The following is a 72,089-nucleotide window of genomic DNA, read 5'->3' on the forward strand; positions in this document are numbered from 1 at the left end:
TAGGATCTTGTTGGATTTTTATCTTCATGGGATTCTTTATATGTTGTTTTTAACTAGTATTATCCATGTATTCCAATATTTTAATCTAATTATAAACTTTAGGAATTTGATTCATGAATGGAAGGTTTTAATGGATGATCAGGTTTCTAGGATTATTTAGTCATTTAATCAAAAGTCTTTAGGTAAGTAAAAAAGAACTATGAAATTATCGTTGAAGTGAGAAAACATTTAATTGTATATTTGGTTAATTATATGAATAAAATAGAAGAAAGAGCATTTTCCAAATTTTAGTTATGGTTCATCTTCAAAAATATGTATACCATCAATTCTACAGAACATTCCAATTCCTATGATTTAAATATTGTTATTTATTTCATAATAAATACATGGTGTAGTAATATTGGTTAGTACTATTTTATGATTATATGATCAAAAAGTGTTTTATTTATCAATGACTCAAATTGTTTTATATCATTACATGGAAATGATAGATGAGCATTATCTTAATGGAAACTGAATCCAGCAATAATTTCTAAATGAGTAAACATCATTATTCAGGTGGAATAGTATTATGTGATTTATTTAAGATGTACCACAGATAGTATTAGTACAAAAGGTGACTTAAACTTGAATTTATTCATTAAACACACTTTCACATTATACTCTATATATTTGTTAGCATTCTCTAGAGAAACAGAACCAGTAGATGATAGATCAATTGATCCATCTGTTTGAGCTATTTTAGTGCTATGATATGAGGGTGGTGTCCCCCCAAAAGTGGTCTCTCCAGAGGACTGAATTAATCATTAGTGGAATCATCCAATTGTATAATGAATAGCAGTTTACGGGTATAAAAGTATACAAATTGCAAAGAGATCCCTAGCTAAAACATGATCTACTAGAAGTTTTTATTCTTTTTCATTTTACAAAATATTTTTTTCCTTTTACAAAATCTGTTAAAATTGAGTTTTACTAAGTCATTATAATTTTCTTCTTACATAAGTAGACCAGATAAAACCATTTTACTTATAAGGCAACTAAGATTCAAGATTTAGCAAAGCCCAAGGCCAGGAAGTATTCAGGGATAAAGCAGGACACACACCTAGCTTTTTTGTCAGATGCACCAGCATACCATCCTTATGGTACCTGACCTCTCCTTCTGGATTACAAGGGTGCATTAGCAAATTTCTTTATCTCATTAGCATGGACTCATTTATCACATAAGCCAGCTGTAACTAGTAAAGACTAAGACAAGAAAAAATAGAATACTAAGGAGGTGGGGTTTTTAATAATGTTTCAGTAGTAAAGGGCTTGGAAGTTTAAAACTTTACTGTTGTTGTTACTGGTCAGTTCAGGGGTACATGAGACACCAGGAAACGGAATAAGAAGATAGTACTAAAAAATTAAAATATATAATTAAACATATTAGTAATAATAGTAATAAAGATCCTATGACATATCTTTTCTGTTTATAACCAGACTAGCAAAGTTTGAAAAAGTGATGACAAAAGGGCAGTCCAGGTAGCTCAGCGATATAGTGCTGCCTTCAGCCCAGGGTATGATTCTGGAGACCGGGGATCGAGTCCTATGTGGGGCTCCCTGCATGGAGCCTGCTTCTCCCTCTGCCTGTGTCTCTGCCTCTCAATCTCTCTCTCTCTCAATCTCTCTCTCTCTCATGAATAAATAAATAAAATCCTTTTAAAAAAATGATGACAAAAATGCTAAAAGCATGATGAATTGGACACTTTATATTACATAGATTATAAATTGGTGCAGTCTTTCTGGAAATGTGTTTGTAAACAGGGCACATGCATGTTAAAATATCCATATTCTTCGGTTTTGATTCAGTAACTTCACTGTCCATAGGCCATTTTCTAAGAAAGAACAAACATATAACCAACACTTTATAAAACAGTTGTTTTATGTAAACAATATTTATAAAATACATTTTTATCATATATAAAATCAACAAATTGAGAATTACTAATTAGGTATTTAATTATTCCAAAATAGAATAAAGTAAAAAAAGTATAATTAAATAAATAATATACTGTTACTAAAATAATTTGTGAAAAAAGATTCATAGAATTATGTTTATAAGATAACATTAAGTAAACAAATTATACAAAAATATATACATATGTATCAGATATATATATATAGAGAGAGAGAGAGACAGATATCTAGATGTATATATGGTACATTAATTTAAAATTTATACATAAATCAATTAAAAGAAAATAAAACAAAATACAAATCCATGAGGGCCCCTGTGTGGCTCAGTTGGTTGAGCACATAACTTGGTTTCAGCTCAGGTCATGATCTCAGGGTCCTGCAATGGAGCTCACATGGGGCTCTGCACTCAGTGCAGAGTCTGCTTGAGAGTCTATTTCCCTCTGCCCTGCCCCCCCACTTGTGCTCTCTCTCTCTTTCTGAATAAATAAAATCTTAAAAAAAAAACAAACCAAACCTATGACATTATCTTCGAAATGAAGATAACGATGACTTTTGATTTTTTAAAAAACTTGCATTTATTAAGTAAACTCTACCCCCAACATGGGGCTCAAAACTTACAACCCTGAGATCAACATTTCCATGCTCTACCAACTGAGCCAGCCAGGTGCCCTCATAACTTGACTTTTACCCTGAGTGCTTCTCTTTCTTATTTTTCAAATTTCTAAAATGACTATGTAAAATTTCTATAAACATGATTTATTACACTATATAACATTTAAAGTGACTGTGAGAAAGGTTAAGTTTTCCTTATCATTTGTTTCATTTATTTCCCTTTTGAGGTCTTAGCTTCTGGAGCTCATGTTCATATATTTCCATGCTTTTTCAGAATTCTTCACTTAAAAATATTTGAATCTGTAAATTCTATACTGAAGCATTAATTCTGAGTGTTACTGGGAATGCTAATTACACAGAACAGTTTCCTTTTTTCTATTTTTAAAAACTTGGCAGCTGTGTTTTTAAGGGAATTTGTCTGTCATTAGTTGTTGGAGTGTCCAAGTGAAGAGGACTGTGGTGTATCTTGTGGGTGAACAATTTAAGCACATTTATTCTACTCAAATGGCTGTGATGTGACACAAGAGAGGTTTCATGTCCTTGATGTTCTCACCACCTAAATTAGGTAAAAATAAAAAAAATAGCTTAAAATCCCTTTAAAGTGTCTGCTAACACTTGGACTGAATCTAACTGATTCTGCATATGAATAGACACAATGTTCTGGGGAATACTGAAGTTAGTTGGTGTGATTAAGCTTCATTTAAACCAGTCCCTAAAGTGAGGGTTTGCTTCTTTATATCTATTCTGGAGGGAGATAATGTAGATTACTATATATATTTTTTATAAACCTAAGACTGACATTCACTTGAAAGCTTAAAGGGATGCTATTAAATGTTATTGGACCCTAAGGACTTAAAGTAATAATCATTATTTTCCTTGAATTATAATGTATGTTCTAATTTCTATGATAGGGACTGGGAAAAGGTGAAACAATGGATGTGATTCTTGGCATATCAATTAATATGAATCAAAGTATATTTTAATGTTGATTTTAAGAGTTTTTACTTATTCCAAAATAGAGAATTGGTTACTTAGATCTAAAGACTTTAGTAGTTTACACTTGAAATATTCAATTTATCAGGACATCTGGGTGGCTCAGTGGTTAAGCATCTTCCTTCTGGTTCAGGGTATGATGCTGGAGTCCCAGGATCAAGTCTGACGTCCAGCTCCCTGCATGGAGCCTGCTTCTCCCTCTGCTTATGTCTCTTCCTCTCTCTCTCTCTGTATCTCTCATGAATAAATAAATAAAATCTTTAAAAAATAAATATTTAATTTATGATATTATCATAACCTGAATAGTGAGAGTTTTCAAATTCGGTCATCCAATATAATCAACGTTTCCTCTGTCCATGAACAAATGATATTTTCAGATATTTCACAAGACAATCTAATAACCACTGCAGAACATTCTTCAATTTGCTTAAATAGAAATAGACAATGAATAAATAAACTTTAAAAATTTTATTATATGGACCACCACTTCCATTTAGAGTATATAACAAGCAGAATAAACTATAAAATAATAGTATTAAAAAACCATCAGAGTACTGAAGATCCAAAGAGCTCATGTACTAAATTCCTAACTGTTAACATTTCCTTCCCAGAAACAAAGAGACCCATGGCTGTTTTCATTTCTGGTTGAGTAATAGAAGGAACATCCACCACAAAAAGAAATAAGGAAAAAAATACACTGATCTTTTAATGAACTACTGGTAGCATATGCATGCTGAAAAGACAAATAAATATTTTGTGTAGCCTCAGCCCCAGAGCGAATCTACTTTCACCCACTGACACTTTCCCATGGGCTTATACCAAGTGCATAGGGAAGCAAATAAAAGGCTGGGAGTAGGGCAGGAGAGCTGAGATATACCCTCCTGGTTTGCACAAAACTCTTCCCAAGGTCAAGATAGCAGTTTTCTGAAGAGCTAAAGTAAGTCTCTAAAGCACCTGAAGACTCCCTGACATGTACTGCGGTGAACATCTAATGGCTGGAGCAGAGCAGAATTGCTCAGAGAAAATCCAGTAAGGTACTTCGGACCTTCACTAAGTCTGGTGCACTAGGCCTCCAAAGGCTGGAGTCAAGGCATCTAGGGGAAGAGTAATCCCCTGAAGTGCAGAATGCCAGAGTGAGGATTAAAACGAAAAAAAATACCCTGGAACACAAAAAATACAAAAGCCAAGCTGTAAAATAGAAATAAATATTCCAAGAGTTGGAAAGCTGGCAGCTGAATTGTAAATCATAAAGGGATGTTTTGAGTCTCATGGGTTTTCATATCCCATGAGCTTCTGAAGGAAAAGTGATCTCACTGTCAAACCATTGTAAACAAATGGTAACTAAATCTACTTAGAGCTTTAACAAAGTCTAGGCATTTGTAAACTATGGAGTAGACTCACCCAACTATAGTGACCCTAGGCAATATTCTGAGCAAAAATGCCTTTATTTCTTTTATTTCTATTTCTGCTGATCTTTCACACACAATGTGTGGAGTGAAATGAAAATAATATATGAGAAATTCTAAAAAGCAAATAAACTCATGGACAGGAATGGAAACAGTCAACAGAAACAAGTAGAGGGACAATTGAGATTTTGAAATTATGTGACAAGGACTTTAAAATAACTATTAAAAAGTGTTAAAGGAAGGGCACCTAGATGGCTCAGTCGATGAGCATCTGATGCTTGGCTTCTGTGGGGGGTTGTAATCTCATGGGTCCTGGGACCCAGCCCCAAGTCAGGCTCTGCACCCAGCAAGGAGTCAGCTTGAAGATTCTCTCCCTCTGCCTCTGACCCCAATCACATGCTCTCTCTCTTATCAAATAGATAGATAGATGGATAGATAGATAGATAGATAGATAGATAGATAGATAGATAGATGATAGATAGGAATTTTTTAAAAGTTAAAGAAATGTTAAAGGAGGCAATGGAAAATATAGACAGCTTACAGGAACAAATAGATCATTTTAGCAGAAATTAAAGTTATAAAAAATAGAAATGGTAGAAAATACATGGTAATAGAAATGAAATATTTATTCAGTGAGCAAACAATAGACTAGATACAGTGGAGTAAATAATCAATAAACTGAAAGACTAGTTCATAAAAGTTATTCAAAAAAATGGAAAAAACAAAGAACATAGCATCTAAGATTTGCACATCAAATAGTTTAGCATTGAATAGTTCAGTTGAAGTAGTGTCTCATAGTTAATTATTGTATTTATAATTTCATTCTTTTTGTGGTTTTAGGTAATATTCTAATATCATCACATCGATGAAGTAGAACTGTAGATATAATGGAATTGACACCTGAAATATACAACAATTCACAATTTATTTTGAGTTTGGGGTGAGCACCAACAATTTTCAGACTAGAATAAAAAGACAAGGCAATAAATATATCAAATCATATTTTTAAAAAATTTTATGGATATAATAAAGCATTTCAGATGTATTTCCTTATTATTTCCTTTAACAAATATTTATTGTATATCTTCATGCAGATTTTCATGTATATTTGGACGATTTACGTGTAGTTCATCATATTTGATATATCGATTTATCTCCTTATTTCTTGTAAACTGGATAAAATCAAACTTTACCCTAAATTTTATCATTCACTAAACCCTTTATTTATCCATTTTTATTAAAGTTACTTATATTCAGTGCTCCACAAAGTACAGTTTTGGCAGAAATTGGACAATTCCTTGAATCTCTTAACTTGTATCCTAGCTAAAGTGTATACAACTTCCGGGCCTGACCCACTGCATCCTCCACTTGCTCTCATCCTCCATCTGGTGGCTGGACAATATGGAACATTCCATATGGGATCTGGGCCCAGACTACATGGGGCAGAATTGACTCACATCTGCCCTCACTCTATCACACTCAGTACCAATTAATATATATGTGACAGAGAAAAAAAAATCTGAATGAAACAATTGAACCCAGTGTGTATCTATCATAACAGCTTGTGTTACCCTGAGTAGTATAACACTTAATTTTTCATTGAGTTTTATGATAAAATGAAGAACATTGCAATAGACAAGTAAGAATGAACAAAGATTAAACGTGGTGTTCCTTATCACTTTGCACGTTTTTGTGATTGTTTCGTCATGATTTTATTAGCATTCTAAATTCACTGTGCTTGGTTTTAAGTTGTGGATATACTTGCCCTACAAAAGTGTTACCTCACTTGTAAGAAGTTTTGTGTCATCTGTGGTGCTCAGCAGTGCCATATGTATAGCTATCAGAAAATAAAAATATTATTCTGAAGGAATAAATGAAGTGACTAAATATCCGAATATATTAGTTAATTTACCATGTTAATATATTTCATTTTTTATAGCAAATATCACATGATTAAACAGATTTACACATAGCATGTATATTGTCTTAGTTTGGAGATGATCTCAGGAGACAGAGATTTAAAACAAAAAAAAAGGAAGAAGAATGGTGATAGTCTTTGGTCATTATTTTTTTATTGAAAAATCAAACATTGAAACCTTCTGTATTGAATAATCAAACATTAAAATCTTCTGTACTCTGTGAGTGATGGTTATATAAAGATAAAAATATTTCTTTTGCAAATCACACAGTCTAATTAGAACATCAGATAGGTAAAAAATTACACACAATGAAACTTACATTAATAGGAAAGTGTAATTGGGGATCCCTGGGTGGCTCAGCAATTTAGCACCTGCCTTCAGCCCAGGGCGTGATCCTGGTGTCCCAGGGTCGAGTCCCATGTCGGGCTCCCTGCATGGAGCCTGCTTCTCCCTCTGCCTGTCTCTGCCTCTCTCTCTGTGTCTCTTATGAATAAATAAATAAAATCTTTAAAAACAGAAAAATAGGAAAGTTATTATAAAGAAAGTCACATACTAACAATGGAGTACTAACAGCGGAAACCAAACTGTTCAGGGTATAAAGACAGGTTAAAATGTACAGTCTGAGGAAATGAATTTTAGGTGAACCTGGTAACTCAATGGTCAAGAAAAGAGGGGTAGGATTTCCCCCAAGTGAAAGAGGGAGACTGTGAAAAGCATGAGATTATAGGAGAAAACAACACCTCCTCTAGGAAGGATAGCCTCTCAGAAGAGTTAGTCAAGAAAGTGATAGGCAGAGTTAAAACCCTGAAGTGCCATGGATATCATTTCGAAGGTCTTTGGACTTTGATCAGAAAACTATTCATTGTAATTGGCATATTTTAGTTTGGTATGTGATGTGATCCCTTTTACCCAAGTGTCCTACAACCCTGCTGCCAACTATGGTAATCTCATCAGAGGAATGGGAATCTTCCCACCTCTTGTCTCTTATTTACTTCCTTTCCCCTGTAGTCTATGTTTTTGTTTGTTTGTTTTTTAATATAGTAGCCAGTTTAATTATACTTTTAGTCTGATCATTTTTCTCCCATGCTTGGAAACCTCCAGCAGGTCACAGTGAAATTCAAATTAGAAAATGAAGCTCAAATTTGTTACCACAGCCTAGGTGAATGAGACACTGCCTACCTTGCAGAGGCCATATCCTACTTCTCTCCTTATTTACCATTTCACCTCTACATTGGCTCTTTTATTTTTCATTAAACATATGTATTTAATTAATTTTTTTTCCTTCAGTATCAGATGAACAGATTGAGAAAAATATCCCTCTAAGTTCACAGCACCTTTTAATCACTGGAATGTTTATTACTATTATTGTATTTTTACTGTGCTTATTGTTTTAAATTGTATGTGTCCTTGCCCTACAAAAGTGTCATCTCACTTGGTAAGGAAAAAATTAGAGTCTGTGCAAAGCCCAAGTTTGGTTTTTAATCAGCTAAATCATTCATTCATTCCACTCATTCAGTTTTGTAGCCAACTTCTACTATCCTCTCCTCAAATAAAACAAACCATTCTCATGTATTTTTATTAGAATATATTCCTTTGATAGGGGAACTATTATTTTCTGTAAGTATTTTTTGTGCTGTTTTTGTACAGTTTTGTTTTTGTTGTTATATGTCTCACACTCCTTTCATTAAGAATTCTCTTTTTAAGATCCACCCATGTTGCTAATTGTGCATCTAATCCATTACCTCAAGACAATGCACTGCTGTCTTTCTTTTTTCAAGGTAGGTATCACTTTTAGTTGCTGCCTCTTGCATATTGGGCACTTAGTAGTAGTGTCAGGCAAATCGCTTCAGTGATGGGACATTCACGTTAATCAGAGCTACCGGCTACTTGTTGTTTGTTGAAAGGACATGTCTTTGCTTAAAAATTATAGTGCTATCCTCTATAACTTTTCTTTCCAGACTTGCCACAAGCCTAGTAGAAAAGATCACTTTCGGGCAGCCCGGGTGGCTCAGCAGTTTAACACCACCTTCAGCTCAGGGCCTGATCCTGGAGTTCCAGGATCAAGCCCCACATCAGGCTCAGCAGTTTAACACCACCTTCAGCTCAGGGCCTGATCCTGGAGTTCCAGGATCAAGCCCCACATCAGGCTCCCTGCACGGAGACTGCTTCTCCCTCTGCCTGTGTCTCTGCCTCTCTCTCTCTCTCTCTCTCTCTCTCACTCTCTGTGTGTGTCTCATGAATAAATAAATAAAATCTTTAAAAAAAAAAAGAGAAGATGACTTTCCACAGAAACTTTGAATATCATTGGATGTATGGGACCACAAAATAGGGGAAAAAAATAATGTTCATGTTGCATCTTAAACCATCCCAGGAGAGCACACCCATTCAGGAGAGCATAAGAGTGAAAGAAGGACAGTAATATTACAGGTACAGACATTTCAGAAATGTAAGAAACAGTTTATGTACCTTTCTTGGACTTTGGACCTTGCTTACTCTAGTTTTACGTAAACCACACCTTCTTGATGAAGAAATGGTGCTAAGAGTGCCTTAATTTATGGTTTTATTGATCATATTATTTACAATTGATCATGGAAAGCTTGGGTTCCACTGTCATGTCACCTTATGACCAGGCATATGGTCTCCACTAGTGTCTGATAGCAAGCCAAGAACTATTTTCTATCTCTAGCAAATGCATCTTACAGAAATCTCTACCAAATGTGAGTCATTTCCTTCTTCAAGGTTTCCCTGAAAATGATTCCATCAGGGTACTGGACCCATGTGATGTCCTGCGGGAGGATGAGATAGTCAGTGTTTCTGTACACTACCTTATAGCCAAAATTGAAGAATAACATCTAGTTATTTACTAAGATTCTTCTAGGTGTCAAGGATGGGGAATCTGGGTAAACTCTCCCAAACTAGGAAATTATGCAGAAACAAAGAACACAACCAAGCCTTGCTATAGACTTGAATTGCCTGGGGGTTTCCTTCTGTAGCTTCTCTGGGAGTCTCCCCAAGTGCAGCAAGACATCTGATGGCACTTCTAATGGACTTACCTCTTCCTCCTGGAATTCAAAACTGGAACATGAAACACAGGGCTTCTTCTCAAAGATCCCTCATTATGTCAACTGTGTCTGTATTCTCTTTAGTTCCTCACTCATCCCACCCCAACTTGATAAAAAGGAGGGGAGAATAATCTTAGTTACATCACAGAATATCCTATTGCATTATAAAGAATGTTTAGAACACAGAAGGTGGTTAGAAAATATAATTTTCCTTGAGGCTTAGTTGGTTAAGTGTCCAATTCTTGATTGTGGTTCGGGTCATGATCACAAGGTTGTGAGATCAATCCCCAAATTGAGCCTTGAGTCAGCTTGGCACTGGGTGTGGAACTTGCTTAAGATTCTCTCTCTCCCTCTCCCTCTACCCTACCTTCAACCCTTCTCTCTCTATCTCTTAAAAAAAAAAAAAAAAACTTTCTTTATCTTCATGTCCATTTTAGAGTTATTTAGTGTCAAGAAGGAAGACTTTCCTCTGTCCTATGGTCCCTTTAGCTGGACTTAGAACCAAATCAACATGAGACAGATCAACAAGAAAAAATAAAATTTAATAGGCATACATACAGGGAACCCATGCAGACCCAAAATTCCAAAGACAACATGAAGCTTATATGAGATAAGGAGAGGGGTAGGAGCCTGAGGATACAGAGGGGAGAAAGCCCATTAACAAGAAGGTGAAAGGAGATGTTTAGAGAAACAAGATCGTCCTATTGCGTAGATGAGGTCCTTAGGTAAAGGTGGGGAGGTCCTCTGTCAATTGTTCTATTCCTGTTGCATGCTTTCCTTCCCAATGTAAATTTAGGTAGCTGTGGGGGAGGCAGATAGCTTTTTCTGCATCTGCTGGGTTTTAATTACTTTGAACTCAAAATAATCCTTGTGCCAAAGTGGCACATTTTGGAGCATCTCATCGTGCACTCCTTTATTTGATATCTCAATTTACTTATGAATTTTCCTCATGTTAAAGTATTGATGCAACCCTGTGTCTGGTCCTGTGTTCAAACTTGTGTTTCTAAGTTTGAAGGTCTGGAGAAGAAAACATGAGAATAATAACATTACATGTTAAGATCATCTCACTTTCGTATACTTAGTATTTTCAAATAATTACAAAATATGCGTTCTGAAGAGGAAGAAACATGAAGTGATGTTTCACTTTATGAAATCAGTTTCTAAATAGAAGCTTTTTTTTAGGATCCCCAAGACTGAGTCACATGCTCTAGTTATGGAGCCAGCCAGGCACCCCTCTGAATAGGGACATTTTTAAAAGAAAAAAAGAAAAGGAATAGCTGCATGGTTTAACTGTATAAAATACCATAGTTTATAGGCGATCATATAATAAAATTTTTCTAAAAGGACTTCTGTTATAATTTGAAAGGGAAAATAATATTTGAGAAGATCAGAAAGTAAGCTATAAAATTAAGCTGGATAAATGTTTCATAACAGTTGAATGGCATAAAATCAACGGTATTTTAGGATGCCCTTTAGAAACACAAACCAGATAAAACAGCAATTTCTGTTGGAAGGAAAATCAAATTCTCCCTCTCTAATATAAATGAGCAGGGGATTTCTCTGAAAGCTTTTAATCCACTCCAGCAGTCAATCTTCTTATAGAAAGAGCTGTCCTATTATTTAGACATTCAAGGAAAATCTACCTAAATTAATAGTGATTGCATTGTAATAACAAAATAAGAACTGGTTTTATATGTGTAAGTTCTCCTTTAATTATGAAAGGAGTATCTGATAAAGTCTGTTACAAAACAAACAAAAAAAATGTTCCTACTATTAGCAAGTCACTTCTAATCAGAGTATATAAATAGTTCCTTCTGGTTTAACTTTCCTAGCACAACCCACTTAGTGGGGAATTTAAGAGTGGCCCTTCTCTTTAATTTAACTTATAGAAAAACAACTCAGTGGTGAAATAGTCTTTACCCTAGGTTCTGGGTCTACAATATGTGGCCCCACTATTCTTAGTTTCTACGGTGAGCAATAGTCTTTGAGCCTTATATCCTTTTCCTCCCTTTCCTCTCTCATTGTACTCTGGTATCAGCCACTCCATTCCCCTCACCAGACCCCAGTGCTTATGATGTAGTTTCGAAATGGTTGCGGTTTGGGAGCGAACGGTCAAGAAAGAATTCTTGAGACATCTTCGGTGCAAAAAGTTGGTTTTATTAAAGCTGGGGGGCAGGACCCTTGGGCAGGAAGAGCTGCACAGGGTTTGTGGTAAGTGGCTCCAACTTTCAAGTTGGGAGGGGGTTAAGGAGAGCATGAGTCTTCTCCTTAGCGAAGGAATTTGGAAGAAGAGTTCCAGAACCTTGAGGGGCTAGCTGTTGTTAGAATAAGATCATTTATTATTGTCTGGTAAAACCTTAGTCATGAGACTCTTCAGATGTGTATTGGTGAGTCATATGCTTGGGGGAAGACTGCCAACATATATCTTGAAGGTAGAGATAATGGAAATTTCCAAAGGAGTTTTTATATGTTAAAGTAGCTCCCAGGATCCTGGAGGTTGGGCTAAGATTGCCTTTTTCCCTTAGCAAACTATTAACATCTAGGTCCTGAGCTCCTAGAGAAATGTCACTCTGCTTCTTTCCAGGATTTGTCAGTGGGCAGTAGGCAGTAAGGAAATTTAATTATTTTTTTTTCTTTTGTCTGTTTCCCACATCACTCAGGCATAACAGCCAGCCATTTCCTATTTGTAATTATGCTTCTTGGTGTATTGGGCTCCTATTTTATGAGTGGGTCATAGGGGGTTTGAAAATGAGCTCATAATGTGGCCCTAACTCCAGGTGATTTTCTGTACAACAAACAGATAATATTATTTCTAAGTTTACTCTTCTAATCTACTTTTATCTGTGGCCTAATTTTATAATTGTCCCTGTTGGATTTCCTCCTGCCCCAAAGCACATTATCAAAATTTGTCTACTTTTATCCAATCTTTAAAGAAAAAGGAGTTTGTAAAACAGCTTTCTCTGGATGTTTTACAATAAACTGAATTAATGCAAAACAAAACTGTGTTTCTGAAATTGACATTTCTATCAGAATATATGGTTCATTTTTCCAAAAGCTTTTTAAATTTCCCAATTATTATTATTTTTTTGTTTATTTCACTATTCTAATTCTTGAAGTTCATGTTTTATCAGCTTTAAGCCTTTCTTCTCTCAACATATAATACATGGTTCATTATCAATCAGTTTAAAATATTTTATAATTTCCACTATATTTTTTTTATTTAACCATTGGATGGTTAAGTGATATGTTATCCTCCATCTCTTCTTCTGAACATACTCAATATAAAGGAAAATTTATTTGCAGTACCCTGAAAGTGGAGATGGGAAGGGTAGTTTTCTATTTTACCTTGCACTGAGAGTGTGTCTTTTTTGAATTCACAATGCAACTGAAGCAACGTGAGCTCGCTCCTTGGTGGGTCAGAAAGTGTACCAGGTTGAGCTGTTGCACCAAGTAAATTATTTGCAGCAAATAAGGGGATCAAGAGGAACGGCTTCCAAAGCCGTGACTCAACAAGACAGGGTGAGTGGGCTTCTGTTTTAGGGGTAAGGTGAATATTTAGATGTCATCCTATGTAAAGGTGGGCATAATAGGTTGCACATGTGTCTTGAGGAAACGTGCCTTTACATACATGGTATTTTATATAGATGAAGCTGAGGCTCCTCTTTGGGTGGAGACTTTAGTATTACAACGAGGTAAAGGTAATTATAGGTGTTCCAGAGGTCAACCCATGGTCTACCTGTAGGTGCAAGTCAGTTTAGCTCTAAGGGCCTAGGTGTGGGGCATCTGGGTGGCTCAGTTGGTTAAGTATCTGCCTTCAGCTCAGGTCATGATCCCAGAGTTCTGGGATCCAGCCATACAAACATGGTACTCCCTGCTCAACAGGGAGCCTGCTTCTCCCTCCCCTCTGCCTGCCTCTCTGCCTACTTGTGCTCTCTCTCTGTCAAATAAATAAATAAAATGTTAAAAAAAAAGTCTAGGTGGTCTGGACCAGCAGATTTTTTCAGTGCTGTCACTAGCACCTGAGGGATGGTTTGGGGTCTCATTTGTCTGAGTAAAGAGGAAGACCAGCAAAAAGAGCTTGGGGGAAAATGTAGGACAAAGGTTAGTGAGTCCAAGCAGGTGGGCAGTTAAGGCCAGGTCTTGAGGTCTAGCTGGTGACAGCACTGGGTCTCCTGGTATACCCTACTCAGGCTCTGGGGATTAGAACTTCTTTTTCTGGTCCCAGGAGTTTTTCAAAGCAAGAAATCCTATAAGGCAACTGCAGATTCAGTATTTCTCATGCCTTATGCCCTCCTCAGTTCTTGTTCTCATCCAACGTTGAGGTTATTACTTAACATCTTGTCATTTCTTCAGTTTTTATTAAAGATTTTTAAAAAACATGTCTTATAAAGAATCTTTTTTATTTTTTTCATGAGATTTTGTTAAAATATTCTAGTCCATTATTATCTCCTTGCTCCCCAAAGGAAGTACATTTGCTTCCTCTTTTTTTTTTTTTTTTTTGGTTTTTAAATCAAGAGATGCTGGTGGACTTAGAATAGGATGTTAGCCAAGTGATTAGATTGGAAAATGAATAAATGATGCTTATGATACTTTTGAGGTTAAAAGAAAATAGGGAAAAGGGTGGAGAATATAGTTTCAAGGAATGTCACTAATGCAACAATTTCATATATATGTTTTTTCTTTTGCATTTTTGGAATGCACCTATATTCTGCTCATATTTCATGAGATGCAATATCTTCTACCATTTTAAGCATACTATTCATAGTGTAATGAATTTTCCACTGTATCCTTTATTGCCTCATATTCATTCGAGGATTCTTTCTATTCTTTCTTGTTTATTTTGCTTGTGTTTTATATCACTTGTTAGCCATTTCCCCTGACTGATAATCCTTTGCTGCCAGATAATACTAGGATCTAAAGAGCTCATTTTAAATTTTGGCTATTTGGAAAGGGACTTATTAACTGTTGGATCTGATTAGAGATAATCGGGAGAGGACCATGTCTTTAGGGAGCAACTTTTTAATGTCAGTTTCTGGGGTTTTTCTTTGTGGGCTGGCCATTTCTCCAGAAAGGAAGACAGGGTTAAGTAAAATTCAATATTTTTCACTGTTCTGTTTATAGGCTTCATTCAATCCTGCTGCTTTGGTGTGTCATCATGCAGTAGCTCTCATGTCTGATTGGTGTCCATTGTTATAGAAAAACTGATCTTCAAAATCTTTATCAAATAAACATTTCAAACCCTATCATAGTGGAGAGAAAACAGTTATGTGCTATACAAAATAACAAAAGGAATCTAAGGTTCAAGTGATTCTTCTTATTCAAGGGTCCAAGTTGAACCCTTCAGTTTTGAATCTTTATCCCACATGTCTTCTGTATCAGTTACCACCAAAAATTCAGAAACTGGCCTTATTGAGTTTTGGAATAAGTTTGGATTACATTTTCTAGCGTTTTTTTTTTTTTTTTTTTTTTTGAAACTAGGTATAATCTTCTATTCTTCTATTTATATTATTAGTGAGATACAGGGAGTTATATGTGACATTTCCAAAGCATCTGCTTTAAAATTGCTAACTCTACCAGATTAAGACTTATGTTTTTGTTCTTCTGTTGTCCAAACTGCTATATTGATGTGATGACTTGCAATCATCTTGGACTATGTAATAAACCTGTTGAAGGTGGGTCAGCCTGGGTGGCTCAGTGGTTTAGCCCTGCCTTCAGCCCAGCGAGTGATCCTGGGGTCCCAGGATTGAGTCCCACATCGGGCTTCCTGCATGGAGCCTGCTTCTCCCTCTCCCTGTGTCTCTGCCTCTCTTTGTGTCTCTCATGAAAAAATAAGTAAAATCTTTAAACAAAATAAAAAAATTTAAAAAATAAACCTGAGGAAGGACTCCAGACACTGGAATGGACAAAAAGAAAGTTGGGATCATGATGGCTACCACTCAGTTTTTGTTTCTGTTTTTGTTCTTTTCCCAAAAGGAAAAATACAATTTTACTTTGATTCAGTAATTTTAGTTTGAAATTTTACAATAATATATTATTGAGCTCAGCCTAATTCAAAATTACTGTCAATGACATTTATTACTTCCTATCCTGAGCATATGCTCAGTTCTGTGACACAAATGTGTCAAGAATGTTATGAAATATATGAAGGCAGAGATCCAGGATTGCTTCTAGAGGGACACTTCCAAAGACTCCACCCTTTTCTTCCCCACTCCTAAATATCCTGTTGGTCATCCTAGCATAGTGTTCCTTGGGCACTTGAAACACAAATGTCTCCACTAGCAACATAGGTTTTGTGTCCCTAATGGTGAGTGGAGTACGCTACAGTCAGTAGTCCTCAACTCATTGGCTTTGCTTTATGCTTCTTGTCTCAAGAAATGAAATAACTCTGCTCACTGCATCTACTGTCTGTGATGACTTTAGGAGATTGCCATCAGACCAGATCTCATACCAGCCTCTCAGAAGGATGTCCTAGATGAGAATGGAGACACCTTGGCCCACTTGGGCTGCTTTAACAAAATACCACAGACTATTGCCTTATAAACAAAAGAAATACATTCTTCACAGTTCTGGATGCTGAAAGTCCAAGATTAGGGTGTCAATATACCCGAGTGAGGGCCCTCTTTCAAGTCATAGACTTCTCTTTAAATCCTCACATGATGGAAGGTTTCTAGGAAGCTTTGTGGGCCTCTCCTATAAGAGCATTAATCCTTTCTGTAAGGACTTCACCTTAATTATTTCATTGCCTCCCAAAGTTTCACTTTCTAATACTATCACATTGAACATTAGAGTTTCAAAGTATAAACTTTGGGGAGGGGACACAAACGTTGGAACCATAGCCAGAGAAGTGACAATCTAGGGCTTCTGATAACCTAAACCCTGCCCAGCCAAGTAATTAGAAATGTCTGCTCTTCAGATTCATCACCAAATGATCATTCCCAATACCCCAGCCTTGAATTCTCAGTTTTCCTTACAACCCTGACAATTGGTATTTCTGGAAAACACTTTCTGACCTTTCTTGTACATGGCTTAAGCTTCTATATGAGATCCACTTTTATTACTTTCTTCAACTAGTAAATGGTGGGTGCTCCTTGAAGGCCCCACTCTAATTTTTCTCCCCTTCAAGAGTCCTGCTTAAACCATCAAGATGAATTTATTGATTTCTTATGTGTTCTCTTATCTCTTCATATTAACCAGTTAGAAAAGTTACAGGATCATTTGAAACCATTATAGGTGGGATGAGAGTCCCAGCCAGAATTTCTTTGAGTTGAGGAAAATCCACAGTATTTTGAAGAATGTAAAACAAAACAAAACCACATTTTTTTTTCAGTTTGGGTTTGAGATATGCATTACAATCTTTTAAGGGCATAATAAGAATTCTTAAATAATCAATATTGATTTGTCTGCCCTTTCTTATTATCATCACTACCACCACTTTCCCTTCCTAGTGAGGACCTTAGGTTTTTTGTTTGTTTGTTTGTTTGTTTGTTTGTTTGTTTTTCCCTTTTTTCTGTGAGCACACCATGGAGAATCACAGAGCATAGTCTTCCTCTTGCACTATCCATCTGTTTCTTTTCTTTAAATCACTTATATCTATTTGACCCCTAGCCACAGGCACCTTACTTTTTTCTTATATTAGCTGCCTATCCTTTTACACACTCAGCTTTCTTTCAATCCTATGGAATAGAGAAGGAAAGGTGAGGAAAAAAGTTTTTTTATGCAAATTTGCCCTCCTAGAGCGTTATCTTAAAGATGATGAGGCTTTTTTATATACACCTACCTAAATAAACCTCTGGTCATCTTTACTATGATATTTTATGTTAAAAGAGTATCTATGCCTGACTGTAATCTGAATTTATGCTTGACTCCAGAGGAGAGGAGAAATAGAAAGCAAATAAGTCACACTCAATCTCAATATGCTAGTTAGTTGAATTTTACTTATTGGATTGATGAGATTTTTAAAGGCAAGTACTATATCCTATTCATCTTTACATTCCAAGCTCTAGCATGGTGTAGAAAACATTAAGGCCCTTTATGTAGGCTTCCCCGAATTTAAGAACATATATATTATGTATATACATTATATATTTAACTAGTTGAAAATAAGTTGTGTTTATGTTAGCAAACAGTAATATCTGCAGCGCTTGGAATATAAAATTTGAAATTGTCTAGTCAGAGGCATTCTTAAATACACATTAGAAATCTAGACTTTGTGGAAGAGTATGTATTCTAGTTTATAAATTCTTTATGAAATGGGAATGAAGAGCTTCTTTTCACAATAAAAACTTGACAGCACTTTCATGACTCAGCCTAATAGTATTTTGAATGCCCAAAGAAAAGTTATAATAAAGTTGCTAAAATATAAATTTGCCTTTTTCTCTAAAGCATGCTTACATGTCACTATGGCATTTCCCAGTACTTTTTGATAAGATTTCTGGTTGTGATGGCATGTGCTAAAAAATGCACTTACATTTTTATAAGAAAATTAATAAAAATGTCAAGGTAACTTCCATTTTATGGCACTAATCTTACTGCTGTTCAGGAAGATATACACAGTGTTACTCTTTGCAGTATTGCCAACAATCTGTTTGGTCTTTTTGAATATTTAGCTGACTTTTAAATATGTAGCCAACATCATGCAAAAAACAAGACAAAACAAAACAAATAGAAAGCGTGTGTGCTTGTTCTTAGGTGCATAGATAAAGCTTTTAATTGATCACTTCAAATAGTCGTTGAGAACTTATGAGCTTTATTAAGTTCCAGGTTTTGGCCTATACAAAAAAGTATCAGCCTCTATTGTAGGTTGGATTCCCTGAGATTTTTGAGATAGAGCTTTCATAGAGAGGCTTCTGTAAGGAATTCTGAAGTGTGGATGATCCTACAAAGTTGTCCCAAATTGGGGTAAAGGAGGCAAGAATTTTTTTCTCTAAGTAGATCAGTCATTCGATGCAGTCCACCCTGAGAAGCCTCCGGTAAGGGTGCTTTTTTTGTGGAGGCAATAACCAAACATTGTTGATAGTTAAAAACTATCTACAAGCAATACTCACCTAAGCTAGGGAATAGGAGGATGCATAATAGATGATAGATAGATAGATAGATAGATAGATAGATAGATAGATAGATGATAGATAGAAGACAGATTCTCAATAAATTATTGCATCTCTCTATTTTAGGCAGTAAAACATAAATTACAAAAATCTATTCTTATAGATAAAACAGAAAGGCCTAGATTATTCCTTAATGGGCTGTATTATTCTTTTAGTGCGCTAAAAATTTTAAGATAGAGTCAAATTCTGTCTTGGTAGTTTTATGTGAATGGTTCTATGTGAGTTGGCCAAGTTAATGGATTTGACCCTTCTTAGTAAAGGTAATAGACTGATATCAAAGCTTAAGTAGAAATGAAAATCTAAATGTCTATGTGAAATACAGATTTGAATATCCAGCTGGTGATAATATCACTTTAAGTTAAAATTAGTTCTAGTTCCTCAAAATGTATGATTTTGACCTTCTCCAGAGTTCCCTTATGCAATTCATTTTATCTTTAATGAAAGAAGAATGTTAGACTAATACTCAAGAATTGTAGATTTATGACTTCTACATATTTTACTTTGTAGCTCAGCCAAAATAGGCAGGATGATTGAGTAAATTATATTTATAGTTCTAAACTATATAATTATTTTCTATGATTTTTAAAATAATTTTATTTCTTTATTTATGAAAGAGACAGAGAGAGACTACCAAAAAGTAAGGTGCAGAGGGATAAGCAGGGTCCCGCAGAGCAGGGAGCCCCTCGCTGGGCTGGATCCCAGACCCTGAGATCATGACCTGAGCCAAAGGCAGATATTTAACCTACTAAGCCACCAACGTATTCCTTTTCTATTATTTTTAATCAAATTTGTTTTTTTGTGATTAATTTTATTAAATATTATTTTATTAGTACCCCTTTAAATTTTCTGAATTTTTTCAGAATCAAAGGACACACTGAGAATAATAATGTTAATACTATGTATTAAAATAATTTGTACTTTATTCATTAATACTATATGTAGTTCATTAGTAATTTTGGTATAAAAGCTGTTTCGTAGGCCATATCTGGTATACAACCTGCTTTTTAAATGCGAAACATTTAAACACAATTTGAGTAAGTGTATGATTTGAAGCCAAAACAGTAATGTTAATAAATGATATTAATTTTCAAATATGTCTGCAAGGAGAAGAAATTCTAGGAAATGATGCTGAAATTAAAATAGATATAAATTACCAGTTGATTTCATCTAAAGTTTTTCCTTGAAATCGCTATTACTGACACTTGAAATGTATAGCAGTAGATCAGAATATATTCTCTAAAACTTTCTTGATGCTAATGCCAAGAATGGAGAACATGGTAGGTTTCCTTTCCAAACTCCAACAAACATATCTGACAGGCCTGGCAACTCTGACAAATTTTGGAAAGCACACAAACTCTCTCACACACAATGGCAGTTAGAAAATGAATGCATTCTGTAAGCTTTTTTCATTGCTCTTTGCCAATTTGCAAATAGTCCCTTTTTATAGATATTTGGAATTATCTTTGCATGCAGAATTTAAACATTTTTGAGAACATATATGGCTTTTAGTGATATTTCTATGAAAGATTGAAATTAGGACCTCAATTATATGATGAAAAGCAAAGGGAAATACATGTTTATTTATCAGTTATTAAAATAACTATGAATTGCCATCAAATTAAAAAATACTTAAGGAATATATCACTGATATGTCAAGTAGCTAGTTTTAAAGCACTGAATATATGACAGTATATGCAAACTGTCTTGGAAAATGAAATATTCACTATTTTATGTTTTGGCTATTATGCTATTCACAGAAATAACTGAAAGTTTTCTAAGATTTTTAACTGATTTACATGATATTACTTAATTTACAAATGTACAAATATGAACCAATGTTCAAATATATTTATAGAAATTAAGCCCATATGATCTTTATGTCAAAGACTATTAAGCTTTAATAAGAGGTTTATATAATGAAAGAATATGAGAAAATGTTATTTGATATTTGTTTTTAATATATACCTTTATGTTACACACACTTTTAAGGTTAGAAACAAGAAACTATTTGCATATATATAGATATATAGCATTATATAGCATTATGTAGTATTTAACATTTAGCATTTAATTCAAAAGTTATTTTCAAGATATTTTCTTTATAATCAATTGATGTTCATCCCAAACTGCAAGTTAAAATATTCTCCATCACTGACTTATTTTTTTACAGATTTTTCAATTAAGTTTCAGGAATGATCAAACAAAATAAATTACTGCTACCAAAAGTCAATTTAAGAGCTTTTTTCCTTTCATTTTCCAATAAAAAATAACTATTTTTTCCAAAAAAATAAACTATTTGGAATATAGAAAAAGATTAAAACAAATCAAAACATTTGTAAGATCATAAAAATAAACCATAACTTATAAAATTTCAGAGAAATAAATGTTCTTTAACAATCAAAAACCCTCTGAAAGAGTGATTAAAACTTCAGTGTTAAAAGGATTCTTTTGAATAATTATTGCTTTATTAGTTTATTTACATTTTAATACAGAAATTTTACAAAAAATATTACTCGTGTGTGTGTGTGTGTGTGTGATGTGTTTAAATTTTATCCTGTCTCAACTTCATAGAATTTCTTGGATCTATGGTTTGATGTTTTTGATGTTTTGGGAAAATTTTCAGACATACTGTCTTCAAATCTTGTATCTATGGAAGTTTTTTTCTCCTTGTACATTTCTATAAGAGGTTTACATTGTGTGTGTGATGATTTTTTGGCTCTTTTAACTAAAATCCCCCTCCCTTCTTCTCTGTTCCCTTTCCTTTCATCTTCTTCCTTCTTTTCCCACTTGTATGCCTACCTTCTTATAATGTTACCTTAGGCTTACTTGGGACAATTCACTATTAAGATTAAAAAAGATGTAAAATAGCCCTGGTGTCACCAGTTATCTGTAGGCAGAAAGTGAATTCAGAAAGTTACTGAGCAGCTAAGGAGGGCAAATTTTCCAGTGTCCAATTACTTTATGGCAAAAATGGCAATGAGGATGACTTACACAGAGGGTGGAATAAAAAATCTAGAGAGATAAGTGAACAATGTTCTCTTTCAAGAGACAAAACTAGAATCTTCTCAATAATATATATATATATAATTTCCAGGGCAAAATGTCCCCTCAGTATCTCTTTAGCAAGACTTCAGGACCACTCTACTCTGTTTCCCATCTCCTTCCCCTGCTTCACGTGACACTTCCTATTTGTTGTTACAGTGTTTCTATTTCTCTAATTACACAAAAATCCATGATGTTGAGTTTGAGACCATCATGTAAGGAATTTTTATTTTTATTCTACTGTGAGGGGATGAGTGATTTTTTTTTTTTTATTTAACCCATACCCCATTCCCCTTTCCTCTGAAAACCATCAGTTTGTTGTCTATAATTAAGAGATTATTTCTTTCTTTCAAGATTTTATTTATTTATTTAGAGTGTAAGCAAGGTCAGGGGCTAATGAAGACAGGGATGCAGAATCCCAAGCAGACTCTGTGGCAAGAATGGAGCCCGACTCGGGCCTCGATCCCACGACCTTTAGATCATGACCTCAGCTGAAATCAAGAGTTGGACACTCAACAAACTGAGCCACTCAGGCACCCCAAGACTCTGTTCCCCATTCTTAATTTATCTCTCTCTCATATTTTTTTTTAATTTTTTTAAATTTATTTATGATAGTCACACAGAGAGAGAGAGAGAGGCAGAGACACAGGCAGAGGGAGAAACAGGCTCCATGCACCGGGAGCCCAACGTGGGATTCGATCCAGGGTCTCCCGGATCGCGCCCTGGGCCAAAGGCAGGCGCCAAACCGCTGCGCCACCCAGGGATCCCCTCTCTCTCATATTTTTAATGAGAAAAGGAAAGTGAACTAAAGGGTATTTAATAAATTGAAAGGATGGGTGTAGACATTGACACTATGTACAGACATTTCATTTTTATTTATTCCAGGTGTTAGGTAGGGTTATACTTCCTAAGTCTTTAGATGTTAAGTTTTGCTGAGTGATTTACTTTATCCAGTGAAATGCAATTAGAAGCACACTGGTCACCTCTGGCAGAATCTTGAAAAGTCAGTATAGGGTCAGCTGTGTCCTCCCTTTCCTTGATTTGTAACTGTTCAGTATATTTCTAAAAGAGGTTGCTCTCAGAGTCTGGTTATTAAACAAAGAAAACACAGAATATACACCTATCTGAACTGTGTATGCGCTAAGAGTCAGAAAGAGAACTTCATTTTAAAAAAGAGATTTGGGGTTATTACTTATTATAGCAAAATATAACTCATGTTTACTTAATAAAATTATCTTCTCTTCCTTATCCTCAACTTTCTTTGAGCTTAAAATTTCCCCCAATTTTTGGTATTCATTGTGAAGGTGTTCATTTAAACATAGCTTATTTTTTAATCAATATCTTAAGTATATAAATGTAAATACACACAGATACACATATATTGAAATACATATCTGAAATAAGAAAGAAACTACAGTTTTATATTAAGTAAAAATGTGTATATTAAAACAGCCATATCTTTGATAGGAAGTTATTACATATTTTACAGCATATTTATATTAAAGCACAAGTTTGATTTTTTTAAACAGGTTTTCTCCAAAAGTATCAGTTTCTGGTTTGTGTTCTTTGTAAATAAAACGAGACCTTTTTTTTTTTTATTTTTTGTTTCATTTCATGTGCAAAAGTTAGAAAAAAAAGTCAGCAGAAATATTTAGTGGAATGTTTTGGACTAAGCTCAGGTTCATAATTCTCCTTTAATTTCCTACTGTGATATCTCAATACAACAAATAAGCATAACCTGATATTGGAACCAAATAATGTCATAAGAAAGGTTTGCCTCAATGACAGAGCTTAGAATAAGGACCATCTTTTTTTCTTTTCTTTTTTCTTTTCTTTTCTTTTCTTTTTTCTTTCTTTTCTTTTCTTTTTTTCTTTTCTTTCTTGTCTTTTCTTTTCTTTTCTTTTTTTCTTTTCTTTCTCTCTTCTTTCTCTCTCTTGCTCTTTCTTTCTTTCTCTTTCTTTTTCTTTCTTTCTTCTTTCTTTTTAAAGATATATTTTTAAATCATCTCTCTCCCCCAATGTGGGGCTTAAGCCTACAACTTCAAGATTAAGAGTTGCACATTCCACTGAGTGAACCAATCAGACCTCCCAGGACCATCATTTTCTATGCAACTTGTGAAGTCTTAACAGCTGATGTGAAAGCACCTCAGCACTACACAGACGTAGCTGTCCACTGTAGATCCCTACAATTCACCTTCAGAATGGTCATCCAACACTGACATGACAGATAGACATAATGGGAGAGTATTCAAGTAGCCAAGAGATGACTGACTCTCCCAGATTTCATGTGTAAACTCCTGACAAGGTTAATCTCTCTGCCTTGCTCAAAAAACACTCACATCTTAGCAGAATTTCTCATGGACTCCTCAGCCTTGTAACCAGCCCATTGGATCAGAAATGCATCCTTTGTCATGCATAATGTTTTAATTTACTATAACTGAAGCCAGTGAAATGAAATTGCTAGTAAGATAAAAATAGGACCACTGTAATTGTAGAACCTTGTATCAAATATCCAAGACAATTCTTGACAGAAAGAAAACTAAATAAAATGTATAAATATTGAGACATGAACAAAATTACATGTCTAGGTAAATGGTAAAGCTCAAATAAAATATTAAAGATACTTAGAAAATTTGGTATGAGTTTTAATGCAGCTTATAATTTCTTATACTTGGAATTAATAGAAATGAAAAAGAAAATAACCATTGAAAATTCAAAGTATATATTATAAAGCCTATAAATAGATAAAACAGAAGATCATAAGATTCAGAACAAAACTCCACATTTAAGAAAGGACAGAAATTCCAAACTATCAGCTTATTATATCACTGGTGAGGAAATTATGTCATAAATGTCATTTCTCATGAAGTTAATATATATCTTTTGCAATTTAAATCAGAACACCAACAGAGGTTTTTCTTTGATGGGAAGTGCATGAAAACTAAAAAAACTCTTTGAAAACTAAATATGACTATTTCCAGTGTCATGCTGCCAGTTACTGGGTCAATTTTGTCCTTGGTACTTTGACACTAGGGTTTGTCCTACTAAGCACTATGTAATGTAAGTCACCGTGTGAATTACTCTTTCTGGAGTAACAATTGAAGACACTTCATCATCACTATCATGATTTTTAAAAATATATCAAATATTCTTTTTATGTATAATAGATTATGTGGTGGTAAGAAATAGGTTTCCCATGCCTTTAGTTTTTCATTACTTTGGGGGAAGAGTATTTGCTCCCCATGGCCAACTTTATAGCTGTCCTCAATCTCCCAAGTCTTTTTTCTGCTTTTCCTGGCACAAGCTGCCCAACTACATTCTCCAGCTTCTATTTCACTTAGATGTGGTCATGTGACTATATTATCTCCATGTGGGCATGAGCAGGAATGAGTTCAGTAGCTTCAGGATTATGTTTCAAAATAATACTTTTTTTCTAGACATACTGTTCCTTTTTTCTTCACCTAGATATACCTGGGTATGTTTGGAGCAATCTTAGTTTTCGTGTGTATAAGGCTGAACTACTCTGCTCAGCCTGGTGCCCCAATCTTTGTGTCACAGGAACTGACCATTCACATTGACTGGCTGCAGGAGAGAGAAAATTATATCCTGTGTGAGGCACTATATTCAGGTTGGATATGTACAAATAGACATATTTAGTAATTATCCTGACTAATATATATTCTGGAAATCACTAATCCTCTCAGAGATTTTTACACATTTAGATACTCTTGCTTGTCCTTGAGAAATAGCAGCTCTAGAACAAAGGTATACCACAGCTTCTCAAAAAACAGAAATGTGTACAATTCTCAAGCAGGCTTCTAATAAAGTCCATTTATTCATGACCATGAGGTTTGAGTTCAGCTACATAGTGTGATGTCAGCAGTTTTCTTAATTAACATTGACATCATGTTAAAGATTTTAGACATGTTTTAAAATTTTACTTTTTGTGAGAACATTTGACATTCATAAATTGGGACTTAGATATTATTCCTTTTTTTTTTTTTTTGCTTTTTTTATGCTAAGCAGCATGGCATTTAAAAAAAAAAACTTTTTAAAGAAAAGCATGTTTTCCTTGAAGAAGACAAATTATGTTGAAACAACTAATACATATTCCACATTTTTTCTATTTGAAACCAATAGGATTTCTAGTACCTAGAACCTTATATGAGAATGTATAAATTAATTGTATGCCTAAATTATAATGTTGTTTTTTCAAGACCACTATATTTAGTCATATAACAATGCAGAAAGCTACTGAATGTTTTTGTATTTTGCAAATTGATATTAAAGTTATATAATCATTAAGATCTAAAACATGATACAGAAAAACTCCATTCTTGTCATGGTTACAAATTGTTAATATAACATTTAGCAGTAGAATGATACAGTTATAGATTATTTGCTATAGCTTTACTACTAAATAAGTTTCATTAAAATGAGAAAGTGTTGCCAAGGCTTAACAATTATTGTCATTTTTCCATTCCCATTACTGGCATTAAATTGAGTAAGTCAAAATTGCTGAAATGAAATCAGAAACATATTAAACTTGATATCAAAGTAGATAATACACAAGAAGCACAATGAGAAAGCTAGATTTATTTTTTTAACTGAACAAAAATTCTTCCATATAATTTTAGAAGTCATTTTGATTGCCTTTGACTTATTATTCCTCCAATTTGTATCAGGATTGGCAGGACTTTAACTGAGATAATTCACACACCATGAGACTGACACAACTACGGGCTTATGGTATATAAACCAGTCCTAAGCTATTCCTGCTCCTAGCAGACATGTCATAGTGTGGCACAGGGATTCCTTGACATGACAAATTCTGCTTTTTGTTTATTCTCCATTTTATAAAGAAAGGTTTGAACCTTCATATCTATAACATATCATAAAGAAGAAAGTGATTCCATAGAGAAAATGCTGGTACCTTAGTAAACTATCAAAGAGAATACAGATGTGGAAGATTCAATTCAGTGAGACAGAAGAGTAGCTCTCATTACCAGCCATAGACAGTATTTGGCATCATAAATTGGAAACAGAGGATCCTGAATAAAACAATAAGAGACCCATTACTAAAACTGTATTTTGAAAAAAAAATATATCAAAAAGCAAAGATCAGACAACAAAGGTTTCAGAACAAGAAAATAATATGGAACAAAAACAACATAAGACAGAAGAAATTAGTCGAGTCAAGAACACAAAAACTTTCATTGTCACACTGGTTGATACTGTGTCCATATTAAAGAACCAGAGTCCTACATCATAGACATTAAAGATTCTTTACATTGTTGTGCATAAGTATATTTAATAAATTGTATATAATTCTTTGAACAAAAAGTTCAACATTCTTGCATATTTGTGTAGATATATGTTTATGTTTGTGTCTTCCTTAAGTTTCTCAATCGAAAAATTTCCTCTAAGAGCAATTCAACATAAGTGGTACTGTATGCTTAAAAAATTTTTATAATAAGCTTTTCCATTTCTAAGCTATAAAATTAAAATAAGCATGACCCCTGTTTATCTTTTTTAATGAGCACTTTATGCATGCAACATAGATACTTAAAAATAGTAAACAATTCATATCACCAGAGTGCTTATAATTTGATAGTGTACAATGCAAACGTTTAGCATATAATTGGAAGAAAGAAGTTGCTACTGGCATTCAAATAAAAATATAGATATTGGGTGTATTCAATGGAAACAAAAGATATTAGATTTGGTAATATGTGATTAAAACGTTAAAGGAAGTTAGAGAATTAGATCCACAGACAGCAAGAAGAATTTTTAAGTTAATTTATTATATTTTTTTCATGTGTTTTGCATAGTATTTTAAACAGAAAAGAGTTATTCTTTCTTGAATGAAAATACTAGAGTAGAAATTCTACCATCTAGGATGAGAGCTCTTTAAGTCATCTTTTTACCTGAGGCACATGGTGTCCCTCACTATGACAGGTGTAGTTCCTGCCATTAGGAGAATGCAGTCAGTAGGAAGAGGCAAGAGGAGAGAGATCTCAACTGCACCTTCTTAAAAGATGCATCCCTGAGAGTCTCACACAAATCTATTAGTTATGACATATTGGCTGGGATTTAGCTCCATGCCCATTTTCATCACAAAAAAAGATTTAATCAAAAGTAAAAGAACATTTTCTTTTTAGGCAGCCAAGTGTTCAGTGAAGTATCAGGGTTCTGAGACAGAGCAAGATGGGAGAAAATTAACATCAAAAGTTTATTTGCTGTCTTTGCCTATGAGAAGCCAATACCAAAGAAAGGAGTTGTGCTCATTACACGTCTACCAGAAAGAACTCAATGTCCCAAAGTAGACTAAAGATCAGTTTACAAGAGTCACTGGTATGCAACACTGAGATTGAGTAGGGGTAAAACTCTCCTCATCCAAGTTCAGAAACAATGGAGATTTAGAGAGAGAAGTTAAATATATAGAACCAAAGATTAACATCAATGGCAGCTAAGTTGGAGATATTGAAGAGTGCAATTAAATACCCTCTCTCTCTCCTGCTACCAGAGCAAGATCCTCAGAGTCCTTCTTTGGAGCCCAAACCTTATAACAATCTTTATAAAATATCCTTCTCTTCCTTTTCTTGTGCAGTTCTCTTGGTTCCTCTCAAGTTCCTTTCTGCACTGGATGGAGCCAATACATGCCATCTTGTCAGATTGCAGGTTGTTCTAGTGGTCTTTGATTAAGTTTCAGCAAAACTAAACCCTAGTCACCTGCTATAGAAGCAGTCTAGCTTGTTTACCCTTTATGGAATGTTTCTCTTCCCTGTATTGTTTCCATAACCCTCTACTAGTGATTATTACCTACATCCAAGTTGCTCTCACTAGCGTCCTTGTGTCAGAAGTCACTTCTGGGCTGGGGCACCTGGGTGGTACAGACAGTTAAGCATCAGACTCTTGGTTTCAGATCAGGTCATGATTTCAGGGTAGTGGGATCAAGCCCCACCTCGGGTTCCATGCTCAAGCAGAATCCGCTTAAGACTCAATCCCTCTCACTTCCCCTCTTTCTTTAAAATAGATAAATATTTTTTAAAAAAATCTAAAAAAATAAAAGAATCCACTTCTGGGGATCCCAAACTAAGACACTTCCCATTTATATAGGCAAAGAGCAGAGTGTTTTAATTCCTGGAAAATAGTGAGAAATGTCTTAAAATGATAGGCCAACAGAGTGGAAAATAAGAATGATTATGTATCTATGCCTGTAAGACAGGGATGAAACAAGAATACTAATCAGTTTTATTTCAGATCAATAGTAGTAGAATATCAGGATGAATAGTATGAGATAAGTAATAGATGACTATATTTGGTAGGCTTCACTGTGGTTTAGTTTTTGTAGATAAGGATGCAGGTATCCCCTGTTGTTTGAGTGGTTTTTAGGGAAGCCACAGATAAAGTAAGATTTTCAGAGGGAAGTCCAACAGAGTAGTAATGTCAAGATTAACAACATGCAAGTTTAATACAATTTATTCATTTTTACAATACATTAAAAAATCAAAATGCAAATCAGTATGTTGTTTCTCTTCATTTGTAGTAAGTCAGTGTAATATATAGATAAAATGAAAAGACTTTCAAGCAAAGTGTGTAAGGCATGGTTTTCCTTTCGTAAATGTGTAGGTGTGTGTTAATATCTATATTTTCAGCTTTGGGGAGTAATCAGAATCTCAATAAAAATAGAACCTCATGTTCAAAAATTTCCGACATATTTCATAAAAGATGTATTTAATGCCAAAAATTAATTGGTCCTAAAGTTGTCTTGTACTGCTGATGCATCATCATTTAATGTTTGTTAATGGTAAATAAAATTATTGAATAAGTTGACAATAACTGTGGTGGCATGTGTTATTTTTCTCCACTATTCATGGCTGTCCCCTAAAGGATTATACATTCCTACCTGCTGATATGTGACTTTCTGTGCTTCTCTATGCTATTGGCATTAGGTTTGGACTGATGATGAATCAGAAATACAAAATAGGCCAGTTCCAGACAGAAACTTTAAGAAACATTGAGAAGTTCCATACACTTTCTTGTTTTTTTCCCCTCTGGTGGCAGAACGACATGTCACAAACATGGTCGTTTCTTCAAACTGCTTCTAGACTGAAAAAGGTACGTGGCATATAATTGTACCTGTAGCAAACCAATCAAGAAATAGAGAAAAAAGATAAAGAAATCCATGGTGTTGAAAGCGACTAATACAGTAACAGAACCTGGGGTAAACCCAATAAATGAGTGACTGATTGGTATAGATATTTAACGATGTGTATACACACTGTTTTTGAAAGATATCATGTACAATTCTGATCTGCACATTTCCTCCAAACAATCTTGAAACATTTGATTTCCTTGGAAATCTTTCCACTGTGTTTAAAAAAAAAACAGCTTTACTAGGACATTACTTTAGTTCATAAAGGAAGATAGAAAGCTGTAAGGGAGGGTTTGGTTCCCTGAGATAACATTAAAGAAAACGTTAAAGAAATCAATCTTTCCATTGTCACTTTGTTTGGCAATGTACCATGGTAAGATTCCAGATGGATAAGGAGCATGACTTTCTTTTCTAAAAAGGAAGATGGCTATTGAAGGATTAAGGGTAGATGTAAAGAATGGGGTAGGGGAACAACATGAGGTCACAGAGAGAATAGTGTTGGCCTTTTGTTATGCCAGTAGATTTTAGAACTAAATATATATAGGAAAGTTGAAGTTTTAGAAATATGGGTGTGCCTGTGCCTGTATGTGTTTATGCGTGGCAACTGTTTGGAGGTTTTTCTCAAAATCTCAGGAGTATGGATCCACTTTAAGATTCCTAATCTATGTGCTTAGGGATGTAGTATTTTGGTCACAGGAAATACAGAGTCCCTGACTTATGATTGTTTGACTTAGGACCATTTGGCTTTGTGATTGTGTGGAAGTGATTTCCATTCAGTAGAAATGTAATCAAATTTTGAATTTTGGTCTTTTCTATCTTTTCACAGGACAGTGATATACAGTAGGACACTCTCTTGTGATGCTGGGCAGCTCCCAGTCAGCCACCTGATCACAATCTATACACTTATAACCATTTGGTGCCCATATAAGCACTCTGTTTTTCACTTTCATTTCAATATTCAATAAATGACATGAGATACTCAGAGTCTGTGGTTTCTTCTATAATGTCTGAATCTTAAGGGATTTAAATTATTTCAAAAACTTCTGTCTCAACACCAAAATTTGTCCAAGCATAACCATTTTCTTGCTTTTATTTTAATAATGAATGTAAGTAGCCTAGCTCACTACCACACATGATATTTAAAACAATGCCACTAAATTGCAGCTACCTATGAGTTTCTCTCCTAGATTATCAACCTGCCTTCCTTCACTGAAGACATAACTACTTAGTATCCTTAATCTTTTATCATGCCCTTTGTATTCATATATGTCTCTACACACACACGCACACACACACGGTTTCATAAGATAAATGGATTACTAAAACATATATTATTATTAGTCATTTTAAACTCATTACAAATAAAATCATATCTTTTTAAAATATTTTTTTTAAGATTTTTAAAAATTTATTTGTTGAGAAAGGGAAAGAGGGAGAGAGTGAAGGGGGGGAGGGAGGGCCAGAGAGAGAGAGAATCTCAAGCAGACTCAATGCTGAGTGCAGAGTCTTACTCGGGGATGGATCTCAAAACCCTGAAATCTTGACCTGAGCCCAAATCAAGAGTCAGATGTTAACTGACTGAGCCACCTAGGCTCCCCAAGAAAATCATATTTTTAAAACTTTATTTTTCTACTCAATATTCTAAAGATTCATCCATGTTTTTGAATATTGTTATTTTATTCCTTTTCAAGTTAGTATTATGTTCCAATCTATTTATATGTATCTTTGTTTCTAGAAGATTTTACTGTATCCAGATATTTACTATTACAGTGATACCAAAAGCACATTCACACAAACTCGCACAAAAAGAGGTTACCACCAACATGAAGATATTTTCTTAACACAAACTTGCAAACTGATAACATTTGTGTATCTAAACATTGACATAAAATAATATATTTTGAATGTTCAAAAATTCAACAGAAAACCTAAACTCTAGGAAAAAATAGCATATGAACTAGAAAGATTGTTTTCCAAATTTCAAGCATATTCTAAAAATCGCTACATTGGGTAGATATTATTAGTAATTAGATTTCGATTAACTTCCAATGTTACATTTCTAGCACAATAACCAAAGGGATAGAAGTGTAACATAGATTATAACAAGTATAATAAGTGTAACAAGATTTCTAAATCTTGATCTTTTGTGATCTCTTTATACAATTCATTGAATAGAGAATACTGTCAATTACAAAGAATAAGGGGATGCAGTTTGGTAAGGAGTAATACCTATATCTCAGTGATGCAGGTTTTCACCCAATTAAGTTACCCCAGTAGATTATAATATAGGATTAAAGGATTCTGGGAAAATGACATAAATAAGAAGCCCCAGGAATCTGTCTATTTACCTAGGCAACGGTTTCACTGGCAGAGTCTGTCTGATGTAATTGTTTTGGAACTCTGGAGTTTTTTGAAGGCTTAGGATTTCCAGGGCATGGCTTGGATGGTAAATCATGATTAATTTTGGTCAACTTCAGAATTTAGCACAGTATCAGCAATCCACCACCTGTCAGGCCTGTGCCAGGCAGCCTTCCACTTCTTCCAGGAGCAGCTTGCACACAATTTGTGAGACCCAAATGGGCCAAAAGGACCTTGTTATTCAAATATGAGAGGTCAGTGCTCTGACCCCGCATTGCTGCTTCTCATATCAAAGGTGCAGAGGAAGAGGTTAGTGGCCAAGGCTTTTACATCTTTTTGTTGCAAGCCCCTCCACCTCAGGCTGAAGGGCAGCCAAGTATTTAAAGAGCCATTGTCCTTTTTATCTTTCTCCTTATCAGAAATCAAACATAATGGATTAATCTCTCTAATTAAAAGACAGAGACTGGCAGAATGAATTTTTTAAGAGGGATGCAACTATATACTAACTATAAAAGATTCATTTTACATCAGAAAACACAAAAAAGGTTGAAGGTGAAAAGATAGAAAAAGATGTTTTATGCAAATAACAGCCAAAAGAGAGCAGAGGTTACATATCAAATAATACTAATATCAGACAAAATGGACTTTAAATCAAAAGAGTAATGAGACAAAAGGACATTGTATTAATAAAAGATATAATTCAGCAAAAAAATATAAAAATTACAAACATTTACAAACCCAGTAACAGATGATCAGAATATATGGGAAGCAAAAATTGGCAGAATTAAAAGGAGAAATTGATGGTTCTACAGTAACAATTGGAAACTTCAATATGCTACTCTCAATACTGGATAGAAAAAGCAGACAGAAGATAACTAATGTAATAGAAGACTTAAATAATACAACCCAACTGGATCTACCAGAAATATACACAACATTTCTACTTAATAATAATAGAATATACATTTTTCTCAGTTTCACAGGATATTTTCCAGGGAAGACCATATGTTAAAACACAAATCAATCTCAGAAGATTTTAAAAGGTAATTATCATATAAAGTATCTCTCTGACCACAATAGAATGAAACTAGAAATAAATAACAGAAGGGAAACTGGAAAATTAACAAATTTATGGAAATTAAACAACAAACTTTTAAACAACCAATGGAGACATAAGAAATAAAAGGAATTAGAAAATACTCACAGATTAATAAAAACAAAAAGAGAGTATTCCCAAACTTATGGGATGCAGCAAAAACAGTGCTTAGAAGGAAATTTATAGTTATAAATACTTACGTTAAAATACAAGACAGATCTTAAATCAACAACCTAACTTTACAACTTATGGAACTAGAAAAAGAACAAAATAAACCCAAAGCTAGGAGAGGAAAGGAAATATTAAAGATTGAAACAGATATAAATGAGACAGAAAATAGAAAAATAATAGAGAAAAACAATGTAACAAAAAGTTGGCTCATAAAAAGATCAACAAATTGAGAACTGTTTAGCTATATAGAATAATGAGAAAGAAGTCTCAATTTACTAAAATCAGAAATAAAGTGGGACAGAACTACCAAATTTATGGAAATAGAAAGGATTATAAGAGAATAATGTGAACAACTATGCCCCAACAAATTGGACAACATAAATGAAGCAGGCATATTCTTTCTTAGAATCAGAAAATTTACCAAGACTAAATCTGAAGAAACAGAAAACCTAACTAGACCTATAATGAATAAGGAGATGGAATCACTAATCAAAAAATGTGTTCCCTTCTCCTAAAAAACAAAACAAAACAAAAAACAAAGAACAAAACCATGTACCAAATAGTTTTACTGGTGAATTTTATCAAACCTTTAAGGAAAAACTAACACTCAATTTTTTTTCAAACTATTCCAAAAAATTGGAGAAGAAAGGATGCTGCCTCACTCATTCTTTGAGGCCAGCATTACCATAATACCATAGACATTACAAGAAAACTACAGGTTAATTTTCCTTATGAATATTGATACAAAAACCTTCAATTGAATTTAGCAGCATCTTAAAAGGATTACATAGCAATAGCCATGTAGGATTTATTCTTGGAATGTAAAGATATTTCAGTATACAAAATCAAACAATGTAATACACCATGTTTACAGAATAAAAGGAAAAAAACACACAATTGATGTAGAAAAATTATTTGACAACAGTCAACACACTTTCATGATAAAAAAATACTCAGCAAAGTAGGAATACAAGAAAACTACCTCATCATAATAAACACTATAAATGAAAACCTCATATTGAATCATACTCAACAATGAAAGACTAAAAGCTACTACTCTAGCATGAAGAATAAGACAAGAATACCCATTCTCACCACTCCTATTCAGCATAGTACTGGAAGTCCTTGCCAGAGCAATGAGTCCAGAAAAAGAAATAAAAGACACCCACCCACATTGGAAAGGAAAGATTAAAAATAACTATATCTGTTCACAGATGGTATGGTGATATATGTAGAAAACCTAAAGATTCTACACATAAGATCACTAGAATAAGTGAATTCATCAAAGTAGCAGGATAGAAAGTCAACACATGCACATACACACAATCAGTTGCATTTCTATATAATAACAATGAGCTATACAGTAAAGGGAAATAAAATAATTTTATATATAATAGCATCAAAAAGAATAAAATACTTAGGTATATCATTGGTCAAGGAGGCATCATAGTTAGTATAATGGAAACTATATAACATTGCTAAAGGAAATGAAAGAAGATGTAAATAAAGGGAAACATATCCTGTGTTTATAACTTTGGAAGATTTAATATGATTAAGAAATAAATACTACCAAAGCGATCCACAGATTCAGTATAATCCCTTGTCAGAATCCTAATGACATTTGTATAGAATCTTCAGGGAACTGGAATAGCCAAAACAATCTTGAAAGAGAATAAAGCTGGAGGATTTGTACTTCCTGATTTCAAAACTTACTACAAAAATGCAGTTATCAAAACTGTGTGATATTGGCATAAAGATAGACTTATAGACCAATGGAATACAATAGAGTCCAAAAATAAACCCTCATATTCATGGTCCAGTGATTTTTGACAAGGATGTCAGTCCATTCAATGAGGAATGGATAGTCTCTTCAACAAATGGTAGTGGGAAAGTTGCATATCCACCTGCAGATGAATCCAATGAATGAAATTGGACACTTTTCTAAAATCATGTACAATGATTAAAATACATAGAAGACCTAAATATAAGAACTAAATTATAAAACATAGGATAAAATCTTTATATTGGATTTGACAATTTCTTGGATATGACAATAAAGATACAGGTGACAAAAAATAGACTCATATATTTGTTTTAAAAATGTACATAAAAGGGATCCCTGGGTGGCGCAGTGGTTTGGCGCCTGCCTTTGGCCCAGGGCGCGATCCTGGAGACCCGGGATCGAATCCCATGTCGGGCTCCCGGTGCATGGAGCCTGCTTCTCCCTCTGCCTATGTCTCTGCCTCTCTTTCTCTCTCTGTGTGACTATCATAAATAAATAAAAAAATTTTTAAAAATATACATAAAAAATGAACATCAAATGATACTGTCAATAGAGTAAAAAGGCAACTTACAGAAAGGAAAAGATATTTGTAAATCGTATATGTGATAAGCAATTGGTAACAGAATGTACAAAGAACAAGTAAAATTCAATAACAAAAGTAGAAACAACCCAGTTCATTAAAAGCAAAGGGCTTAAATAGACATTCTCCAAAGAAGATATACAAATGGCCAATAAGCACATGGAAAGAAACTCAACATTATTAATCACCAGGGAAATGCAAATCAAAGAACTACAATTAGATACCACTGCATATTTATTAGGATAGCTACTATTAAAAGAAAAAAACAAGTGATGCCTGAGTGGCTCAGCAGTTGAGCGTCTGCCTTTAGCTCAGGACATGATCCCAGTCCCTGGATTGAGTCCCAACATCAGGATCCCTGCGCAGAGCCTGCTTCTCCCTCTGCCTATGTCTCTGCCTCTCTCTGTCTCTCTCTCTCTCTCTCTCTGTCTCTCATGAATATATAAATAAAATCTTTTTTTTAAATAAATAAATGAATAAAAGAAAAAACAAAACAAAATTAGAAGTGTTCTTGAGGCTGTGCAGAAATTGGAATTCTTGTGCACTGCTGGTAGGAATGTGCAATGGTATGGCCACTGTGGAAAACACCATGGTAGCTTCTCAAAAAGTTAAAAATAGAATAACTTTATGATACAAAAGTTCCACTTCTGGGTATTTACTCAAAATAATTCAAAGCTCTCTTGAAGAAACATCTGTGCACCCATGTTCATGGCAGCATTATTCACAAATGTCAAAACATGGCAGCAACTCAAGTGTGCATTGACACATTAATGGATAAGAAAATGTTGCACACACATACACACACACACATGCAACAGAATGTTATTCATCATTAAAGAGAAAAGAAGTTCTGGTATATGCTTTACATGGATGAAACTTGAAAACATTATGCTAAATGAAACAAATCAGTTACAAAAAATGAATACTATATGATTCCTGATTCCTATTATATGCTATGTTTAGGGTATTTATAGTAACAGAAAATAAAACGATTGACTACTAAAGCCTGGGTGGAGGAGAAAATGAGGAGTTACTGTTTAATGGGTATAGAGTTAATTTTACAGGATAAATCAAATTCTAGAGATAGATGGTGATGATGGTAACACAACACATAATGAATGTTTAATACCACTGAACTGTACACTTAAAAATAGCTAAGTCGGGCATTGGTGGTATAGTGGTGGGTATAGTGGTATAGTGGTGGTAAGTGGTGGATACGTTGGTAAATTTTATGTTCATTTAATGTAATAAAAATTGGGGAAAATAGAATAGATATTAATTTGCAATCAAATATGTCTTATATTTTACAAAGAGAAATGCACTTTTTTTGGACAGCATAACATTTTGACCTATCATGTTCTTATTAGTGAAATATCTGTATACTCCTCATGTTTTGTATATTGCCAACATAGCATGTTCTGTACAAGTGACACCTAAGTACTAATCACATGCCAACTGACCAAAGATCATATGGCTATAAATGTCTTGAGGTATTTTTCAAGAGCGGGCTATAAATCCTTTGAAGTTTAATGACAACTTTTTGGCAATTATTTCTTCGAGATCATTGAGAAAATTGCAAATACTGATTTTTTTTAAAAAAGTGGGTGTATGGGTTAAATTTGGTTAATTTTAGACTCATCACTTAAGCTTTGAAATACTTTGTTCAGAAATAATAGAGAATACTTTTCACAGATTTTCAAAAATACAGTATTTTGAGACTGGTTTTGGTTTGGAGTGTTTCTAACAACAGTATTAGGTCAAGCTGCATATTTGTACACTCTTTTGACTTGATTATTTATTATTTCACTGGAGAATTTACAGCAAGGTTATGGTACATTCTCCTTTCAAACTCATTATTTTATTAAATCATCTGAGCTCTCACATACTGTATTTTTTTCTAAAGCGAGAATGTCAGCAGTTTGTTCCATTTTCATAATGAACTACAATTATCCTATATTAGAAACAGATTTTTACTTTCTGATGTCAGATTATTTTTTAAAAAATGATTCCCAACTGAACACAAGGGTATAATTTAATTTCTGCTGACATCATAAGCTATGAGTTCAGCATAAGTAGTTCATGAATGACAGGAGAACAATTAAGTTAAATTATATCCTAAAGATTTATTCCAACAGAATAAAAGTTTTTTAAAAAAATGTCTTCTATTGAAATTCAAATAATGCACTTTCTTCATAAAGGGCAGTGAAGCAGTATCTCCTCCCCCAGAGAGTCATTTTTTCATAAGTGAGATTTAGATAGCATACAAGATATTTATGTTATAATGTGAAGAATTAATTTTCACATAATTAATATATGGTCATAGGCTCTATTTTAAGTATTTTAAAGATACTGCTCTTTTTAAAATTTTTCTTTACTATTCAAAAGGCTCTGTAAAAATCACAAAATATAGAGCGTTCTTTTTCATTTTGTTAATTACAAACTGAAAAACACTGGAACACTCATGCTGAATAACTCTGACAGTACACTACCTTTAATAAATGGTCCATAGATCAAGTGAAATTAAGCAAGAAGTTAAATCACATTATCATGTTCTTTTTTTTAAAGATTTTATTCATTTATTCATGAGAGAAGAGAGAGAGAGAGAGAGAGGCAGAGGGAGAAGCAGGCTCCATACAGGGAGCCTGACGTGGGACTCGATCCTGGGTCTCCAGGATCATGCCCTGGGTCTCCAGGATCATGTCCTGGGTCAAAGGCAGGTGCTAAACCACTGAGCCACTCAGGGATCCCTCACATTATCATGTTCTAAATGAAGAAAGTACCTTGACTTCTTTAGAGATTATGTTAAAATATACTATTTTACAATTAGCAATGAGCACTTTTCCACAGGGATTACGTGAAATTATGGATAGAGTGACAACGATATTTTCTTTGTGTGTAGCAAATTCAGCCATCGCAATGAATCAGCAACCTCATTGTGCTGATGCCTCCTAAACATCTGTTAATTTTATACTCTCCACTTTATTTCCATCTCCACTCCTTTAGTTTGATCCACAATAACTCTTTCCTTGTCAGATCCTATTTACTTTTCCCTTTGGTGTTGCCATTTGTCTTCCTCATGTGCATATCAGGTCTATTTAGAATTCATCAATGGGTCTTCTCTTGTGTAGAAATCCAAAACTTGTAGTAGGTTATACAGGATTATAAAATATATGTTTGTAACTTCTTCCCAGATCTGATCTTTCCTAATCCATAGATGGAGAAAAAATACAACCTAACCACAAATTTGTCAATATTATGAGTCTTGATAATTAACTGGTAGATATCGAGTACCTTAGACTCTTCATTTCAGGCCTTTGGGCATCTTGGGCATTGCAGGAGTGCAGTGGCCAGATAAAACTAACAGGCGTTATATCCCTTTTTTTAGGCTAAGGTAAATTTTTCATATTGCCACCAAACACTTCCACAATTTATAAAAAATATTTTATTTATTTATTCATGAGAGACACACAAAGAGAGGCAGAGACATAGGCAGAGGAAGAAGCAGTTTCCCTGTGGGGAGCCTGATGCAGGACTCATCTCAGGACCCTGGGGTCATGACCTGAGCCAAAGGCAGATGCTCAACCACTGAGCCACCCAGGTGCCCCACACTTCCACAATTTATCACTCATCCTGCCTCTAAATTCTATGTGATTATTGTAGAACTCTTTGGAATAAGATGATGAAGCAAACACCATTGTTTCTAATCCACATAATTTTCTTTCAAAATATTATGGTTTTAACTGCCAAAGAGTTTTTATTTCCTTCTCTCTTAGCGGATATTGTGCAGGAGTCACGTTGAGCACCAAGCAATACAGTTAAAATATTGTTTATAGCAGACTGAAATGCAGCGCATTAGCCATGAGAATGTTAGGAATATGCACCATCCCTTTCTACTTCCCTTTTCTCCTATTAAAGGTGCTTCTTCCTATCTATACCCCGAATCTCTACCTATCAGCATCCCACCTTTGGTCATTCTTTGTTCTCTATGATAGTCAGTATGTTCTTTTCATTCTGGTCTACTTTCACTGGCATTTAAGTATACATGCAGTTTTTGTTTTATATGAAGACCTTGTCTTTATTTCTGCATGCCATGCTGGATGTGGGCATCTGTGTTATTTCTGCTTTAGAATCAAGTTTGTTAGATAGATTTTTCACACTCATTCTCTGTTGTTGTTTTTTTTTTCCCTCTTATATCTATTCCTAAATCCACTAAATCTAGATATGCCTTCTATCACACAGTGAAACTATGTACTGTGAATACAAACACTTTTCTACTTCTAATTTGTTTAACTTTGCTAACTTGACAATTTGGGAGAATGCATCATCTTGAAATAGTATACACACACACATACACATACACACACACACAATATACTTCACAGTTTGTATTAATTTATTACTGCCATTTCAAAACTGAGTTGATCATTGACATGATCTGGATGTTTCTGTCCCTTGCCCCAAATTCATATATTGAAATCCTAATGCCCAGTGTGATGATATTAGGAAGTAGGGCCTTTGGCTGATGCTTAGGTCATGAGGGTGGAGCCCTCATGAATGGGATTAATGCTTTTATGGAAGAGACTCCAAAGAGCTCTTGCCTCCCTTCCACCATGCGAGGACACAGCCAGAAGTAGTAGTCTGCAGCCGGAAAGAAGATCAGGTCATGTTGGCATTCTGATCTTGGACTTCCAGTCTCCAGAACTGTGAGCAATAAATTTCTGCTGTTTATAAGCAACCCAGTCTATGGCATTTTGTTATAGCTGCTCCAATGGACTAAAACAGTTCTCTTTCCATTGCAAATATGGCCTCTGCCAATTCTCTGCATTTCAGTGAATCTCACTGTCCTCTTCCCCAGTTGCTCAGTTAACATTTTATTCCTATTACATCCAGTCACCAAAATATTCTCCAGGTCACTGTCAATCCTTGTCTAGATTATGACAAGAGGCTTGTAATCATTTTCCTATAATTTATTTTTCATTTATTTTTTAGACTCAATAATTTTAGTAACATTCATATATATAATCATGTCACTCCTTTAGTTAAAATGATGTAGTGTCCCCTCAATCAATCCTAAAAACAATCAATAATGAAAATATTAAAATAATAATGAAAATATGATCAAATACTTGTGTATCTAGTATCATATAGCAAGTACAAGTCAATTGCATATATTAACACATTTATTCCTCAAAACATCCCTATGAAATATGTGCTGTAGTTATTCTTTTTTTATCTTTATTTTGCTCTTTGTTATTTATTCATTTGTTTATTTAAAGATAAATTGAGACAAAAACAGTTACTCAACATCACACAGCTAATAAAAGCACTGGCCAGTACAAGAGATAGAGCTCACAGTACGATTCACATGGCCTCTACTGTGCATTTACTCGGACCTCCTCTTCGGACACATGAATTTTAATGTTTAGCTCTAAATAATTTGAGTTTGATAAAAGAAGTCTTTCTTTTCACTTGCAGATCTTCTTATCTCCTTTCCAGTAAAAAACACTTTATTTGGCTAATCATGTATCATTTTTCAGTCTCTCTTTTAGGATCACTTCCAGTCAGAGGCTTTCCTTAATCCCCCATGATGTTCTTTCCAGAGTGATCTCTATCTACTACCTCCTTCACAACACTCCTGTGCCCTATAATTACCTATTTATTTGTTTATTTCTCTTGCTGGTGTTTAAGTTTATTGAGACCAAAAACGAAAAGCCCACAGCAAATATCATTCTCAATGGGGAAGCACTGGGAGCCTTTCCCCTAAGATCAGGAACAAGACAGGGATGTCCACTCTCACCACTGCTATTCAACATAGTACTGGGAGTCCTAGCCTCAGCAATCAGACAACAAAAAGACATTAAAGGCATTCAAATTGGCAAAGAAGAAGTCAAACTCTCCCTCTTCGCCGATGACATGATACTCTACATAGAAAACCCAAAAGTCTCCACCCCAAGATTGCTAGAACTCATACAGCAATTCGGTAGCGTGGCAGGATACAAAATCAATGCCCAGAAGTCAGTGGCATTTCTATACACTAACAATGAGACTGAAGAAAGAGAAATTAAGGAGTCAATCCCATTTACAATTGCACCCAAAAGCATAAGATACCTAGGAATAAACCTAACCAAAGATGTAAAGGATCTATACCCTCAAAACTATAGAACACTTCTGAAAGAAATTGAGGAAGACACAAAGAGATGGAAAAACATTCCATGCTCATGGATTGGCAGAATTAATATTGTGAAAATGTCAATGTTACTCAGGGCAATGTACACATTTAATGCAATCCCTATCAAAATACCATGGACTTTCTTCAGAGAGTTAGAACAAATTATTTTAAGATTTGTGTGGAATCAGAAAAGACCCCAAATAGCCAGGGGAATTTTAAAAAAGAAAACCATATCTGGGGGCATCACAATGCCAGATTTCAGGTTGTACTACAAAGCTGTGGTCATCAAGACAGTGTGGTACTGGCACAAAAACAGACACATAGATCAGTGGAACAGAATAGAGAATCCAGAAGTGGACCCTGAACTTTATGGGCACCTAATATTCGATAAAGGAGGAAAGACTATCCATTGGAAGAAAGACAGTCTCTTCAATAAATGGTGCTGGGAAAATTGGACATCCACATGCAGAAGAATGAAACTAGACCACTCTCTTTCACCATACACAAAGATAAACTCAAAATGGATGAAAGATCTAAATGTGAGACAAGATTCCATCAAAATCCTAGAGAAGAACACAGGTAACACCCTTTTTGAACTCGGCCATAGTAACCTCTTGCAAGATACATCCATGAAGGCAAAAGAAACAAAAGCAAAAATGAACTATTGGGACTTCATCAAGATAAGAAGCTTTTGCACAGCAAAGGATACAGTCAACAAAACTCAAAGACAACCTACAGAATGGGAGAAGATATTTGCAAATGACATATCAGATAATGGGCTAGTTTCCAAGATCTATAAAGAACTTATTAAACTCAACACCAAAAACCTTCTAGATCTTGTTCATTGTTATACCTCCAGCTCTGGATAATATTTCTTCTGTGACAAGCACTGCAAATATGTTAGTTGAATAAGTAAGACTAAAGACTAAATCTACACTATCAAACAAACTTAAAACATTTACAAACCCTAACATAAGATCATGGTTCTTCATTCTGTATAGCATATCAAGTAAAACATTTTTATGTTCTACCATAGATTATACTTTATCACTTAAATGATGGTTAGTAATTTGGGGTACCAATCTAAGATTGTGCTCCTCCCACTTACCTATGCTTTCTCTTGTAGGGTCATGAGAAAAAAACCTTGTTTAAAGTACAAAATAAAAATGATACTTCCTCATTTTCTCATGTGTTTTTGCAGGCAGATGCGTGTTACAAACTCTTTCGTAATATGAACTAGCAGGTCCTGAAACGGTTAAATATGAAAATACTTATAGCTACTCTGAATTTTAAAATATTATTTAAACTTTGAACAGAAATGAACCATGTTAAGAGCAGAGTGATCAGCCAAGAAGAAAAAAGCAGAAGGGAGGCAACTTAGGAATGTGGTTTGCCCATTAAGAGAAAAATGATGCCAGGGAAATCACAGGGATGATTTTGAATAATTAGAGTAGAAATACTTGCCTCATTTTTTGGAAAAAATATTTTTAATAAATAATTGTGTATGTTTAAGGTGTACAACATATGTGTGTATGTAGTGAAACACACTACACACTAATTAATATGGCTCCTCACTACAGTTACTGTTTTACGTGTATGTATGAGGAGAATACCTGCAGTCTACTCTCTTAGTTAACTTCCATTATTCAATACAGTATTGTAAACTGCAGTCACCATGCTGTATATTAGAGCTCCAGATTTATTCATGCTAAATAACTGCAACTTTGTACCTTTTGGCCATGTCCCCATTTCTCCCATCCCCCTTGTCCGAGTAACCACAGTTCTATTCTCTGCTTCTAGGTATTTTTTCTAGGACTTCTAGGACTTTTTTAGATTCCACATAAAAGGGAGATCACACAGTTGTTGTTGTTGTTTTTTTTTTCCTTTCTGTGTCTGTCTTATTTTCTTTAGCATAATTTCTTCCAGATTCATCCTGTTGTTTGTTGTAAATGGCAGGATCTCATTTTTTTAAGACTAAATAATATTATACACACACATACACACACACGTTTAGTATTATATATATATATATACACACAAACATATATTTTTAACATTGTCTATACATATATATTTAATATTATATATAGTTTTATATATACATGTATTTAGCTATTTATATATAAATATATGTAAATATTGGTATTTTCTTTAATCATTCATCCATTGGCAGATATTTAGGTTATTTCCATATCCTGGCATCTGTGAATAATGCTGAAGTGAACATGGGAGCACAGATATGTCATATAAGTGCTAATTTCATTTCATTTCATTTCATTTGGGTGTATAGCAAGAAGAGATATTGCTAGATCATATGATAGTTTTATTGTTTATTTTTTAGAAGACCTTCCATACTGTTTCCTGTGGTGGCTGCACCAATTTCCACTCTTTACCAGCAATTTTCAAAGGTTCTCTTTTCTCCATGTCCTCATCAACACTCATCTCTTATCTCTTCTGAGATAGAGTTGAAAATTAAAACTGAGTCTTAGTCTGAAATCTCAATCTTTCAGCTAAACATAATGGATTCTGGGGACAAAACTACAGTACTATTTTTCTTTGCTTTAAAATATCAACTTATGGATGCCAGAGTGGCTCAGCGATTGAGTGTCTTGCCTTTGGCTCAGGCATGATCCCAGGGTCCTGGGATCAAGTTTTGCATCAGCTTCTCTGTGAGGAGCCTCTCTCCCTATGTCTCTGCCTCTCTCTCTGTCTCTCATGAATAAATTAATAAAATATTTTAAAAAATAAAATATTAATTTAAATGTTACATCATTTACTAATTTGCAATATATTATGTCTCAGTGCAAAAAGACTGAGAAACTACCCTTGGTCTGGTTGGCTATGTATTTTAAGTTCAATTAAATTAAAAAATAATAATAATAAATAAATTTTTTAAAAAAGTTGGAAACCACCTAAGAAGTTTTTATTGCTTAGGGTTTCTTTTGTGAGCTAGCTGAGTTTTGAGTTGTGTGTGTGTATGTGTGTTGCATATTAGTTATTGGAGAGACTTCTGTAACTTAATTGTTTCCAAAGAATTTAAAATTGCATAGTTTCCACAAGGATTCATAGACTTCTATGGCCCACACCATTCATTTGTGTGGATGGGTTGCTGAAAAGTTAAATGTTCACAAGTCAGAAATGGCATATGCTGAAGCAGGGGAGGCAAATGTGACCTTTGAGTCTAAACTAATATAGAGAAGTTTGTTCAATGAGAAACAGAAACATAACTTAAACATATGACACAAAGAAATATACTCATGAAAAAAATAATAAATAATAAAGGTGAATAAAGGCAATAAATAATAAATGTAAAATCATGATTTATTACATAAATGATACACATTTCATGAATTCCCTAACCAGGGCTAACATTATTTCATATTTTGACCCTGATTGCTGTGGTCAGATGGATATGTTGTGTGTTAAATACTTGTTGACATTTAAAAAAAATATGTCTCACATTATTCATTTTTATAATGCAGAATTCAATGTGATGATCACAGAAACTATTTTTCATAAACTCCTAAACTCTATCACTTTTATCTGCAAACACTTCATGAGTTTCAATATAATATTGTAGTAGAAGAGAAAAGATAAAGCTTTACAAAAACTGGAAATTCTTGTGTGAACAGAATCCTTTATCTCTGCTTAGTCTACAGGGAAGTGTTACAATGATGAATGACTTTCAATTCCCCTACTTTCTTCTCCTTAGCATTACAAATTTTCATTCAGTACCCAACTCTCCTGTCTGACATATTCTACTTCTTAGATTGAAAAGTCCCATTATGGGAGTATTTGAACCTTCCTGTCTGTAGTAAATCAGAGTAAGTTTAGTCTGTTTATAATTTCTGTCATTTTCTAGTTTCTACAGTGCATTAATGTAACTAATATTCTGATTTAAATAATGTTCATATCATCATTTAAAAGTTGCCTCACAATAAATGACGAATATCTCATCATAAGCAGAGAAAATTGCCTTTTAGAAGCCATCAAGGACTAAAGTCTAAAAATCTAAAATTCTAAATTTCACTCCCTGAGCTTTAATTTAAATTTGGCATGGCTGTCTTTTAGCCAATGGTATAACAAATCCCAGACAAGGCAGATTTGTTTTGCTAAGCTCAAAACATAGATGTCATAAATTTGTCCTCCCTTCAATTTCACATAAAACTCAAATAATAAGGGAGAGCAGATATGTCTTTCCTTGTTTAAAAAAAATACAAATAAAAATTGAAGGTAACAACTTTAAAAGGCATAGATAATAATTTTACATAGGTATATAATAATAATTTCTCAATTTTCAGCTGCTTCCTCCAAAATCAATGAAGAAAATTTATTGAGTTGGTGGGGAGCCTGAAAAGCAAGAGTTCTGCTTGGTGTATTGGAAACAGAATGCATATCTCAGGAAGTAGTCCTATGTATTTCCCTTTTGGAAAATAGCTTGCATAGAAATGAGGAGACCAGCAGTTCTTTTTTTTTTTTTAAGATTTTATTTATTTATTCATGATAGACATAGAGAGAGAGAGAAAGAGAGAGAGAGGCAGGCAGAGGGAGAAGCAGGCTCCATGCCGGGAGCCCAATACAGGACTCAATCCCAGGACTCCAGGATCACACCCTGGGCCAAAGGCAGGCACCAACCCACTGAGCCACCCAGGGATCCCTGAGACCAGCAGTTCTTAAGAGCACAGTTCCCTCCCTGAGGAACAAGATTAGATGTCTAAAATATTCTACTTGATACCTGCATCCTCAGGGAAAAAAACCATGGACTGTTTAAGTGATCCACTTAAAGATAGTAGTAGTGAACCTCCAGCAGGAATATCAAATGAACTTTCCTGCAGAGTGGTGGGCTTAGCTAACAAAAAACATAAAATGCTGAGGAAAAATACATATGCATATGTGATGAATAAATTCTCATGTACCAGCAAAAGTATGCAGAAGCCCTGTTCCTGCAGTTCATGATTATGACACCTTCATGGCTTATGCTTGATCTGAGCAGAATTTCCTTCAGCCAATAACCTCTTTCCTCACCAAATTTCAATTGAAATAATTTGAAAGCATCAGCATGTAGAATATTCAGGAAGAAAACAGATTATTTTGGAATAGAACTTTATGTAGGTGTGCAAAAAAAGTAGTCATAGAAAAACAAAAAGATGGTAAGTTTGACATAAGCTTTCCTTTATATTTGAACCAGAGTGATAAAACCAAATGAGAAGACATGTAATAACTCTGGTGTTAACCAAATGCAAGTTATATTTCGGATGCTGTAGTGATCCATGCCTTTTCCTCAGATATCACTGTTCCAGAACTGGTCCAAGAGTTGCCTCTTCAACATTGCCAAACAGCCAGCTCAGCAGTGCCATATAATGCAAGTTGACCTCTTGTCTTGATCACTGTGACAGCAGCATAAGGTAGGGAATAATGTTAACCTTTCTTTGGCGGTGGCAAGTGCCTCTGGAATAGGATTTATCAGACCAAGAGTTGGATGTACTTTTGTGCAGATTGATTAATGTAGTTGCAACCAGAGCCTGCCCTAAGGTGTTAGGCCTGTGTTCGTTGTTCTACTTACAGCATAGGAAACTGAATTAAAAAAAAAAAAATTGAGTTTAGTAGTTTAGGAATGGGTATTTATAAATAAAGTTTCAGTTTGTAAAGGATGGACTCACAGAGTGTGTGTGTGTGGGGTTTCAGAGCCATTAATAATTAACTAATAATAAAAATATGAGTTTTAAAATTGAATAATATAAATATTTACATAATAATAGGACAAGTTTTCTGTTTTCACCAAAGAAGTCTTTATTTATACTACACATTTATAAGCTGAACAGATGCTAAGGCTTTGGACTAGGTTCAAATCCTAACATCGACATTAACCCTGGTAAATTACTTACTGCCCATACCCTTATTGCTTTTCTTACCTGTAAGTGCAGATCATAATACCTCCCCATTCATGTGTTTGATGGGAGGATTAAACATGTTAGTGCATGTAAGATATTCAATAAATGTTAGTAATTATTAGTAATTATTATAATTAAAGTTGCTGTGACTAACAGCTTTCTGTAAAAATTATAATGCTCACAAAGTGCCCAATGTTGAGCAGTATTATGTAAATACAAATAAAAGATAATAGCCTAGATGCATGTAATCATATTATTTTAATTATTTAAAATGTTCAATGATATTAAAATATCAACATAAAAACAGAAATATCAACATATTAACAATAACCACTTGAACTATGTGAATTTAGATCAAATTACAAAATTTTATATATGGTTATTTCCATATGCCTTTGTATTACTATAATCATGTAAAAGAATAAAAATTATTTAAGCACTATTAAAAATTAAAGTGATATAAATGCTAAACTACAATGATTTATTCACATTAAGAGTACAAAATGGGGATGCCTGGGTGGCTCAGTGATTGAGTATCTGCTTTTTTCTCAGGTCGTGATCCCAGGGCCCTGGGATTGAGTCCTGTATCAGGCTCCCCACCGGGAGCCTCTTTCGCCCTCTGCCTATGTCTCTGCCTCTCTCTTTCTCTGTGTTTCTCAAGAATAAATAAATAAATAAAATCTTAAATAAATAAAAGTAAAAATGTGTATGTAAAAATTAAAAGAAACAATATATACATGGAAAAACACTTGCAAAAATAGGGCAAAATGTCAGTCTTTTAAACAGAAGTGATGATTTCATAAAATTGCCTTAAAAATCACTATATTCTCAAGTACTAAATAGACTAACAAAAAGATAAATTACACATAGAAAATATAGATACTAATAGGTATTTACCCAAAGAATACAAAAAATACTGTTTAAAAGAACATATGCACTCTGATGTTTATAACCGCATTACCTACAATAGCCAAATTATGTAAATAGCCCAAGTGTCCATTGGCTGATGGATGGATAAACAAAAAATTATATATATAATGAAACATTACTCAGCCATAAAAAGAATGGAATCTTTCCATTTGCAAAGACATGGGTAGACCTAGAGTATATTATGCTAAGCAAATAAGTGGGTTCAAGAATGACAAATACCAAATGATTCACTCATATGCAGAATTTAAGAAACAAAACAAGCAACAGGGAAAAAAGGAGAGAAGGATAAACCAAGAAACAGACTCTTAACTATAGAGAGCAAACTGATGGTTACCAGAGGGGAGTTAGGTGGGGAAGATGGGTGAAATAGGTAAAGGGGATTAAGGAGTGCACCTGTTGCGATGAGCCTTGAGTGTTATAAGGAATGTTGAATCACTATATTGTGCACCTGACACTAATATTACACTATATGTTAACTAATTGGAGTTTGTTAAAAATATTTTATTTATTTCTTCATGAAAGATACAGACTGAGAGAGAGAGGCAGAGACATGGACAGAGAGAGAAGGAGGCTCTATGCAGGGAGCCCGATGTGGGACTCGATCCTGGAACTAATTCCAGTTAGTTAGGGAGGCCAATGAGCCACCCAGGCGTCCCTAACTAACTGGGAATTAAGTAAAAACTTAAGAAAAGAAGAATGTATAACTAGTCCCTCAATATTGAGGCAATCACCCTTTAATAATAATAATAATAATAATAATAATAATATTTCAATATATTGATAAATAAAGAAAAAGACTACTTTTCAAGTGCTTATATGTATTTGACACAGTTTTATGCTATCGTGTTTCTGTTAGACACATGTTCCATATGTATTACTTATATATAGGTTTCTGTGGTTTTACGCATAATCTTTTATCAACTCTATTTTATAGCTGTGGAAATTGAAGCATAGAGATATTAAACGATCTTCCTAATGCCACTTAAAGGGTAATTTATATTGTATAAAGTGTGCATATATGTATTATGTATATATTATACACATATATATCATATATTCTTCACATGTAATATAGTATTGGACAAAGGAAAGGATGGACGAAAATTTTCTGTAAAGGGCCAGATAGTAAATAGTTTACTCTTTGGGGAAGCCTGGGTGGCTCAGCAGTTGAGCATCTGCCTTCGGCTCAGGGTATGATCCTGGAGTCTCAGAATCGAGTCTCACATCGGGCTCCCTATAGGGAGCCTGGTTCTGTCTCTGCCTCTCTTTCTGTATCTCTCATGAATGAATAAATAAAATCTTAAAAAAATAAAAAAATATATAAATAGTTTACTCTTTGAATACCATATAGTGTCTAACAACTACTCTAGTCTGCTGTCATCAGGAAAGCAATCATAGACAATACCTACAAGCATGACTTTCTTTTGTAAAAACTTTATTTACAAAAGCAAGCGGCAGATCGATTTGGCATATGGACCATAGTTTTTTGGCCCCTAATCTACAGCATATAAAGGGAGCACAGTGATAAAAAAAAATTGAGCATAGAAGGAATAACTGAAGTAGCCTAGGGAGCAAGGTGAATACATCTCCACTAAAGGATACAGAGATCTGAAAGAGGATTGGGAGTTGACAATATGTTGAAGGAGAGACATTTCAGACACCAGGAATGGGAAATATAATGAAAATACTGCTGCAGAGCACTTTGATTTGAAAAATTGGAAGAGCACTAATGTGACTGAAGTCCAGGGCAAGAGATAGAGGCAAGGAAAAATCCATGCAGAGCACTATAAACCACACTGAAGGATTCTTAAAGTTGTATTAAAAACCATGAAATCAATTCAGTGGTTTTCTTTCTTATAAATGAGGGTGTTTTAGAGTGGTTTTCTGGAAACACACAAAGATGGAAGGTTGTAAACAGTAAATCATTGTGCGTGCTCTCTAGGAATACCATATAAGAAAAGAAAAGCAAGTTTGGGCAGAGGGAAAAGCTGACCCACCCTGCAATTCCAGCTGAGGTCACAGCCTATTTTACAGTAAAGTTTGAGATAATCCTTCAGAGTTGCCCCAAAGTTGACAAGAGGTGAGGGCCCTTGGGATTTGTATCTGTCATTCACTGGTCAGGGCTTGCATTCTGGGAACGGATTTGTTTCTTGGGAGGGTCTCCTGTGACTGGTGGAACACTTCACTTAGACCTACAGTAATTTCTTTTGAGGGGTTCAGCGCTGTGCTTAAAACAGCATCTGTTTCCAGTGACTGGAGAGTATCTTTTAGCTGTTTCACCCTAGGAAAAGGGTCTGGAAGGTTCACCTCAGACTAGACTGGGTTAGTATTTTGATGAGATTATTCTGGCTGTGGTATAGAAACTTACAGGTAGCAATCAAATGTGAAGGGAGAAAGACCAGATAGGAGTAAATACAGTGCTCCAGGTCAAAGTTAATATAAAATTGAATTAGAATATAAAATTGAATTAGAATTAATGTACATAGTGAGTAACTATCAGTATGACATATTACTGAGGAGGTACAGTAATGGGTTTAGGAATATCTTGAGTATGGAGCATGAAGGAAATGAGTCAAGGACAAGTTTTGGTTTCTCATCTGCAGAATTTTGGATTGACTGGGCTATTTCCAGATATTTCAAATATTGAAAGAGAGGCAGGTCTGGTTGAAAAATCATGAAAAAATTTGGAGCATGCTGAGATTGAGTTAATTTTTGTATGTTCAAGGAGGTAGGTATGAGTAATGCATAGGATTTTGTTTTTTAGAGTTTGTTATTTTGCTTTTTTAAAAAAAAAATCAATATTATACTTGTGAGAAACGTTCATATGGTGACATGTAGTTGTAGATTAGTCAACCCTGGTGCTTTACAGTATTCCACAATATGTTTATCTATTCTGCTGTTGATGGGCATTGAGTAGTTTGTAGTTTAGGGCTATTATGAAAATTACTGCAAGCGATAAGCTAACACGAATCATTAAGTGAACATATATGCATTTCTATTGAATATATAGTAATGCAGAATGGAATTCCTTGCCGTAAGTTATACCAATGTGCAGTTTTAGTAGATATGGCCAGTTTTGCACAGTGGTTTTTCAAATTTACACTCCTACCAGGACTGAATGAGTTTCAGTTGTTATCTATTCTTATCAATACTCTGTAGTTTGTCAGTTGTTGAGTGAAGTGAAATTGCATTTTGCTATTTCATTTCCTGGAAAGGCACCTAATCATATATTTATTCACCTTTTGCATATCATTTTGTTGAGGGGTTCTTTGAAGTGTTTCCCCCACCCCTCACCCCCACTTTTCTGTGGAGCTTTCTGCCTTCATCTTACTTATTTGTAGAAATTTATTGTATTTTTCAGATATAAGAATTTTGTCGAATAAACATGGTAGGGATTTCTTCTTCACCGTTTAAATTGCGTTTTTTTCCTAAGCAGTGCCTTCTTGATGAAGTAAAATTCTTTATTTTAACATAATTTAATTTGCTACTTTTTTATTATATGGCTAGCACTTATGTATCTATTTGATATTGCATATTCTAAAGTCAAAGATATTTTCCTATGCATTCTACTAAAAGCTGTGTTTTTACTTTTCAATTTGGGATCTGAAGTCGATCAGGAACTATTTGCATAAGCTGGGGACAATATACTTTCCGCCCCTGCATATTTATCCAATTGATTCACTACCATTTAAAAGATTATTATTCCCTTCTCCCACCCTCCAGTCCCCTCCTGGGACTCCACTATCACACCCTGGGCCAAAGGCAGGCACTAAACCGCTGAGCCACCCATGATCCCCCATAAAAGTGTTCTTATAATCATAAGACAAGAATCATTGTTTTTCCTGAAAATGAATCAATATTGCTTCACAATATGGAAGTTATATGATTTTATTATAATTCCATTATTTGTAATGATCTATTTGAAATTTATTTACATTAATAAGACTTTTTTTATGGAAAAAAGTTACATGGTTAGGTGTTTAATTTTTTTTTCTTAAAAGGACAATTGTCTACAGTGTGGAGAATTGTTTGTTGGATAACAGGTGGAACAATGAGAGTTAATGGAGGCTCTCATAGGAGTCAGTGTGAGAGGATATAGAAACAAATAACAAAGGCCAGATATACATAATATTTAAAAGGTAAAATTGATTAGATGTTGTAGCAGACATAGGAAGTGGAAGAGGGGAAGTAGGATGAATACTTCCCAGCCTGGCCTGCAGAACTAGATGAAAGATGGCATTTTTGTCTGTTAGGAGGGGCTTTAAAAAAAAAAAAAAAAGGTAAGTTTTATTGGAAAGACATGAGTTCAGTTGGTAATTTGAATCTGAAGAGTTTTTATGGCTATATATCCCAGCTCGGGATCATATTCATCACATTAAAAGCTTTCAAAATACTTGTAAAGTTATGGGACTCCTGGGAGGCTCAGTGGTTAAGCATCTGCCTTCAGCCCAGGGTGTGATCCTGGAGTCCCACGTTGGGCTCCCTGCATGAAGCCTGCTTCTCTCTCTGGCATGTCTCTGCCTCTCTCTCTCTATCTCTGTCTCTCATGAGTAAATAAATAAAATCCTAAACAAAGAATACTTGTAAAGTTCTGATTTTTTTTCTATTATAGATCCCAAGAGTCAATAATTTTTAAAAGCCCATAAATGATCTATTATTAGTCAACTTTGAGAAACACAGCCCCAGGACAATCATATATAGATAACTAGATGGTTTATAAATGTAAACCTTCATGCATATGCTTATGTATCAAAATCTGGGAAAAAAAAAGACCAGAATATTAAAACATGTAAAAAGAGATTAGAAAAGATTTATGGTAATGAAGAATTCTTTCTTCTAGTAAGAAAACATAATATTAACTCAAAATTTTCATCAATATGTTGCCTTTTTTCTCCCTAGAGGATTTCTGTATTACTTTTACCAAATATTTTCCTCTATTGGTAATGTTGGATTTGGGGATTCATTTTACATAAGTATCTATCTAAGCATGGAAAGGTCTTCTCTCTTCTGGCATTGAGGTTTACTGTTTTAACTCCCAAATCTTGCTTTCTTATATTTTTCTCATTCTTTACTTTTATTTTGTTTTAATTTTTATTTATTTATGATAGTCACAGAGAGAGAGAGAGAGGCAGAGACATAGGCAGAGGGAGAAGCAGGCTCCATGCACCGGGAGCCTGACGTGGGACTCGATCCAGGGTCTCCAGGATCGCACCCTGGGCCAAAGGCAGGAGCTAAACTGCTGTGCCACCCAGGGATCCCTCATTCTTTACTTTTAAAAATATTTCTTATAGCCTTCTCCTTTCCTATATTGTTATTAGTAAATTCATAAGTAAGCTCTTGCCTTCAAAACTGAATTTCCTATCACGTATAGTTTTTGGAAATGTTTACTTTTATCCATATTGGTTATTGTCATATATTATACATTAAAAAATATAATTGTGTTTGCTATCAATCATTGTTGAGAAATAGCTTCTACAGCATTTAATGAAATAAGTTTAATACTTTTCATTCTTGGGTTATATATGCCTTGCCAATGGGGTTAAATTAGTTCACTTTGTTTTATCCAAGAGTTCACCAATTATTTGGCAAATTAATAAATAGGTTAATATTTGGGATGCCTGGGTGGCTCAGTGGTTGAGGTCTGCCTTTGGCTCAGGTCATGATCCCGGGGTCCTGGGATCGAGTCCTGCATCGGGCTTTCTGCATGGAGCCTGCTTCTCCCTCTCCCTGTGTCTCTGCCTCTCTATCTCTCTCTGTGTCTCTCATGAATAAATAAATAAAACCTTAAAAAAGAAGTACTTAAAGTTTTATAAATAAATTAATTAATTAATTAATTACTAAATTAATATTCAATCAATTGCAAACCATAACAATCCCACTACATAACAATCAACAATTTATGACTATTAAAGAAGAAATATCAGTGAGACTGACTCTTTCAAGTATATATTATATAGTTATATTTCTATGTATTATGTATAAATATTTATATATACATACCTACAATTCCTGGCACATTATATTAATATAGATATAAAAATATATAAGCTATTTTTGAACATCATAAATATATGTGTATATACACATATATACACAAATTTAACAATAATTAGAAGGAAACAGTTTAGAATGTCTTTTATGGGACATAATGTATATGGATCTATTTTATAAACTAACTAGAAGATGACTATGAAAGCAGGGATTAGATGTCATATCATTGTCACTTTTGCATTCCCAGTGAGTAATGCAGTGGACAGAGGAGGTGCACAGTAAATATTCTCTCTATTGCACCAGAGTTCAGGACTAACCTGCTAGTAGACTTTTAATACCAATATATCATACCATCTCATCAATACCAGCTCCAAACATAATAATCCTTTTTTTCCTATTTAAAATGATTCAAATCTTGACATAAAAATGAGTGTTCCTATTTGGAAAAATGATTTTTTTCAGTATGCACATATAATGATTTACCTGCCTTTATGAATCAAAAAATAAGAGAGTATTGAAGTTATGAATATTTCACATGTCAGCACTTGTGGATCAAAATATAACTCAACAGACATAATTTCTGAAAGGTCTACATAATTTTTTTCGTGTTTCTCATTAATACACTATGATGCAAAGTCATTGGCAATGCAAATTATTCAACATAAAATGAAAGATTAAATCAAATAAAAATGCAGTGTTAACTTTTAAAACCCATGTTTTAAAAATAAACATTCCACTGCCGTTTATGAAGCATCAAATAAAATAGTCACAGGAGTATCATCATAAATGTGACTTCACAGGAGTTAAAGTCATAAATTCCTTTCCAAACATTTATGAGGCTAAAAAAATAGAAGCTAGTATTTGAGAAGGCTGGAAATTGTTGTGTGACAAGAATTCCTAAACATTCTTTAGTCTATAATAGATTTTATTTTAAAAAAGAAATAAGTATATTGTTCAACTTTTACCTTAAACAGCAACAAAACTCCTATCAATATGAAAACATGTTTAATATGCTGTATTCAAATAATTTAACTGAATATAGTTCCCCGATGAGAAGGGTGTGGGTCTCTTTCAACATTAAACATAGTTTCTGAGTTGCTCCTTTCTCTACTCCAGTCATTGTTTATTGCTTGTCATCAATATCTGAATACATGTTGCCCTTCCCCATTTATTCAGCATTGTCTTAACAATGGCCAATGGAAGTTCATGAATGCTTAGGACAGTACCTTACATTAGCCATAGGAATTCTGTGAAAGTTAATTCTAAAATTTTGAAAGCCTCACTTGATCATTATTTATATGACTTTTCAGTGAAATGTAATGTGTTTTGATGCCACTCAACAAATTGGCATTTAATCCTTAAAGATAAGATGTATTACTTTATATTACTTTAATATATATTAACACAGTTTCAATTTGTTAGAAAAACCTAACCAAAAAAAAAAAAAAAAAAAAAAAGAGAGAGAGAGAGAAAAACCTATCCATATTTTACTTTAAAAAAAAAGGATTTCTGGTGTATTTTCTTCTGTTTATTCACCCAAGTAAATTTTACTAACACTTTATCAATTTACACTGAAAAACTACATTAACTGTGACATATTAATTTGTTAAGAAAGGAAATCTTCAAAATTTCAGAGATTGACATTTAGGAAGATTTTTTTTTTTCTCCAATCAATTTAGATTCTATTCTGTCTTCATTAAAATCCTAACATTATCTTAACACAATTTCGAGGTACTTGTTTTTTATTTATTTCTAAATATTCTTTCAATAATATTAATTTTTTAAGGGTTCATTTATTTATTTGAGGTGTGAGTGGAGGAGGGGCAGAGGAAGAGTGAGAGAGTGAGAGAATCCCAAGCAGACTGCGCTGAACATGGAACCTGCCTGGGAGCTTCTTAATCCTATGCCCCTGAGATCAGGACTTCAGCTGAAACCAAGAGTCAGAGGCTTAATGGACTGTGCCATCAGGTGCCTTTGTCAATTATATTATTTTAAAAGGCATTTTTTTCTCATATTTTGTCATGAGGTTTTTCAGTTATGAAAAGTGAAACTGATTTAAATGCATTTATCTAGTTTCTTGCACCTGGTCACATTACCAGCTTGCTCTTAGTTTGAATAGTTTTCTTCTTGGTTGATTTTTTTTTTTTTAATTTTCTAGGTAAACATACCAGAACTTCTCAAAGCAATGATGTGTTTATTTCTAATCACTCCTGTGCTCTCTCTCTCTCTCTCTCTCTCTCCCATATATGTACATAAACATAGATATAAATCAATATATATTTATATATAATCACCTTTTCTGAATTTTAAATGATAGTGTCTAATTGGTTTAAAAAAACACTTTCTGGGATTCCTGGGTGGCGCAGCGGTTTAGCACCTGCCTTTGGCCCAGAGTGCGATCCTGGAGACCCGGGATCAAATCCCACGTCGGCGTCCCGGTGCATGGAGCCTGCTTCTCCCTCTGCCTGTGTCTCTGCCTCTCTCTCTCTCTCTCTCTCTCTCTCTCTCTGTGTGTGACTATCATAAATAAATAAAAATTTTTTAAAAATTAAAAAAAAAAAAACACTTCTTGGGGATCACTGGGTGGCTCAGCGGTTTAGCGCCTGCCTTTGGCCCAGGACGTGATCCTGGAGTCCCGGGATCAAGTCTCACATCTGGCTTCCTGCATGGAGCCTGCTTCCTCTGTCTGTGTCTCTGCCTCTCTCTCTCTCTCTGTGTCTCTCATGAATAAATAAATAAAATCTAAAAAAAAAAAAAAAAAACTTTCTTATATAATTCTGTTCCATTTATTTATTGCTCCATAGCCAATCACCCTAAAACTTAGTGATTTAAAACTATAAAATCATTTTACTACTTCTCACAATCTCGATGGGCAGCATTCAAGAAGGCCTTGACTAGGTATTTCTTGCTTGGGTCTCCAATATGGTTGCAGTCTGTTGCTGGCTTCCAGGAGCTGCAGTGGTGGGGCTGGGAAGCACTGAACTAGAGGTTGGCTAGATATCCCTGTCTTATAGCCTCTTTCTATGGTCTTAGCATAGCATGGGCTAGTTTGAGTGTCTTCTAGGCATGGATCAACTTTCCATCATATCCAAATTCTTCTTTCTCCCCACTGATTTCAGAACATGAAGACTGTTTACTTGTTACCTGGAGGCTTTGAGGGTGAGTGTTTCAGAGAACAAAGCATAAACTTTATTAGCTTCCATGACCTAGCCATGAAAGACAGCTCATATCATTTCCAAAGTACTCTATTTCTAACAACAAAAAGTTCATTTACCTTTGTAGTAAGAAACACAGGCTCCACCTCTTGATGAAGTTATTGCCAAATAATTGAGAACCTCATTTTTAAAATGAGAGTTTTGGTATTTTGTAAGATTTTTGCTCTTTACTTTTGTTTGTTTGTTTGTTCTTGTTTTTGTTTTTGCTCTTTACTTTGAATAAATATTGAGAAAAATTCCTTCCATTTTTCATTTATTTGAATTTTTCATTTCCTATAATTAGAAAGTATTTTAAAATTTCTATCAGCTTCTGGGACATCTGGGTGGCTTAGCAGTTGAGTGTGTGCCTTTGGCTCCGGGTATGATCCCAGAATTCGGGATCGAGTTCTGCATCAGGCTCCTTGCAGGAAGCCTGCTTCTCCCTCTGCCTATGTCTCTGCTTCTGTGTGTGTGTGTCTCATGAATAAATGAATAATCTTTTAAAAAATTAAAAAATAAAATTTCTATCAGTATCTATCAATATAATAAATATGTTTGTTGCATTCCAAAAATATTTAATGTTACCCATGTGCCAGGATCCATGATAGATCTTCAACACAGAAATGAAACAGGCAAGGTCACTGTCCTTCAGCAGCTAAGACATGCCAGGTATGCTGAATCATTTTAATTATTATTTATAACTATAAATTATCTTTTGGTCAGAGAACTACCCAACACACTACATTTTGCTGAGCAATTTTCTGTTATACTTTGTCTATTCACCCTTTTCTTCTTCCTTCAGACCTGAAAACTCCCAGTTTCAATTCCCATTTAATAATCTTGGTTCCTATTCTACTGGGCAGGGGTTGGTGGGGGGAGCTATCAGTAGGCATATGCAATATCATTTTGTTATAAAAATTTCCCCATAAAGCTCTACCTCCATATCCATTTCATATCCGGTTACAATGGATGAATTATTCCTGCTACTCTTTTTCCTCCTTCATTTCTATACTAGAACATATTCCTTGACATACCCCAATATTATGATCCTCCAGTTAATTCCACTTTTTCTTAGATTATAAATTTTTTGTTTGTCTACTGGATCGTCATTATCAGAATAGAAATACAGTATTGTATCTCTCATTTAATTTTTAATTTAATTTTTCTTAAATATTTTTATTTTTTTGAAAGAGAGAGGGAGCATGAGCAGGGGGAGAAGCAGTGGGAGGGGAAGAAGCAGCCTTCCAGCTGAGCAGGGAGCCCAATGCTGTGGTGCTCGATCCTAGGACCCCGGGATCATGACCTGAGCCCAAGGCAAACACTCAACTGCTAAGCCACCCAGATGTCCCAGATGCTGATAGAAATTTTAAAATACATTCTAATTATAAGAAATGAAAAAATTCAAATAAATGAAAAGTGGAAGGAATTTTTCTCGATATTTATTCAAAGTAAAGAGCAAAAACAAAAACACTTAACCAACTGAGTCACCCAGGTGTCCCTGTAGCTCTCATTTCAAAACAAATTGTGTGAATCCATGTGTTCTTCCCTTTACTGTTTTGATTCTCCTTATAGCAAAACATTTAGAAGGGCTTACTAAACTAAAAGTTTTGACTTTCTCTGATGACATTCACCTTTGGATCCATAGTAATCAGTATCTTTCCCCACAGACCACTGAAACTGTTTTGTATAAGTCAGCAATATGTTGCTGAATCCAACAGACATTTCTTAGTTCTCAGCTTACTTCACTGTAGCATTTGACACAGAAATGCACTTATTGAAATATTTTTTTTCCAATTTTAAACTCAGGAGAGTGTCTCAACTTCGTTAACCTATTTTGTCTTATGGTCTACTAAAAACATAGAAATTTAAATTTATTTAAGTTTCTAAATATTTTTTGGTAAAAAAAAATTGAATATCAGGGACAGAATAATCCTTAGAACAAACACATTTTAAGCAAAATATACTTAACCTTAAAATGTAATTAATATTATTCAGAATTCTCTTTCATAAAATCAATTAGGAAGGTTTCCATTAATATCCCTAACCATGATTAGTTTCATCAATATGGAATTACCTATTTGTAAAGATATGCTAGAATTCTGCTCCCCATTCACCTTCTAGATGGGAACAAAAACATTAGAAGTAGGTCTGCAATCCATTTTCTTCCTTTATCAGGAATAGTCAGGTAAAGTAAGAAAGATGATCTAGTCAAATCCCCTTATAAGATGTTAATGATATATCTCCTTGATAACATTAATGTTATTTACTAGTAGAGAGTCTTTATTTAGTCTGCCTAAGTTAGATTAGGTTTAACCAGTCCAGTATCTATAGATTTATGGGAAATGGCTCCCTGAAATTTTCATGTAAGCTATGTGGTTATTGGAGTTAAAAAAAAAAAAAAAGAAGAAGAAGAAGAAAAAAAAGAATGTGTGTTATCACTGAGATAGATCCCTTTTACGTAAGTAGTACTGCATGGCCGCTCAGCAGCTTCATATGTTAAACCTGGTCCAAAAGCCATTTATGCATGGCAAGAGAAGGTCTGGGAGATGGCAATGAAATATTGAACTCTGTGCTTCCCTGTCTCTTGCAATTACTCATGTACATAAAATTATTAGAATGCTTGGGATTGGTTAGATTTCTGATTCTCATGCATCTGATTTGGCAATCTGGCACTTTGTCCTATTTTACCAACCCTGGCATCAATTTTTAATCATAATTTAAGTCTTCAGAAAGATACAAGAATAGTACAAAAATCTCCTGTATATCCATTAACCAGAATGGTTTATATTTTATTTGTCCACTCTCATAGAAATATATATGTATATTTTGTGTATATATATATATTCATATATATGTTAAAGTTAGATACGAAATGAAGAGCAGATTAAAAAATTTCCTGAGCAGACAAAACCAATTATGTCACATAAGCAAAACTTAATTTAGTTTATTCTGCAAAATAAGTAAAACATAACTGGGTTGCTTCTTGTAAATGCTTCTAAAAATCATAAACAAAACAAGCTGTTCCCCAAAAATGGCATAATGTAAGCACTTTTAAACAAATAATTAAATCACCTGTCACTAGACAAACTTTAATGCTATAACCAATCATTATAAAAAATAAACAGCTTCTGTATTTTCACTATAAGCTATCCTGGAACAATATACTAGAGTCTTACTCCACTGTTGGTTTAGAGCTCCCAGTTCACATGCTGTTTTAATATGCAGAGTAAACTCTTCCTAATTATTATTTTATTAACCTGATGCTTTTAGTTTTGCTTTTGTTGGATTCTTGAGAGTGTAATGAAATCAAGATCATATAATAATAATGAAAACATTGTCCTTTTCAATGTGTTGACATTATGGACATAATGGAAAAGTTATGATGAGTAAAATTGTTGGTATCTCATCATGAATCAAAGAAGTAGCACCAAAATGTAATGGTAATCAATGTATTGTCCACTCTTATAAATTTTCAGGGGGTAAAAAAAGCCCATTTTACTTAAGAATGTCCTTGGTGAAGCAACAAAATTGTTAAATGTATTAATCCTAGCCTTTGGATATACCTCTTTTTTAATATTCTGTGTGAATAAGTGAGAAATAGGTATAAAGGTCTTATAATGCATACAGAGGTATGATGAATGTCTTGAAAAAAAGCACTTGAACATTTCTTTGAAGTACGAAAACTAGCTGCTTTTTCATGGAATATTTTTTCCTTGCAAGGATCCATGACAGCCAAATTATGGTGATTCTGGATTGAGTATTTGGCAGATATTTTCTTAAATATGAATGAATTGAATCTGTCAGTTTAAGGAAATTGGTAATATGTGTTTCCAATGATAAAATTCAAGCTTCAAAGATGAAGTTAGAATTGTTGGCAACTTGTATCCACCACTGTGACTTTGACATATTTCCAAAGTCTAAAGGTTTTCAGAAGAGATCAGTGGTGATAAAATATTTTGTAATGAAATAGGTCTATATATGAAATATCTAAAACCTCAGTCAACCATTCATATTTAATATAATTATTGGTAGATTTAGAGTCTGGTTTAACACTTTGCTATTTCCCTTCTGTTTGTCCCACCACTTTCTTTTTCTTTTTCTGTATCTCTTTCTCCTGCTTATATTGTTGTAAATAAGTATTCTTTATTATTCTATTTCTTCTATTGGCAGTTTAGCCAATCCTTTTGCATCATTTTTCTCTATTAGGTCTTAGGATATGCATCTTTAATTCATTATAGTCTATTTAGAGTTCATTTTGTACTCATAGTTTGAAATAAATACCTTATAAAGTATATCTATATTTACCCTCTGATACACTCTGCTATTTTTGTCATCTATGGCATATCTACATATATCTGTATAATATTATATGTGAAATATATCATTATGATGTATATGAAAAACTCCAAACTTTTCAGAGCATGTAAAGTTGATTTAAATCAAATAATATTAAGTAATTAGGGGAAATACAAATTAAAAAATGAAGGAACCAATTTATCCATAAGGAAAACATTTAGATGCTTTTGCAGTATAAATTCTGATAAGTCTATGGTTTATGTTTACCATTTACCTATCTACGGAGCATGAAGTTATTATATTTCTGCAAAACAAAAAAAATGTTAGCAACTAAGATATTATAAATATAGTGTTAAATCTGACCAAAGGTTTCAGTGGGAAGGGTAGGAAAAAGGTGGCATATTAAATTAGGATACTAACACATTTATCTCAACTAGAAGTGATTAGTGATATTTGTTTAATGTGACAAGACATGCAAATCTATCAGGAAATATATGACAAAGCTTTTGATTTTTCAGAATAGAAGAGATAATGGGAGTTGAAGACAAATATATATCCTTTAAACCTCATAATTTTTAGTGAAAGTTGGATAGCTATTACCTTAGGAAAAAAAACAGGAAATAGAAGCATAAGGATAAATTTTAAATCTTTGAAAATGAACACCAGTAAACTAAAAAAACAAAAACAAAAAACAAATAAACAACAAGAAAAAAAAAAACCCACAACTGACTAAAAAGAGTTACTTTGGGATACCTGGTTGGCTCAGCAGCTGGGCACCTGCCTTTGGCTCAGGGCATAATCCTGGGATCCGGGATCGAGTCCCACATCAGGCTCCCTGTGGAGCCTGCTTCTCCCTCTGCCTGTGTCTCTGACTCTCTTTCTCAGTCTGTCTCTCATGAATAAATAAATAAATTTAAAATAAAAAGTGTAACTTCTAGGAGTGGAACCAGCAATAGGGGAAGCACTGGGAAAGAAATTGCTACTTTTTTTGTCTTCTTATTGGTTTCTAAAAACAACAATGACAATAAGAAACAAACCTTGCCATGTATTTGCATTAGCTATTGCTTCTGTAATAAATTATCACAAATTTAGGAGCTTCAAACAATTCAAATTTATTATCTTATACTTCTATAGGTTAGAAGTCCAACATGTTTCACTGGGTTCAAATCCAGGTGTTGAAAGGGCTACATTCCTTCTGGAGACTTTAGGGGAAAATCTGTTTCCTTGCCTTTTCCAGCGGTTAGAAGCTGCCTCAATTTCTTGGTTTATGGTTGCCCTCCTACGTCTTCAAAATGGATCAAAGTTGTATTTCTCTGACAATCCTTCAGTAGTTGTAATTTCTTTGGGTGCTCTATTCAGCCTCCCTTCTCCACTTTTAAGGACGTTGGGATACATTGGATTCACCTGGATAATCCAGAATACTCTTCCTATTTTAAATTCAGTTGATTAGCAATCTTAACTCCTCCTCTCCATATAAACTACCATATTCATGGGCATTAGGAAGTAGATATCACTGAGAAGGCCATTATTTTGTCTACCATAGTATTAGCACTTTATGTGAATCTTAAAATAATAATAAAATAATGTGCTTAACTAATAATTAATTCACACGAAACTATTCTTAACTTATCCTCATATTTCTTTCAGGATGGTCTGTATCATGCAAATCATCTGCATCGAAATCACCTGTACTGTGTCACACTTTTGGGTCCACACTCACCTTTAATAAATAGAAACTTTGAAAATAGGTTCCAGTGGTCAGGATTTTAATAAGCATCCCAAATCATTTTAACACATATTAAGGTTTGAAGTCTGCCAACTGAGGCCACTGAAGAAAGAAGAGGTAAGGAAGCAGCGTCAGTTTTGGGAGATAAGAAGTAATGGGACAAAAACTAATTTGAATTCTTTGTCCATAAACAGAAAGCTCAGAGCAGAAGAGTTTAACAATTCAACAAGTACCAAGATAAGATTTCCTTAAAGAATATAAACAGCAGGTAATAGAGTCAAACACAAAGAATATACAATGTCTTGTACATATTATATTATTTGTAAAATGTTTAGTGAATGAATGTTGTTGATTGATGAATGTTGTTGAATGATAACTATTGAAAAAAACAGAAATAAGATAAAACAAATAAAATATATTGTGCAGAAGCCTGATGATTGGAGAAAGATACGACTGAATACTTAAACAATTGATCTCGGTATAAGTGAGTAACAGGTGAGTAATTTGTACTGAGAATCATTTGCTACTTTTTAACATTTATATTATACATTTTACATAGTGTATACAGAAATTTAACCTGAAAAATTTGTGTCACATATAAAATACATATGTTTTAATTTATAAAAAGGAATCAGTGAAAATTTTAAACTGTAATATTCCCGTTTCCCCCTTTTTGTTTATGCATGGAAAGTCTGGCCATAGAAACTATACTTAATGAACACTCATTAATCACCTAGTGGCAGACACTAGCCATAAAAGCGGAATACATGGGAGGAATTTCAAAGTGACTCTAAGAATTGCCCTGAACTTCTAGTTCTTTGAAGTGATGGAAAAGATCATAAAGACATCGAATGCAGAAAAGTAAAAATGCAACTTTAAAATGTGACCAAGTCATAAAGGAAATGTTTCTTCATTTATCCTTTTGGGTCTCTTAAGCACTTACTCTAATGGGTTCTCAGTATCTCTAGTGCAGAATTTACAGCAGCTTTAAATTAGTGTCTCTGTGACCAAACCTAATTTTTTCACTTAGACGATTTTCTGTTTATGGACAGAGATTATCTTTTTTGGGGGGAGGCAGGGATGGGGTGGGGGGAGACTCTCATCCGTAGCAGAGTACTCAGCATTTTATTTTTTAAAGATTTTATTTATTTATGAGAGAGAGAGAGAGTGAGACAGAGAGAGAGAGAGAGAGAAGCAGAGGAAGAATCAGGCTCCATGCAGGGAGCCGGACATGGGACTCGATTCCAGGTCTCCAGGATCACGCCCTGGGCGGAAGGCAGTGCTAAACCGCCTAGCCACCTGGGCTGCCCAGTACTCAGCATTTAAAAAAATGTTGAATAAAGGTCTGAAGCATGCATGTGAGAGACAAAAAGAAAGGGCCTGATGGCTACCCTTTAAAAGCTCATTTTTCTAAAATGAGCTTTTTTATTTTGTAAGAATACATTCCATTTAAGCAAGGCAGCTGTACATTCTTATTTTCTGGCTTGTTTATTTGCTGCTAATTTCCATCATGGAACATTGTAAATTAATCGAAGTCATATGTTAATAATCATTTGGATGCAAGAAGAATATTTTCCTTGCAAAAGTATGGTTTATAAAAGCATTGAAAATCTGACTTCAACAAGCTCATTAAACTTAACAGATTATTTTAATGGTACACATTCATATTAAAGAAGCCAATATATTAGTAAGTAGGATTAACAGAAAGAAGCCTAATTCTCCAAATACAATTCCAATGAAGTAAAAACTAATAATTCTCAGGATTAAATAAAGAGGTTATTAGGATTTCATGGCCCTAATAACTTGTTGATAATATGATTTTCTTGATATCAGTGCATTACATTGCGTTACAATGCATTGATTGAGGATAATATTTTCTTACATTTGTTTTTAAGTTTATAAGTTACTTTTAAAAATAAAAGGGGTTTATGTAGCATTTTTGGTATATCCAAGAAAAAAGATTTTAAAGTATACAGCATAGGGGAAATATGCTAAACAGGGAATGTCAACTCAAGATTAATCCAGTGTTTCAGTTATTAACTAAATATGTATTGAAAGTCACTGTAAAGATGTCACTGTAAACATTGTAAACATTGAGACACTTACATAACAGTATGCTAGCTAAAGCAATGACATCCCAACAAACCAAAAATTTAAATGTGATTGCTGAGAAAACTCAGTGATACTGGTTGATGTGGGAAACAAAGGAAGATGATAATTATTAAATTTCCTTACTACCTACAGCCCATTGACAAATCCTTGACAAGCAGAGTGACATTCCTCAAGGGATTCAACTTCCTCCTTGTTAGTACTTCGCTAAGGGCAAAAAGCAATCTTAGCTGGATCCCCAGGATCTTGTGAGTTTAACATACAAAAATTCCCTTACAAATTTCCTTTATCTCTAAAACCCCCAAGATACATGTTGGCAATCATTCCCCAAGCATATGACCCACCGATATATATCTGAAGGGCCTCATGACTATGGTTGTATTAGACAGTAATAAATGACCTTTTCCCAACAATAGCTAGCCCCCTCAAGGTCCTGGAAACCTTGCTCCCAAATTCCTTAGAGACTTATGTTCTCCCTAACCCCCTCCCAATTTACAAGTATATAATCAGCCACTTATCACAGCCCCAGCGCAGCTCCTTCTGCCCATAGGTCCTGTCCTTGTGCTTTAATAAAATGACCTTCATGCTCCAAACGCATCTCAAGAATTCTTTCATGACAATCAGCTTCAAACCCTAAGGTCTTTTCCTACATCACTGGTGACATATCTTAAACAGGAGTTTTGACCAGAAGTTGGACATAATATAGGGAGGTGGAAGATGAATCTAGGAAGTAGGAGTAGGAAATAATGTTCTTTTAATATAATGTTAACAGTTGAGGCAAAGACAGTGCTCAGTAAATAATGAGGCTCACTTTTATAATTATAAAAATCTCAACCTCTCTTTACAGGTGGGTTGGATATTATACTTGGTTCTGGCCATGGACTCTGCTATTACTGAAATATGTCACTTTTGGTTTCAGAGAGCTAAAAGTTGTGTGCCTTCTCAATTTCGCTCTTACCCTGCCACACTGACATTATAATCCATGTATTTAGATGGGGATATAATCTTAGGGAGAGGCCTAGATTCCCAATTCAGTAAGAACATGATGTTCCTACCAATCCCCATCAGATACTGCATGAGCTAGAAACAAACTTTTGATGAAAATTTCTCTTATGAGTACTTCAAGGAAATAGCACCAAATATTATATATATATAGGTTTCTCACTATATATACACTAAAATATAAAATATATATAGTGAGGTTAATTCTAGTTAAAAATTATTGGATTAAACTTTGAAAATCACTCAATATAATTCTCCACATTAACAACAAAGTATAAAGAAAAACAGTTATCTTGATAGACGCAAAAAATAAGTATGACTAAATACAGCATCCAAATCATAATTTTAAAAAAATCTAACCATACTAGAAATAGATGAGAGCTTTCTTCATCTAATTAAGCCTATGTATAAAAACCTACTGCAATTTTTGTACCAAACGTTGACATGCCGAATTATTGAGAAGTTTCTAAAATAAGAAAACTAAAATAGAAAATGATGCAAGGATGCCCATTTTTAACCCCTTATATTTAAAATTGCAATGGAGTCTCAAGCCAATATAACAAGGCAAGAAAATAAATGGATGTCATAGTATAGCAATAATTATAACAATATAATTAGATATCTAAAAAAACCTTACAAACTTAATAGAATAAATATGTGATTTAGCAATGTCACTGGATATAAAGCCAATAGAAAAAAAATAAGTATATTTATATATACTATTGATAAACAAAATATCTTAAAATGTTACTATGTACATAGGATGAAAAAACATCAAAGTCTAGAAATAATATTACCAAATAATATATAATATCTCTATGTTAAAAACTCTAAAACTTAAATGTGGTGGTATACAACAAATGTGTGGTTGGAAAGCTTTATTTTTCTTTAAATTCATCTACAGTTTTAATCCAATCCAAATCCAAATCTAAGTTGTTTTTGTTTTTGTTTTTTACCAAAAATGTTAAGTTGAATCTAAAATTTATATGAGATTAAAAAGTGCTAATATAAGCAAGGCAGTCCTGAAAAGAGAGAGAGAGAGAGAGAGAGCAAGAATAAAGATAAAGAATTTACAGTATCAAAACCAAGACCTAGGGCAGCCCGGGTGGCTCAGTGGTTTATCGCCACCTTCAGTCCAGGACCTGATCCTGGAGACCCGGGATCAAGTCTTGCATCTGGCTCCCTGCATGGAGCATGCTTCCTCTGCCTCTGTCTCTACCTCTCTCTCTCTCATGAATAAATAATAAAAAAATAAAATAAAATCTTAAAAAAAAGAACAGTTTTATGTATCAAACATTTTCTTCAATAGAGAGCCTTGGTAGGCTACTAAATTATTTCCTCTTGAATCAGAATTAATATAGAAATAACATGTTGCATTTAAATACCTACGTACAGAGAATTTCTATGTATTTTAAGTGACTAGGTTCTTACACTTAACTATTATTACAGTATTGTAAGTAGTTGATAAAAGTGAAATTAAGACATTACTATTTGTATAAAAGCAAATATTTTATGCTGAATATACTCTTAGAGTTCATGATGAACTCATAGGGACAGAAATGTTTTTAGATATATACTGACTAGCTTTTTTCTCTCTAGACATTTTTTGTAAGAATGATATTCAATGCTAAATGTAATCTTTTAAGTTAGCTGGTTTTATTTTTACTTATTTTTAATAATTGAGATAATAATGGCTTAATGTTGAGTAAGCATTTGCTCCATGTAAAATATATGCTCTCCACTCCATAGTTAGTTATTTGTCCTTATCATCTTATAAGCCTTGTGGCTCTGGGATTTGAAGAAGGTAATTAAATATAAAGCAGAGAATATTTTTGTGAAGAAGACACCTAATAATAGAGGTTAATTAGCTGCTTGAATGGCAATAGGACTATAATGAAAAACCACAAAGGAACACATAAGCAATTAAAAACAGAGCAAATACATCAAAATCCTAATGTATTTTATACACATCAAATTTAATAAATATCATACAAGTGTTTTCTAGGACTTACACGTTCAGTTTTAAAATGCAAGGGGACACCACAATTTTATTATTTTTATATTTTTTTCTTTTTCAAGTTTTTTTAAATTCCAGTTAATTAATAAACAGTGTAATATTAGTTTCAGGTGTTGAATTTAGTAATTCATCAATTACATACAACACCTAGTGCTCATCACAAGTGCCCTCCTTAATACCTATCACCACTTGACCCGTCCACCCACCTACCACCCCTCCAGCAACCTTCAGTTTGTTCTCTATAGTTATGAGGCATACACATATTTTAAATTTAAGTGAATGGTTCATCAACTAAATATAATCTTAATACATGATATATGTTATATATGTTAATCTTAATACATAAGATATATGTTATATATGTTATTTAAAAAAAGCTTGTTCAAAAGCTACTAAAAAGAATAAATGAGAATATCAGTAGACTCATTTTAGACAAGGTCCTAAAAACATTAGTAAATATTCTAATATTATTAAAAAATTATAAGGAAAAGGAAGATAATATCAGTAAAATTCTTAAATGGGAAATAAACTAAGAAATTGACATATTCAAATACATATAAATTATGTAAAAATGGGGGATCCCTGGGTGGCGCAGTGGTTTAGCGCCTGCCTTTGGCCCAGGGTACGATCCTGGAGACCCGGGATCAAATCCCACATCGGGCTCCTGGTGCATGGAGCTTGCTTCTCCCTCTGCCTATGTCTCTGCCTCTCTCTCTCTGACTATCATAAATAAATAAAAATTAAAAAAAAATTATGTAAAAATGAATCTAAACAAAAAGATAATGTCTGATATTCTAAACATAATTACATATACATTATTTTCCTTCTATACAAATCAGATATATCTTAATATTTCAAAATTTAACAAGTTATTTGCCATAGAACTTTGATATGAATTAACAAAATGTTTGTTCCTTTTGTATTAGCATATTCAAATGTTCATATGTGTCCAAATAAAATATTAGATTCCTTCCTATTAGAACTGCATTTTAGAATACCATATTATGGATTATTAACAAAGAATATGACAAAAATCCTAATTGTTTTTTAATAAACCATGTTAGACAGAAAGATGGGACAACTACAGATAAAATTTCCCTGGATTGGGAATCTCAGATCATAGCATAATTCACAGAAAAATTGCTAATGCTTCAGAAGAAGACAGGTGCATTTAATAGCTCCAAAAATCTATTTCTCAAGGGTGCAGAAATACATAGACCTTATTGGGTGATCATTGTTGAGAATAAACAGAATAGAAGGAACATAGGAAGTTCTTCAGAGATCTTAATCATCTGTGCCCTTAATATTGTAGAATATATTCAGAACAGTGAATTTATTTTGTAATTAGTAGGTCTCCAATTCCAGTGGACAAGAAGAAAGGAACAGTAGAATGCTTTTCTGAGAAGTCTAGAATATAGTAAGTTTTCTATGCTTTTATTATTATTATTATTTAAGATTTTATTTATTTACTCATGAGAGACAGAGAGAGAGAGAGAGGCAAAGACACAGGCAGAGGGAGAAGCAGGCTCCATGCAAGGAACCTGATGTGGGACTCGATCCCGGGTCTCCAGGATCACCCTGGACCAAAGGTAGCGATAAACCGCTGAGCCACCCGGGCTGCCCAGGTTTCCTATGCTTTTAAATGTTCTGACAAATGCTAGGTCATGAATTAATGACTACCTTATCAGAAAGAACTGAAGACAATTTAATAGATACATTTTTAAACAATGTAACAAGATTATTTATGATGGGAAACCATTGTAACTTTTCCTTACAATAGTTTAAAATGATTGTCTTGTCATGGACAAGAGTAAGCCCTGTTGGGAATTTAGGAGATCAGATACAACAGGAAAAGAAATTTAAATGAAAGAGATAAAGATCATGTAGGCAATCATTAATGCTTTTACTATATATTATTACATTGGATGAACAAAAATCTTATAATTTAATGCATATTTACCTCTTCTTTAAATACTTAAGGCTCAATAATTTTGTTAGGTGAATGTATAAATGAAATATAGTAAACAATTTTTACATAGAAAATAGCACAAAATATTTTTGGGGGTTATTTAATATAGTTACTAACCTCTAATCTAAGATTCTGGCCCTGAAGAACAGTAGGAACCATAAGTCTATGAGTCTTATGTGTACTCTGTGAAGTAAATTATATAAAAAAAATCTCCTCCAAATAACAAAGTATTGTTTTCTCAATAATCAGGAATCAATATTTTATATTTATTCACTTATTTTATGTACAGAATAAATATTATTAATTTGTGTAAAACATCCTTATCCCTACTATTGGTTAAACTCCTAAGTAATGCATTTTTTATAAATATTTAATTTCATCTTAAATTATTTTCAGTTCTGATATGAGACCTGGTTAAATCACAAACAAAATGATTCCTTTCTCTGGTCATAGACTTATAAACATTCATATCTCAAAAAAGCATGCTATCTGTCACAAAAGGAATTGGATATATGAATTAAGATTGCTCAGGGCAAAACTTCCACTGTTACTGAC

General features: G+C 33.9%; 1 long non-coding RNA gene across 1 annotated transcript; it reads left to right on the forward strand.

The window, feature by feature from the left end:
* Nucleotides 1-12,274: 12,274 nt before the first annotated feature.
* Nucleotides 12,275-31,226, forward strand: LOC144307285 (uncharacterized). The gene is made up of 3 exons (XR_013374192.1): nucleotides 12,275-12,335; nucleotides 30,050-30,215; nucleotides 31,079-31,226. It is a non-coding gene; the product is annotated as an uncharacterized LOC144307285 (long non-coding RNA).
* The last annotated feature ends 40,863 nt before the right edge of the window (nucleotides 31,227-72,089 follow it).

The sequence above is a fragment of the Canis aureus genome, chromosome 38, assembly GCF_053574225.1.
Source record: "Canis aureus isolate CA01 chromosome 38, VMU_Caureus_v.1.0, whole genome shotgun sequence".
Taxonomy (NCBI): domain Eukaryota; kingdom Metazoa; phylum Chordata; class Mammalia; order Carnivora; family Canidae; genus Canis; species Canis aureus.